We start from the raw sequence: 72,089 nt of genomic DNA on the forward strand, positions 1-72,089 counted from the left end.
CCCTTCTTATGTGGTCTTCATTTACCATGGTCTCCTATTCCTTGTTCTCCCTCTCTTTTCTTGATCCAGCTAGGATCTCCCACTCTCTTTCCCTTGACCGTTGCTCTTCATTGTTCCCACTCATGACCAGGCTGTTCATGTAGATCTCATCCATTTCTCCGTGTCTTTTTTGGGGTCCTGTTTTTCAGGTAGCCTCACTGGTGATGTGAGTAGCAGTCCAGTCATCCTTGTTCCACATCTAGCATCTTCCTATGAGTGAGTACATACCGTATTTGTCTTTCTTAGTCTGGGTTACCTCACTCAGGATGATTTTTTCTAGATCCATCCATTTGCCTGCAAACCATATGATGTCATTGTTTTTCTGTGCTGAGTAGTATTCCATTGTTTATATGTGCCACAATTTATTTTTTCATTCTTCAGTTGAAGGGCATCTAGGTTGATTCCAGGTTTTGGCTATTACAAACAATGCTGATATGAACATAGCTGAGCAAGTGCTCTTGTGGTATGATTGAGCATTTCTTGGGTATATGCCCAGGAGTGGTATAGCTGGATCTTGGGGGAGATTGATTCCCAATTTTCTAAGAAAGCACCATATTGATTTCCAAAGTGGTTGTACAAGCTTGCATTCCCACCAGCAGTAGAGGAGAGTTCCCCTAGTTCCACATCCTCTCCAGCATAAAGTGTCTTCAGTGTTTTTGATCTTAGCCACTCTGACAGGCGTAAGGTGGTATCTCAGAGTTGTTTTGATTTGCATTTCCCTGATGATTAGGGATGTTGAGCAATTCCTTAAATGTCTTTCAGCCATTTGGGTTTCCTCTGTTGAGAATTCTCTGTTTAGTTCTAAAGCCCATTTCTCAATTGGACTGTTGGTCGTTTTGATGTCTAATTTCTTGAGTTCCTTATATATTCTGGATATCAGTCCTCTGTCACATGTGGGGAGTTCCCATTCTGTAGGGTGTCTCTTTGCCTTGTTGACCGTATCCTTTGCTCTACAAAAGCTTCTCAGTTTCAAGAGGTCCCATTGATTGATTGTTTGTCTCAGTGTCTGCGCTACTGGTGTTATATTTAGGAAGTGATCTCCTATGCCAATGTGTTCAAGACTACTTCCTACTTTCTCTTCTAGCAGGTTCAGAGTAACTGGATTTATATTGAGGTCTTTGATCCACTTGGACTTAAGTTTTGTGCACGGTGACAGATATGGATCTATTTGCAGCCTTCTACATGTTGATATCCAGTTATGCCAGCACCATTTGTTGAAGATGCTTTCTTTTTTCCATTGTACACTTTTGGCTTCTTTGTCAAAAATTATATGTCCATAGGTGTGTGGGTTAATGTCAGGGTCTTCAATTCGATTCCATTGGTCCACTTGTCGGTTTTTATGCCAATACCAAGCTGTTTTTATTACTGTAGCTCTATAGTAGAGCTTGAAGTCAGGGATTGTGATGCCTCCAGAAGTTGTTTTATTGTACAGGTTTCTTTTAGCTATCCTGGGTTTTTTGTTTTTCCATATGAAGTTGAGTATTATTCTTTCCAGGTCTGTGAAGAATTGTGTTGGTATTTTGATGGGGATTGCATTGAATCTGTAGATTGCTTTTGGTAAGATTGCCATTTTTCCTATGTTAACCCTGCCTATCCATGAGCATGGGAGATCTTTCCATTTTCTGACATCTTCTTCAATTTCTTTTTTCAGGGACTTAAAGTTCTTGTCATATAGGTCCTTCACTTGCTTGGTTAGTGTTACCCCAAGGTATTTTATGTCATTTTTGGCTATTGTAAAGGGTGATGTATCTCTAATTGCCTTCTCAGCTTCTTTGTCCATTGTATATAGGAGGGCTACTGATTTTTTTGAGTTGATCTTGTATCCTGCTATGTTGCTGAAGGTGTTTATAAGCTTTATCAATTCCTGGGTGGAATCTTTGGGGTCACTCAAGTATACTATCATGTCATCTGCAAATAGGGAAAGCTTGACTTCTTCCTTTCCAATTTGTATCCCCTTAATCTCCTTATGTTGTCTTATTGCTCTGGCTAGAACTTCAAGTACTATATTGAATAAGTATGGGGAGAGTGAACAGCCTTGTCTCGTTCCTGATTTTAGTGGAATTGCTTTGAGTTTCTCTCCATTTAATTTGATGTTGGCTGTTGGTTTGCTATATATTGCCTTTATTATGTTTAGGTATGTCCCCTGTATTCCTGATCTCTCCAAGACTTTTATCATGAAGGGGTGTTGGATTTTGTCAAATGCCTTTTCTGCATCTAGTGAGATGATCATGTGTTTTTTTTTCTTTGAGTTTGTTTATATGGTGTATTACATTGATGGACTTTCGTATATTGAACCACCCTTGTATCCCTGGGATGAAGCCTCCTTGATCATGGTGGATAATTGTTCTGATGTGTTCTTGGAGTCTGTTTGCCAGTATTTTATTGAGTATTTTTGCATCAATGTTCATGAGGGAGATTGGTCTGTAGTTCTCTTTCTTTGTTGCATCCTTGTTTGGTTTAGGAATCAGGGTAATTGTAGCCTCATAGAAGGAGTTTGGTAATGTCCCATCTGTTTCTATTATGTGGAACAATTTAGAGAGTATTGGTATTAACTCTTCTTTGAAGATCTGGTAGAATTCTGCGCTGAAACCATCTGGTCCTGGGCTTTTTTTGGTTGGGAGACTTTTAATGACTGTTTCTATTTCCTTAGGGGTTATTGGGTTATTTAAATAGTTTATCTGGTCTTGATTTAACTTAGGTATGTGGTACCTATCCAGAAAAATGTCCATTTCTTTTAGGTTTTCCAGTTTTGTGGAGTAGAGGTTTTTGAAATATGCCCTGATAATTCTCTGGATTTCCTCAATGTCTGTTGTTATGTTCCCCTTTTCATTTCTGATTTTGTTGATTTGGATTCTCTCTCTCTGTCTTTTGGTTAGTTTGGATAAGGGCTTGTCTATCTTGTTGATTTTCTCAAAGAACCAACTCTTTGTTTCATTAATTTTTTGTATTATTCTCATAGTTTCTAACTTATTAATTTCACCTCTCACTTTGATAATTTCCTGGCGTCTATTCTTCCTGGGAGACTTTGCTTCTTCTTGTTCTAGAGCTTTCAGGTGTGCTGTTAAGTCACCAGTGTGGGATTTCTCCAACTTCTTTATGTGGGCATTTAGTGCTATGAATTTCCCTCTTAGCACTGCTTTCATAGTGTCCCATAAGTTTGGGTATGTAGTGTCTTCATTTTCATTGATCTCTAGGAAGTCTTTAATTTCTTTCTTTGTTTCTTCCTTAACCCATTGGTGATTCAGTTGAGCATTATTCAGTTTCCATGAGATTGTAGGTTTTCTGTAGTTTTTGGTGTTGTTGAAATCTAACTTTAAACCATGGTGGTCTGATAGAACACAGGAGGTTATTCTAATTGTTTTGTGTCTGTTGAGATTTGCTTTGTGGCCAAGTATGTGGTCGATTTTAGAGAAAGTTCCATGCGGTGCTGAGAAGAAGGTATATTCTTTCTTGTTAGGATGGAATGTTCTATAGATATCTATTAGGTCCAATTGGGTCATGACATCAGTTAAGTCCTTTATTTCTCTGTTAAGTTTCGATTTGGGAGATCTGTCCGGTGGTGAAAGTGGGGTGTTGAGATCTCCCACTATTAATGTGTGGGGTTTTATATGTGGTTTAAGCTTTAGTAATGTTTCTTTTACATATGTGGGTGCCCTTGTGTTTGGGGCATAAATGTTCAGAATTGAAACTTCATCTTGGTGGATCTTTCCTGTGATGAGTATGTAATGTCCTTCTTGATCTCTTTTGATTGATTTTAGTTTGAAGTCTATTTTGTTGGATACCAGGATGGCTACCCCTGCTTGTTTCTTAAGACCATTTGATAGGAAAGTCTTTTCCTGTGTTGGTTTTCTTGATGTTAGATGTTCTGTTTAGAGGAGATACAAATCTCCAACAGTTTTGATTTGCATTTCTCTAATAGTCAAGGTTATTGAACCCTTTTCAGAAATTTATTGACTGTTAATGTCTGTTCTTTGGAGAACCATCTCTTCATTTGATTGTGCATTTACTTATTGGAAGTTGTGTAGTTTAGTGCTAAATCTTTTCAATTCTTTACATATTCTAGCTAATACTCTCCCTCTGAGAGCATAGTTATGACTATTTTCTGCCACTCTGTAGCTTGTCTTTTTACTCTACAGAGAGTTTCTTGTTCTGTGCAATAGCTCTTTCATTTCCTTTCATCCTATTTATAAATTCTTGTATTTCCTGTGCTTTAGCCATTTGAGATCTTTCATCTCTCCATATAAATTTTGAGATAATTTTTTCTAGTTCAGGAAAACATAGACCTACCATATAACTTAGCAAGCACAGAACTATCACATAACTCAGATAACCTTTTGTCACAGACGCTATGGTCACAGGATTAGTAATATACACATTCTTAAATAAGGGAAACTTTTTCTTTCTCCTTCAGTTATGACTGATACAGTAATTTGGTCTAGCATTTTTTAAAAAAACTTGTAGAACATAAGTCGAGGCCATCTGGTTTGTTAATTCTCTATTGAAAATTCTAGTGTTATTCTGATAGTCATGTCTTCCCACGTGACTTGTTCTTTTTTTTCTTGCAACATTCAATATTCTTTCTTTGTTTTATCAACTTACTGTATGTATAATTATATGACATGAAGTTGTTTTTGTTGATATGTCTAATTGTTATTTTGTATGCTTCTTTTATCTTGATATTCATCTCTTTCTTTAGATTTAGGAATTTTTCTTCTATTTCTATGTTATAACTATTTTCTGTGCATTTGACATGGATTTCTTGTGCTTATTATATACCTATCATTCATACATTATGAGGGAGTCTTTAACATAAACTCAAAAGAAGTTGATAAGCAAGTTGTTAATTCCTTGAAACTTTTATTTCAAAAATCTGGAAAACCTACAAAAATGGAAAAATTCCTAAGCTAACATTACCAACAGAAGATACAATGAATTAAACAGATTGAAAGCAAGCAAATATGTGATCTGATAATCAATAGTCTCCCCACAAACAGAGAGATTCTGTTAAATTCTACTAAACTATTAACATTAATAACCAATATCTTTCAAAAACTGAAAGGGAAATAACAATGCAATACTTATTCTGTAAACTCAGTGGTAGCCTAACACTAAGGCTTTAAGGAAGGCCCAGCATCACAAACTTCAAAATATTCTCCACAAGAGAAAAGGAAGCTATATTTCCATACTAACTCCATAAGTTCAGTAAGTACCCTGATATAAAACAACAGCAACACACACACACACACATACACACACACACACGTATGTATGTACATACAAGCACACAAATACAAATAAAATTTTCTGTAGAACATAAATTAAAAATTTTGAATAAAATAAATGCACACTAAGCTCAAATCTACATTAAGAAGATCATAGATAATTTTCAATTCGGTTTCATTTTGAGAGTAGATTGCAAGCTTAGTTCAACGTATGCAAATTGGTCAGTGTAGCATTCCATATAAACAGACTTAAGAACAGGAATATCATTATTTAAGTAGATGCAGAAAAGGCATTCCAAAACTTGTTGGAAAATGACATGGAAAAATTAGGAAGAAGTGAACTTGGAATGTATCACAAGGCTACAGAGAACAAATCTGTAGTCACCTAGTTAACAAGCAAATGTGCTTCCTATAAAGTCAGGAACAACACAGAGATGCCACTCTTTCTTTCCAATCTTTCAAAAGAGTCAGAAGACTATTTAGATAAAGTGGTAGGACAAGAGAATGAAATAAAATAAATACAAATAAGAAAGAACTCTGGGGTGCAGATTGCTCTGTGGAGAATGTGCTTACCATACAAGCATTGGACAGGAGTTCAAATGTCCAGTAACAACATAAATGTCTGAAGGGTGTGAGAAACAAGTTGTACCACCAGCACTCAAAGGTAAAAACAAGTCTCCTCAGAGCAAGCTGGCTAGTTAAGACTAGTCAAATCAGGAAACTCTAGATTCAATGAGATATCCTCAAAAAGTAAAGTGAAGAGCACTCTAGAAAGACATTTAATGTCAAATTAAGTTTGTTTAGTTTTGTTGTTATTTTGATCCTGGGCTACCCCACTCGACAGACTATTTGACATTTTCCCAAAAATCACATAACATATTCCTTTGTGGCTGAATAAAATTCAATTGTGCATATATAGGCATTTCCATCCATTTCCTGGTAAGCATCTATGATGAATCTTTTTTTCCCCTGCTGTTATGAATCAAGTAGCAGTAAACATAGATGAGTAGGTGTGTCTTTTAAGGATATGAAATCTTTTTGTCACAGACCCCGTGATCCTGCTCTAAAGATGACAATGAGAGAGGACTATTTTGCTCTAAAGACAAGGTTAAACAAATCCAAGAGATCACAATGAATAAATAAATCCAGAAGAGCTAATAAAAAGACATCTAAGAAAACATCACCACAATAACAAAATGACAGAAATTGATACACTGTAGATTGATAACTCTTAGTATTAATAGTCTCAATTCCCCAACATACTAACAGACTGGTGAAAAGCAGACTAACAGATTGGATTAGAAAACAGATCCAACTCTTGGCTTCTTCCAATAAACACACCTTATCAGCAACAATAGATATTCCTTAGGGTGGAAAGATTGAAAATGGTAGTCTAAGCAAATGCAACCAAGAGATAAGCAGGCATTCTAATCTCTGAAAAACAGACTTCAAAACAAAACTAGTCTTTCATACTCATTAAAGAAAAACACACTTGAGAGGCTATTACATTTATAAACATTTATGTCACAAACAGGGGCACACAGTTTTATAAAAGAATTAATATTAGATCTAAAAATCACAGATTGATCCACCCTAACACATTAACAGCGAGTGACTTCGGCACTTTACTCTCATTAATATATAGGCAATCCAGACAAAACTAAACACAGAAATTCTGATTTTAAAGGACACCATAAACAAAATGGATCTAAAGGACATATACAGAACATTCCACTCAAACCCTCAAGAATACACTTTGTTTTCATTACCCCATGGAACTTTCTCCAAAATCCACTGCATATTTGGATACAAAGCAAATTTCACTCAATAAAGGAAAACTGAAATAACACTATATCCTATGTCATCAAAAAGTAATAAACTAGGATATTAACAATAAAAGAGACTACAGAAAGTGCACCAACTTTTGAAAACTGAACAGCACACTACCAAATGACAACTAGTTAAGGGAGAAAACAAGAAGCTAATTGATATTTTTAAAAATTCTCAACAGTTTCATAAATGTCTATGATGAATTGCCCTCTCTGGTGATTCTCCATCTGCTAGAAGTCTCTAAACAAGTCCTTTCTTACAGTCATACCCTCCTTTTGTGAGAGTCCATGGATTTAATTAGTTTCATGCTTGAGTGTTAGTGGAGACTGCTTACTAAAGAGGGGTAAATTACTAGTGTCTAGATTACTGGAGAAAGTGACATCATCTTTTACAGAAAACATTGACTGGCAGTAGTTTGTAAAGTTATGGTGCTTCATGGACCCCTGCCATGACCATGAGGAAATATTGATGGGACCAATCTTGTGTAGGTCTTACACAGGTAACCGGATTGAGATTACTTTTATTTATTATTATTATTACTATTATTATTATTACTATTATTATTAAGAACATTTTTTTCATTCATTTTACACACTAGTCAAAGAACCCCTCTTCCCTCCTCCTGCTCCCCCGGCCTCCCCCGCAACTGACCCCCCCATTTCCCCTACAAGAAGGCAAGGCCTCCCATGGAGAGGCACATCCAGTAGAGGCAAGTCCAAGCCCTTCCTCCTGCCTCAAGGCTGCACAAGGTGTTCTATCCTAGGTACTAGGCTTCAAAAAATCCAGTCCCATGTAGGCTCCACAGCCATTGATCCAGCTTTCATGAGTTCTCACTAGTTTGGTTTGGCTGTCTAGTTCCATCCAGTTGCCTGCAAATTTCATGATATCATTGTTTATCTGCTGAGAAATCTACATTGTGTATATGTGCCACATTTTCTTTATCCATTCTTTGGTTGAGGGACATCTAGGTTGTTTCCAGGTTCTGGTTATTATAAAGAATGCTGCTATGAACATGGCTGAGTATGTGTCTCTGTGGTATGATTGAGTATTTTTTGGTTATATGCCCAAGAGTGGTATAGCTGAGTCTTGAGGAAGATTGATATCCAATTTTCTGAAAAAAACACCATACTGATTTCCAAAGGGGCTGTACAAGGTTGCACACCCACCAACAGTGGAGGAGTGTTCCCCTTGCTCCACATCCTCTCCAACATAAGCTGTCATCAGTGCTTTTGATCTTAGCCATTCTAACAGGTGTAAGATGGTATCTCAGAGTTTTTGATTTGCGTCTCCTGATGACTAAAGATGCTGAGCAATTCCTTAAGTGTCTTTCGGTCATTTCAAATTCTTCCTTTGAGAATTCTCTATTTAGCTATAGCCCATTTTTTTAATTTGATTGTTCATTATTTTGACATCTAGTTTCTTGAGATCTTTATATATTTTGGAGATCTTTCCTGTGATGAGTATGTAATGCCCTTCTTGATCTCTTTTAATTGATTTTAGATCAGCCCTCTGTCAGATGTGGGGTTTGTGAAAATCTTTTCCCATCTGTAGGCTGTCATTTTGTCTTATTTACCATGTCCTTTGCCTTACAGAAGCTTCTCAGTTTCAGGAGGTCCCATTTATTATTTTTTGCTCTCAGCATCTGTGCTACTGGTATTATATTAAGGAAGTGGTCTCCTGTGCCAATGCATTCAAGACTACTTCCTCCTTTCTCTTCTATCAGATTCAGTGTAACTGGCTTTATATTGAGGTCTTTGATCCACTTGGACTTGGTGTATTACATTGACAGATTTTTATATATTGAACCATCCTTGCATCCGTGGGATGAAGCCTACTTGGTCATGGTAGATAATTTTTTTGATGTGTTCTTGGATTTGGTTTGTCAATATTTTATTAAGTATTTTTACATTAATGTTCATGAGGGAGATTGGTCTGTAATTCTCTTCCTTTGTTGCATCTTGGTTTTATTTGGGTATCAGGGAACCTGTAGCCTCATAAAAAGAGTTTAATAATGTTCCTTCTACATCTATTGTCTGTAACAATTTGAAGAGTATTGGTATTAGCTTTTCTTTGAAAATCTGGTAGCATTCTGTGCTGAAACCATCTGGTCCTGGACTTTTTTTTATTGGGAGACTTTTAATGACTATTTCTATTTCTTTTGGGGTTATTTGTCTATTTAAATTGTTTATCTGATCTTGATTTAACTTTGGTATGTGGTACTTATCCAGAAAATTGTCCATTTCCTTCAGATTTTCCAATTTTGTGTAGTACAGGTTTTTTAAGTATGACCTGGTGATTCTCTGGATTTCCTCATTGTCTGTTATTATGTTTCCCTTTTCATTTCTGGTTTTTAAAATTCTGATGCTCTCTTTCTGTTTTTTGGTTAATTTGGATAAGAGCTTGTCTATCTTGTTGATTTTCTCAAAGAACCCACTCTTTGTATCGTTGATTTTTTGTATTGTTCTCTTTGTTTCTGTTTTATTGATTTCAGCTGTCAATTTGATTATTTCCTGGCATCTATTCATCCTGGGTGAGTTTGCTTCTTTTTGTTCTATAGCTTCATTTTATAGAATTCTGATGTAAATAAATTTCTAAATGAAGGTCCCTATGCATAACTGGATACCATATTCTCTGATTGTACACGTTTAAGAGCAATTCTTAAATAATCATGACCTGCTTTTGCTTCAAGAACTTCACTGAGGGCCTGGTGAATCCCATAGACATTATTAGGATGAAAACTAACCCTCTCTCACTCATCCTTCCATAGAACCAATACCTGAACCCCTTTAAACCAGAATCTACTTCTTGTATTAAATATAAGTTATTAGTAAGCCCAGGTTCAATTGATGGAATTAAAGGTAAGGACAATTTTTTTAAATATATCTGCTGGTGAAATTGAAAAGATCATTGTGTGTGTGTGTGTGTGTGTGTGTGTGTGTGTGTGTGTGTGTGTTTAATCATAGTGATTCTTTGGTGTTTGATTTTTCTTTAAAGATACAGGCTTGCTCCTCAGTATCCATTTCCAAATACCTTTGAGGATTGTGTTCTTGTGCTCAAGTTCTTTCTACAGAACACAATTCTTGAAAAGTATGGAGTATATCCTGCTTGCATTTGTATTTGTAGAGACAGCTCTGGAGGTACACTGGCAGCAACAGCAACTCAAGTGGCATGTGTGTGTTGCTACAATTGTTTGACTGTTCTGACCTGGTGCTGACATGCTAAGTTCTTCATTGCTCCTGGCTGCCAACAGACTTTCTCCTTGCCTGCTTCTATTCTGTACATCTTACATCATCAGCTGCCCACGTACTACAAGCAAACTTTGCTTGACTCTTTCCCTACCTGACTCTACATTTCTTTGGAGTAACTATTGGAATTCTATGAGGTGGTCTACAAGACAAATCTAGAAATAATTTGAGCATTTTAAGACACAGTATTTGATAGCTACTTCTTTGCCAGATCAAAGCTTTTCTGGTTAAGGAGACATGACTTAGCCATCCAACAACAGTTGCCTTTCCTTCAAAGTTCTGGTTGTGACCAGCAAATTAGACAAGGCATCTATGTGTCTGTAGAGTTTAATATTATACATTAAAAACTCCATGGTAATAACTCCAGTCTTCCCACAAAGTTCATGGGTGACCCCACAAAGGGAGGTGAAAACAAACAAAAACTATATGGCTAGATAGACCATATAGGCCCAGAGGAGATTCTCATGTATTATCCTGGTATGTAAATATACTAATAAAATGCCCTAAATTATTATTTTTATAGCCATAGATTAGTGTATCTTTCAACTATCATCAGAGAAACCTCTTCTGCAGCAGATGGTGACTAATAAGATTCAGAACTGATCAATTTAAATAGAGTAAGAGACTGTGGAGGGCTCAGCTTTAAGAAGAAATCTATATCTCATACTCTTCCCTCCAAAACTCATGAATCATGATGGAATAGGGATGGTTTAAGTTCCAGATATCTAGGTCAGCAGCAAAACAAACTTTTTGCTGGATATTGCAGCATCATTGCACACATGTTCTCCTAGTGGCTATGATTGCATGCATTAGACTTGAATAAGAGCAAATAGTCTAAAATCTCATTATGGATAATTTAGGGGATTGTGAAGTATGACCTCTATCTGAGAAGAATTTATAATTGATGCTGCTGATGGAGACAGAGAAAGTTTTCTTCAGAGATGTGGAACCTGAGACAGTATGCACACTCAGGCATATGGTTCTAAGCCATTGGCCATGTAGACAGCACTAAGCAGACTCAGTATATTTAAGAAAAAGAGAACACATGAAAATGGGAGGAATAAATATGTTCTTGGGGCTGTTGGGAAATGGATTTGAGGGGGTGGATTTTATATTTACAAATATATATATTACAAATTATATGCATATATGAAAATATCAATCAATAAATGACACCAAATAATACCACTGTAATCTTGAACAAGGGAGAGAACTGAATACCTAAAGAAACCTTGAACTCGGCATGGTACATATAGCTAAAAGAACTGCCTGAAAATACTACTATTAATATTGCCACTATCAATTTTTCTAATCGTTTTCGCCTTTTTCCTTTGTTGTGTATATTATGGACGTGTTTTGGAACTCAAGTAGATGTAGACTTTTCTATAAATCACAGTGATTCTAATCTTGAGTTAATCCTTCAAATGTTTTCCATTTATTGAATTCCACAGATGTAGAGGTTGTGAGATCAAGGAGCAACAGTAAACTAAATATCCCCTACTGATGCTAAATATATGCCATCCTTTCCATTACATGGGCATTGTTATCAGACACACCTTGCTTATACAATACATAAATTGCCAATAATGAAGAAATGTATGGGTCAAACAAACAAAACAATGGATACTCACAGGTCTATAGCAGTTTAGGACTAGGACAAAATTGATAATTAAGATAAATTAGTGAAATATCTATCAAATAGTATGTAATATCTAGATCTACAGTGGGTCACTAAATATCAGCTTCTTTACAAAGATGTGGATTATGGATTGGGCATACTGGTTAGTTAACTTCCTCCAGAAAATATTCACCTCCCAAAGGTTTCACAATCTCCCCAAATAGCAGCACCAGTTGGGGACAAACTATTCAAATACTTGAGCATATGAAGGATGCTTCTCATTCAAACAATCATAACAAGTCTATGCAATATGGGTGAAAAGTTTAGTAGAGTATATAATAATGGACAAGGTGTATAAACAGACATTCTTAAAATGAAATGAGAAATATACAAATAAAAGGAAATCATTGTGATATTTAAATGTAAGAATGCATCTTTGTGGGTTTAACCCTTACACCAATTAGTTACCTCTCTCTGCTTTGTTGCGTGAATGAAAGTATGATCAGCCAGCTTCAAGCTCCTGATGTCATGCCAAACCATTATGGACTCTATCCATCTGGAACCTAAAGTTAAAATAACTTCCTTTCCTCCACTAAGTTTTTTTTTTTTGTCACAGTGTTAGCACTTCTTCTGTATGATATGTTCTCTGTTGTTTGTGAGAATCAATCAGATGCATATCAGATTTATGAACTTTGAAAACACATCTCTCATGATGTGTTACCTTCAATACTTGCTTTGCTTTTCTCTGAGTCAGTGGAGATAAATGTCACTGGCCTGTCTTTTATGTCTTCATGGTCATATATTTTTTTTCAATGAAGCCTGTCCAGAAAATCCCTAACGTTTGTGATGTCTTAACATTTTCCTGTTAATAAAGTTTTTGAGCTCTTAAAAATCAGACAGTTAAGATGTTTTTCCTCTTTTCCTGCTTCCAGATGATAGTCTTGAAAAGTAGGGAATAACAAGAATTGCCTGACTGGATGTGAGGAAGGGCAGGGGTCATGAAGTCCTGCATAAGTTCTCTGAAGTTCAGAGGACAGAGAGCTGAAAGAATATGCAAGCATCATCTAATAATTCAAAGTTCTCTTTTCCAGTGAGCACATGTGGGATTGTACCCTCTGCTTGTTTTCAACCTCTATCTTCAGTTTTTAAAAATTATTTCTTTTATTTTTTTCTTTATATCCTATGCTCTCTCATATGCTATGCCTTGCTCTTGTTCAAATTCATGGCCTCCTTTTTCATTAATTGTTGTTACGTGCATACATACATACATAAATGTTGTGGAATACTAATTTAAGATGTGTTACATTCATTTATGCTATGGAATATTTGTTTAATGATGCAAAGACATGTTGTATTCTTTTTGTTGTTGTCGAGAAGGGTTTCTCTGTGTAGCTTTGGAGCCTGTCCTGGAGCTCACTCTGTAGCCCAGGCTGGCCTTGAACTCACAGAAAACTGCCTGTCTCTGCTTTCCAAGTGCTGGGATTAAAAGCATGTGCCACCACCGCCCGGCTGACATATTGTATTGTTTTATGTTGCATTTGTTTAACTCTGTGAGACTGTGTTACTTTACCTGACTGAAACACCTGATTGCTCTAATAAAAAGCTGAATGGCCAATAACTAGACAGGAGAGAGTGCCACGGACTGTGCCACCGGGAGTACCATGACCGTAGGAGAATCAGGGCTTGGGTAGTCAGGAAGGCAAGGATTCGGCGACTGACAGACAGACAACACACTCAAAAGTGGTTTGAATCTGCTGCAATTTTACTTCTGCAAATCAGTAGTTTATATACAGAAAAGAAAACTATCAAGTCATACCGGGAACAACAAGAGCTTGGCAATAATTCAATTACATCATCTTTAAAAAACATCAAGCACACAGCTATTAATCGGTGCTAGACATATCCTTTCACTCACAAGAACTTTATGACCCAAAGATCAGTCTGTGTTTTATAAACTTAGTACAGTTCCTAGACTTGTGTAGGCTTCTTTGCGGTTGAGGCTGTGTCCTTCATCTTTATCTCAGCCGCTCGCTAGTTTATTATGCACTTCTACTTTTCTGGTTCTCATGACCCATTTAGCCAATTTGGATGCTGCAGATCCTCCCTAAGTTTTTCTTCAGTTCTTTACCACATATCTCTTCTAATATAAAACCTTTTTACCTGCTGGAATATGGACACTTGTACTTTTACACCTGTAAGGGGAAGGGGTTCTGCTGTAGTCCTTAAGTTTTCTATGCTGAACTTCCTCAACAGAGGGGCCCACCATCTGCCTCCTATGAGATAATGTTTTCTGCCATAAATCACTCTGGTTGGGATTCCTAAAAGATTCCTAGTGGGTGAGTGTTCATTCCCTAGAAGTGCCTGAACTATTATACTTTCTATTATCTAGCGGCTTGAGGCTTGAGGTCTTTAAGGAATAGTTCGTTCTGCTATATCTAAATAAGGTCCATGTCCAGCTTCCCCTTTCCTCCACAGTTCACAACCCAAGCATTCATTAATTTTGGCTGTGTTTTATAGATTAATTAGAACATTATCAGAAAAGCAGTTATACAGAACCCATAGCCCAGAGAGCTCATGATCTGTGAAGCACGTCTCCTTCAAGAAGGAGGCATAACACGGGCACTCTGCCAGGGACCTCCAGGGAGCTTAGTCCCGTGGGACACGTATCTCCCGTCCGCTATTATTGACATAATTGTTCATATCACACGGACGACACTGGAGTTGGTGTGGCAAGAGAGATAGATGGGGTTGGCAGACAAAGAGAATAAATAGAATAAGAAAGAATGAGAAAGAGAAGAAGGAGAGGATGATGCCAGGGGCCAGCCACCCAGCCACACATCCAGACATGGAATAAGAAAGAAAGAAAAGATACACAGAAATAAAAAAGGTAAAAGTCCAAAGTCAAAAGGTAGATGGTATAATTTAAGTTAAGAAAAGCTGGCTAAAAACAAGCCAAGTTAAGGCTGAGGGTGGGAATTCATAAGTAAAAGTCTCCAGGTGAGTATTTGGGAGGGGTGGTAGGCCCCCAAGGAGCAAAGGATAAAGAATAAGAAAAACAAACTATATTTTGGTGCCCAGCATGGGTGTGTATTTCCATGAAGTGCTTGAGAAAGCTAAAAAAAAAAAAAAAAAAAAAAAAAAAAAAAAAAAAAAAAAAAGGATATGGCTCCTTTAAGAGTTTCTGTCAGAATGAAGCCTTGAACATCTTGTAGGAACAAAAACCAAAGTAGAAACACCTGCCCAGAGTTGAGTTGGAGGGTTGAATGCAGTTCTCAGTCATGCACCTCCAACCAGGTTTCAAGCTTTAGGCTTGGATCTCATGACCCAAGAAGCAGGCAGAGCCAGCCGCCAAAGCCATGTAGAGGTCCTAGCCATGCTGCTTAGCAGTTCAAAACAGACTAAAAGATAGTCATTAAAAGAGGTCCAGATGGAAAAAACTCTAAACAGGTTATAGTGTGTTTAATAATGTGTGTAGACTTAAGAGAAAGGGTATAAAATGTTATAGAAAAAATGGTTTAAAAAATAAAGTCTTTAAAGAGGGAGTAAAAGTAATATAAAAGAAAAAGCCATGTAAGATGGGAAATATACAGGAAGTCTGAATCCTGTATGTTGTGTTGATTTTCAATTTTTGATTGTTGATAAGTAAATGACAGATGCTAAGGGACATGGGATTGAAAGACAGCTGAAATAAATCAGCCTAGATATTTTAAGAATGTCTTAACTTTAAAATGGAAGTAAAAAACTGCATTGCTTTGGGGAAGAGGTTTTGCTATTGTTCCCACAGGAGATAAAAGGCTGTGATTCCTTCAGGATTGATAAGGATTAGTTTTGATTGGGGAAGACCTCCTGAATCTTGACAGGTATGTATCAACAAAGGTTCTAGATGGTCTTTCCAGAACTTGGCCATTATCTCAATTTTCTCAGATACCCCTAAAGATGCCTTTGCCCACAAACAACAGAAAGTAGTTTGAAGAACATGATGCCCACATTCCCAAGAGATGGAGTGAGTGGTCTTTGGTTATTTGGTGGGTTATGTTCATTATCATTTAGGAAAATGTAGGAATATAGGATAAAAAGACAACTATTAATCTCAGATATTTTGCATTGGCATGGATTTTGGTATACTGATAGAAATTTAAGGTTACTTTTATTACAACATACTGTATATATGTTTCTACTCTTGTTTAAGATATAGTACTTATCCAGTTCATTTAAAACTGTAAGGTAAATTTCTAGTTTTTGAAGGCTATTATTATAAACTATTTAGGATAAGCAAGAAACACAGGGCAGTAGTTAGTCATCTATAAAAATCAAATTTGTAGGTATGTTAGGTATGTTTTCAATATCATACAGAGATATATTTTATATAAATAAATGGCCTCCAAGCACTTCAAAGACATATAGGATATGACATTTAAAATGTTTTGTTAACATAGTGCTTTTTATGATGAGACACATCTGCTCCTGGCAGTAACAATTTACTTCATAAAAGGATAATGGTCATCAAAGAAATTCCACATGGAGTTTGCTTTCAATGTGGCAAGGCTAGCCATTTGAGCAAGAAACTACTTTTGCCTTGATTGCTTAAAAGTATGCTTAATAGTACGCAGGACGCAGACAAAAGACTGTTGATCTTCGCAAAACAAGGAAGGACAGTCCTTTGAGAGTTCTGCTTCACTGAAAAGTCTGCCAGATATTCTAGGTCTGTAGGCCAAAGATGGATGCCTCAATGTTGAAGAACAACTTTAGGTAACTGTCCAGGCAGCCAGATATCTCTCTTGTTAGGTAATATTACATCCTTCTGGGGTCTTTGATGGATTTAAAGTCTAAATAGTGAGTTATAGTTTTCCTTAGTTATAATATAAAGTAAATGAGGTATAAAACTTTGGAATCACTAAGTTAAAATAGATAATGGAGTATTTTCTCCAAATTTGCTATATACAAATGGACTGAATATTATAAATGTAATTTTTACTTGATAACTGCTCTTTGTATATAGTTTCAGTATGCTAAAGTTAAAACCTTTCACTTTTATTTAGAAAAAAAGAAAAAAATGTTGTAGAATATTAATTTAAGATGTGTTACATTCTCTTATACTATGGAATATTTGTTTAATGATGCAAAAATATGTTGTATTCTTTGCATTTGTTTAACTCTGTCAAGCTGTGTTATTTTGTCTATGTTAAACACCTGATTGGTCTAATGAATAGATGAATGACCAATAACTATATCTATTCCTAAATGTATGAGTATAATCTGCTGTGCTCAGCATATTCTATCCATGATCCATGTAGTTATATTTTCCCAAATGCTTTGGAAGAATAATTTTTGCTGGTATTTTTTGTGGTGATTCCCTAGGAGGTTTTACACCAGGGAGGGGAAAAAATGATCCACAAAGAGACAGGAATGAAACTTGGTTCAGCCAGATCTTATTGTAACTGGCACTGGGCCAGGACTTCTAGGGTCTGGACCAGATCATTTTATTTTAGCCATATTTAAGCACAGCATAACTTTTGAGAAAAAATGTATTTAGATAGCAATTAACTTAGTCCAAAGTACACAAGAATTTGGGACATGTTTACATTGAGATTCCTTACAAAGTACATCTGGCTTCTTTCACAAGAATGGGTACTATTGACTCAGAGATAGGACATAGGGAGCTTGACTGAGATAAACATACTATCTGTGGGTATCAGAATTGGCATGGCCTTAAGATAACATAAAAGTCGCTTAGGATGTTGTAAAGCACAAGTGACATAACTCAGAAAGGTGGGGTTTATGATCTATAAACAATGCTCAAAATTTAGAGAATTCTGGGAGATACAGACAACAAAGGGTCACCAGGCTGTAAAACTACATCATTTCTGGCATTTCAGGAAGAGCAGCTATGCACCTCATTCCATTTAAGAGGTAAGTTGTGTGCTTAATTTTTCTGGCTTCTCCAGTGCTGTGAGCACAAGGCCTTTTTGCCTCTACATTTTTTTTGTTCTGTAGATATCAAAGCAGAGTTGGGAAACATTATAGCAAAGAACAATATGGATTAATTAATCATGCCAGTAATAGATTTTGCCTCAAATTTCTTGTAGAAACTTAGAAGTGGCCTCAACTAAGGAATTTATTCTGTGATAACATGGTAGACAGAGCTTAGAACAATGCAAAAAAATCAAGGACATTTCATAAAAGACTGGATATATGTCAGGTTTATTCAAGTGTTTAATTCTTGCTTCACACAGAACATAACAGACACAATGTTGCAACAAATGTTTGTTTAATGAATATATAATATTCTCATGATTATGCAAGTAGCTATATGAATTTCCTAAATTTAACTTTAGTGTGTGATCAATGCTGCCTGAAAATTTCTACATTAAGTGAATTAATTATGTAATTTGAACTAGCATTTAGTTTCCTGTCTTCTAGTCTACTGTTTGCTTGAGACAGAATATTTTATTTTCTAAAATAATCTGTGCTATAGGTGTTAGCCTTTGTGTTGATTAAATGTTACTCAAAAATTATTTATAAATCCTTGTCACTACTTTTGATAAAATGACACCAGAAAATGGATTTTTATCTTTCTTGTGCTGTGCTGAAAGTCCCACTAAGATGTGTTTCACTGATGTGAAAGAACATGATACTCTCATATTGATTTCGCCCTTGGCACAGATTTTCACTAAGGTGTTCATAATATGTTGTGTTCCACAAAGAAGCACAGTTGCATTACCTGTTACAACAGTGGCCTGATCTTAACTCTGAATATTCAGTGAGCTGCTATATTGTCATTTTACCCGGAAGACTTGGCCTGCTACCTCTGTCTTACTATTCAGCAATCTATATATGAGGTGACATTTGACTATCAGCACAGAGAAGATTGGAGATTTATCATGGGGTACAAAACTCTGTTCTTTGGATTATCTTGTATCCTTTTTGCTCATTATATTTATATGCCCATACCAGAAAACATTGAAGAACCCTGGAAAGTGAGAATGATAGATGCTGTTATAAAAATAACATCACTTCTGGTAATATTTTTTCATAGTAAATTGAGAAGCCTTGCTTCAAATATATATATATATATATATATATATATATATATATATATATATATATATTATGTGTTATTTGTATATGAAGTTTCCTTTAGTTGGTGTTTTGAAAGAGACTTTGCTTTTCTTTAATGCTATATCTACCAAATGATATTATAGTTTATGTAGTTAACATGCTTTATTTATCTATTGAGAGACGCACAATGTTTGTAAGATGCTATTTCAAAAGTTAATTATATATTAACAAAAATAATTAACATTTCTAAAAGAATACTTGAGCAATTGTTCAAATGCTTGCATATATTTGATGTTTTTCAGAAAACCAAGGTTCATACATTTTCTTAAACTCACATGTATAAATAATTCATATTATAAAATTTTGGTGTATTTTTAAACTTGTACTATTTTAATATCTTTTTTTTCCTTTTAGGTAGTTCTTAAGCTTCCTATACTTAAAACTGTGTACTCTCATGCCAAAAAAGTTTATATTTGTTTTACAATCATTGATTTTCAGAGTGTTAATAATTAACTTAATGGTGATGATGATTTCATTATAGGTTTATATAAGTGCTAAGTTAATAATAAAATAAAATATATTTTGATATTCAGAAAAATCATGATAGTGGCATTTATTTCTACTTTTTTGCATCATTTTGCAATTGTTTGTGGAAGATAGCTGGTGTCCTATCTGCTTCTGTATTAGTCTATGGTGAGATCCCATCTGTGAAATTCACTGGAAAGTTGCACTGTGTATTCATAAGCATAGCACACTTCTTTTTTGAGCAGATAGTGTGCTATATAACACATGCTCCCTGACGTGTCTCAGAGACACACAGATGCTCAAAAGTCACATCTTGACATATGCTACTGTAGTTATCTATCTTTAGTTCTGTGTTACTAGAATTCAGACTTTATAATGACACTTCCAAAATCTGAACTCAAGAAGATATGATATCTTTTATCAAAATGTGCTTCTGCCTGGACGCCCATGGTTCTCAGGGCAATAGGAAGGTATAGGGAGAAGACAGAAGCAAACAATCAATGATCAGAGAAGATACTGCAAGGCGTAGTAGATGAGGAAGACACAGCCTGCTGTGCTGGGGAAGGATAATGACCTTCCCATGCTAGACAACTGTCCTTTTTCATGTCCTGTCCAATGGATTGCTGGGATAATATATGCTGGTAAAAAGCTAGGTAAGAATGTGCTTATTTTAGTTCACAACATAGAATACAGTCCATTATTCCAGGGAAATGAAGGAGTTGTGATCTTGATGTGCCATCACACTCACAATCAAGAGCAGAGAGAAATGAATGAATGCATGATTATATTTAGCCATCTATCAGGGCTCCAATCTGGGGAACGGGTCACCTACCTTAAGGCTGTGTATTACCACATCAATTAATGAAATCAGGACATTTCCCTGTGAACCCATTCACCAGCCAACATGATCTAGAGAGTACCTTAAGGAGACTCTCCTAAGGTGACTCTAGGTTGTATGAAGTTGACAGTTAAACTAACCATTAAAATAGCTGACACATTTTCTTCTGAGTCCAAAGTTAGCTGAGTTATCCTGGTTTGGACAAGCTTCCACTGGGAGATCAATTGAGAAGCATTTTGCTTCATATTTTTACAGCCAGTGTGGCTTTCTTTTAATTGTAATTTATGTGTCATTATTTCTCATGTTTGTACTTACAGTTTTTATACATTTCAAAGTTATGTCTTATAGATTGCAGATATGCTATGTACTTCAGTATTTAAAAGACCTATGTAGAAATATCTTTCATATTTAGTCTATTCATATTTTATATCAACTTTGCTATGATTACAGTTGATTCTACAATGCTATTGGTATTTAGTATTTAACTATGCTATTTCTTATTCCTTTTTCCTGCCATTCTTTGCATCATTTAGAATACATTTTTGTCAGTAAACTTCTATAGCAATTTGGGCTATTTTCAATTTTTTCCTTCTATTTCTTTATTTTCATAATTTTTTTGAGATGGGAACTGCCATGTGCTTGATTTCCTTAGATTAACTAATTCTATCTTACTTGACTTCCCAATACACCATATTGGCTGCATTACTCTTAACCATGACATATTATACTAGGGAGTACATGTCTGTTCCTTACTTTTCATACATGGTATAGATTTAATAGTGACTCTCTTTGCAGAAGATATTATTTTATCTTTGTAGACTCTTCTACATTTTTTCTTTTCTATTAAAGGTGTTTCATACAATATAACTTGATCTCTCCTCAATGTTAATACATTTTATTCTAACTATTATGAGTAGTTCAACTGGTTTCTGAAGAACACACTGGTCTCCTATGTTATTTTTCTTTGATTTCTTCAGTAGCAATGTCTATGGTGTTTACCCCTTTTCCCCCAGGAACTCCGTTCACTATTTCCACCAAGAATACCAAGAATGAATCTGCTGAAGATAAATTCCTATAGACTTTTCAGTTGTGTTCTTTATTTTTCTCGTGTATCCCATTTTAAAACACATTTTCTTTGTACATCCACATCTATGTTGTTAGGGCTTTTCTTTCAGCACACAGTCAACTGTTCTCTGGTGTGCATATTTTCTAATGAAATAAGCCATTTGTATTCCTTCTCAAACATTTTGTGTTTTCTGCTCTGACTACTCTAGATTAAACTAAAAATCCTTGTTGCTCAGCACTCTTATTGATTTTTCTGAATATATTTTTCTGTAAGGTTTAAGAAGTATTTGTTAAACTTATATATTCAGTGTGTATATTTACATATGGAAATTCGGTTTCCTGCTGTAGCATACATACACTTAAACATCAAAGGACAACTTTGGGGCCAGTTCTTTCTTTTCACTATGTGGATCTCAGGGATAGAACTCAGGTCATCAGCCTTGGTGGCAAGCACTTGTGTCTGCTGAGGCATGCTTTGGTCTGTGACTGTCTTCTCTGAATATTGATAAAGTTCCTGGATATACAAACATGTATCAATTAAAATCTTAGAATTTAGTTCATCAAATACATCTTTTTCTGCTCTAGTATCTCTAATATTCCTTCTCTTTTCTCCAACTATATAAATATCAGATCACTAAGAATTGTCTCATGGATCTTAGCTTTGCTTCCTTAATTTCAATTACTGTTTTTAATTTTAAATTACATATTTTTGATATATTTTCAAATTCAATGAATCTTTGTCATCTCCCTTTTATTATTGAGGTTTAATTATAAATATTGTATTTGGGATAAATAATTTCCTAGTTCTATTATAAATTTTTCATTGAGTCATTCTTGGTAAACTTTATATCTTTTTTTGGGATGGAGGGGGGGAGGGGTTGAGACAGGGTTCTCTAGGTAATTTTGGTGCCTGTCCTGGATCTCACTCTGTAGACCAGGCTGGCCTCAAACTCACAGAGATCTGCCTGGCTCTGCCTCCTGAGTGCTGGGATTAAAGGTGTGTGCCATTGCCACCCGGCATAAACTTCATTTCTTGACGATGACTGTTATTTAATTTATTGCCAGAAGATTCATCTTTACCTTATGGAACATAATTATAATAGTTATTTAGAAAACATTGATTTAGATGCAGATAATCTCAAGTTCACATCTCTGATTTTGTTACATCTCTGATTTTGTTTCCTTCAGGGAAATAGTCTCATTTGCTTTATTCTTTGTGTGTGTATGTGTGTAACTGTGGTTTGTATCATGGGTATTCTGAGTACTGGAGTATGGTAATTTGAATGAGAGTGGCTCATCTCATATATAAAATACTTAGACCCCAGGTGGTGGAATTGTTTGGGAAGGATTTGGAGAAGGTGTGTCACTGGGCACCAGTTTCCAGTTTCAAAAGACTTTGGGGATTCCCAATGCTTTCTCTCTGTCTCGTGGTTTTGGATCAGGATCTAAGTTCTCAGATGTTTATTTGCTCTGCTATCATGGACTCTAACCCTCTCAAACCATAAGTCAAATTAAGTGCTTTCTTCTATAAGTTGCGTTGATGATAGTGTTTTATTGCAGCAATAAAAAATAACTAATACACATGGGCTCTTTTAAATTTCTAATAAGAATATAGACTATTTTGTCAAAGTTTTGTTTTGGGAGTCTATCAATCAGGTTATCAAGAGGTTAAAAGAGATAATGTATTTATATTTGTTAAAGATATTTAAGATTGGTGGATAAAGATTTTAAAGTTTCAAGATTCTTAAAATTTAAAGATCTAAAGCTGGGCAGTGGTGGCACATGCCTTTAATCCCAGCGCTTGGGAAGCAGTGCCAAGCAGATCTCTATGAGTTCAAGGCCAGCCTGGTCTACAGAGTAAGATCCAGGACAGACACCAAAACAACACAGAGAAACTCTGTCTCAAAAAAAAAAAATTAAAGATCTCTACTTTCTGATGTGATTCAGAGATTAATTATCTTTAACTCTTCTCATTATTTTTTTGACTCTGTGCTTAATATAAAATCTTCAAGCAGAATAAAGCTAACTGGGGATTGCATCTGATTTAACTAATAAGTTGCTAATATGTCATCAGTTGGTGGCCAGTAAAATACTTTAATGAATAGAGCTTGTGACACTTTAAAATGAATTAAAACACTATTGCAAGTAAACAGATATTTATATGTCTAAGCTTATCAAGGCAAGAATTGTCTATACTTTTATTTCTAAGACCCAAACATGCAGGTGGTCTTGGAATTAAATATGATTGACTGCTTTATAAATTATTAAAAGACGTGTTTTTCTCTCCCTGTGTTTATTTCTATATATATAAAATATGTGTATTTTAAAGTATAAGCTTTACAGTTGTTTTTTAATGTGAAGTGCTAACATGATAACATAACAGTTCTTATCCCTTCTGATATCCATGGAAGCACCAGTTTCTTCTAATACAGTTACTCATACAACTTTCATTTTGATATATACTTCAAAATTATACATTTTGATACATATCTTCTAAATTATAAAAATATAATTTATCACCTCATCTTATATAGGCAAGCATTTGTAACATTGACCTAAAACAATCAGTTTACACCCCACTTAACCTATCTAGTATTGGTTGGCAAACTGGTTAGTGCTTCTGGAATCAGTTCTCTCATCATTAAAGTAGATGGGTACAGCATCTGGAATATTAGCTAGAACTTGATATCCTGAGAAAATTTCATAAATACATGCTCCTGAAATATTCTAGTAACATGAAAATTATAGGTTTTTTTTTTAGTTGAACTAGAAGTTACATGTTAGGGAAAATGTTAGAAATATTAAAGAGAAATTTATTTCAGCTATAAAAATCAAAAGAATTTCATGGGGTTGGGGATTTAGCTCAGTGGTAGAGGCCCTGGGTTTAGTTCTCAGCTCTGAAAAAAAAAGAATTTCATTTAAGGAAAAGGGAAGAAATCTGTTTGTAATTTAACAATGGAAACAGACTATCAGTAATGTAGTAACTAAGTCATTTCAATTTTGAAATAAATTGAAGGCAAAGAAGATGGGTTGGTGGGTAAAGCACTTGGTGCACATGCATGGAAGCATGAGATTGGATGGCCAGTAGTACCCCATAAAACTACATATAGTGGTGTCCATCTGTGACCCCACAGCTCCTATGGTAGCATGGCAAGATGGGATATGAGAATCCCTTGAGGTTCATGGGCTATCTGGACTGGCATATGCAGTGACAAAGGACAGCAGACCCTAACTGAAGGAAGATGGAAACAGAACCAACATCTGAACATTTTCTCTAGCTCCCATTTATGGTACACAATGCTTGCACACGTGCACACACACACACACACACACACACACACACACACACACGCATGCACGCATGCACAGGCACACACAGAGAGTTAAACTTTAAATATTGAAACTAAATTTAATGATCAACAAATAAAATAAAATACTAGGAATATACATACAAAGAAAGGAAGCATAAAATGTTATTTCCAGATGGCATTTTTAGATAAAACTAACAGTTAGGAAGAACCTAACCCCGTGAAAACCACCTTCACAAAAATTTGTGGTATCAAATGATATTACCTTGTTCTCAAATACTGTGTGCTTGAGATTTCTTTTTATGTTTATAATGAGCTTTTATTGTTTGACAGTTTCATAAATTCACATGATGAATTCCGCTTTCCTGCTGAAACTGTTCTCAAAAATTTCTCTTTCTACTTTTATGCCCTATTTCTTTGTGAAACCCAACTAATTGAATTAGTTTCCTGCCTTAACAGGGGGGAGCATGAGGTACCAAAGCATTGGTAACTATCTACACCACTGAAGAAAGTGGCGTGTCCCCTCTTAACTACAGTTAACAATTAGTATTTCCCGAGGTTTGGCTGGGACCTCATGAACAAGTTCCTTACCCATCATGAAATGTTGATTGGCCCAATCATATGCAGGTCTTATACAGATGAATTTATTGACATTTCTATAGTACAAATGATAGTACATGTGTTGGGACATGTAATAAGTCTCATTTTTTTTCCAGTCTAATAGTACTTTCATGTTTTTCTAAAGTAAAGATTATAATCCTTTGACTTACTTGGTGCAAATATTTTCTGATTTTATTTGCCTTTGTGCTTGACTAATAATATTTTATTGTTTAGAATATATAAATAAAATATATATTTAGTAATCTTTATATCTATCATCTATCTATCTATCTATCTATCATCTATGTATCTATCTTTATCATCATCATCATCATCATCTGTCTACCTGTATATCTATCATCTATCTATCTTTTGATCATATTCATCCCTACTCTCCCCTACAATTTCTTCCAGACCATTGTATAACCTTCTCAACATTATGTCCTTTTTAAAAATATTTTTTTTATAACTCACTGAGTCCACTTAGTGCTGCCTATATGTATATGGATGTAGAGCCATGTACTGGAGCCAGGGCAACCTACCAAGGGCCATATCCTTGAAGGTATCTGATTCTCTCATTCCTAGTAGCCATTAATGGTCAGTAGCTTGAGTTGAAGTTAGGGCCCTTGTGTTACTATTCCCCAAAATACGCTTACATATTGTTTGATTTGGTCATGTGCACATCTCATGCAGATAACCAGAGCATCTATTAGTTTATAATTGCAATCGCCTTGTCATGTCTGGAAGACACTGTATTTCAGCCATCTTCCCCTACTTCTGTGTTTCTCTGTCTTTCTTCCCCATCTTCTGAGATGTCCATTTCACACATAGCAAGGTATGTGCTATACATACCTCAGCATTATCACACCACCTACTCTTTTTTTCTACTGCATCTTTAGGTGCACTTAGTGTTACTAAAATAAAAAATAATTAATGTACATTTGGATGTTGTTTTGATAGGCCACATTATTTGAAAACATGGGTCTTATGAAATTTGAAGATCTTTTCATCATACTAATGCGTATTCAAAATACAGAGCCAGTTTCAGATGAAAACATTACAGTGATTGACACAGATTTCAGTGACATTCCTGTTCGTCTGTATTTGCCAAAAAGGAAGTCTGAAAGACAGAGACCAGCTGTAATTTACATTCATGGTGGTGCCTTTGTCACAGGCAGCTTCAGTAAGTATGTTTTTTAATATGTGCTTTAATTTGATTGCATTTACTATATGAAACAGAACTATATGCATTCTCATTACCTTGTTACACCTTTTCCTGCAATGACTTCATTTTTTTCACTTGAGCATTTGATAGTAGTCATTATGTTTGTGTTTTATGTAATGAATGCCCTTTTTTGTTGATAAATTTTGATATTATTTTCTGTTAAGATTTTAAGCATGATAAATTTACAATTTTTGTCCCCACCTCTTAGTGTAATAAGTAGATTCAATCCATAGTTATATTTTGTAAGAAATATTGCAAACAAGAATATGTTGATTGATTTTAACTCCAATTAAAATTTTCACTTATATTCAGAAAGACAACTTTGAGTTTATTTTAAAGCCTAAGCCTCTAACAACGGAAAACACATTAAAAAAAATTACCCCAAGTAGTATATTTAGATTTAAATAAACTAAACTTCCTGTATTAAAAAAGTATGAGAACTCTAAAATATCTTTAAAGATAGATTAATTAAGATGACTCTTTGAATTTATTAATATTATAGTGATGGTTGTAATATGATCTTCAACTTACTTCTAGAGTTCTGATTTATAGCCAGTTTTACAGATATGGAAGAGGTTACTTTGAGGGAGTCAACATGTATACTTTTTCTTCTCCTGAAGAAACATATATAAAAATTCAATGAAAGGTAGTTTGTTACTATTAAAGCTTTGGGACTGTGATCTTTACCATTGATCCTGGGACACTGTCTGTGCAATAGTTCCTGGTGTAGTTTCCTTCAGTACTGTACAGCCACAGCCTTCTCCTGATATAACTGACCCCAGAAAGGAGCAGCCCATATGCAGTCACAGGGCACTATGCCCTATGACTGGAGTCATGTGAAGCTAACAACACAATGAAGCCAGAGGAGGTTTTCTGAGAACCCAAACTGGTCATCACGGCACAACAATCTTCTTTCATTGTGACCTAACAAGATTTTGTCTTCTGGTCTGGCTTAGGATTCATTTAGTGGAGAGGAGATAAGGAAGGTCTTCTTACTCCCCTGTTTTCTTACATGTGGCAACAAAAGTGTTGGTTGCAAGGTTTCCATCAAGTAATCACAATTCAAATTTCTGTTAGAATGTGGGGACCATCTCTCACCCTTACATTTCCCCCAGAGTACTCTTGAGTAGAAGCACCAAGAAATATTAGATAGAAGGATAGAGGGGAGAGGAAAAGATAGAAAATACAGGATAGCCTCAGGAGGGCCTGGATCTTAATGCATCGATTGGGCTCTGACTGTCTCTGCCCTAGGGTATTTAAAGGAATGCCAAGGAGTGGAGCAAAAGACTTCTCCCCAGTACAGCCAAGTGCAGACCATCTGAGACACCTAGTACTCAGGCCCCTGGTCCAATCATCCTCTTTATGCAGACCTGCTGGGTAAAGCCTAAATGTGCTCCAACAAGTCCCCCTTTCTTAATATATACAAAAACAACTCCCCATTAAGAGTTCATAGCAATCTCCACAGCTGTCATACCTCCCAGTATAGGAGTAAGGGATGTTGAAGATGGCATTTTTTTTTTGAATGGGTCTAAGGTGAATATATCAGTCTTAGCTTCATTAAGCCCTTTCTAAATCAAAAAATCTTGATGTAACTGCATCAAACTTAAAGATTCCCTTAGCTACATAGTTAACATTAACAGTTTAACACAATTATAACATAAATATTGCTATACATAGTTACAATTCTCTCAATCTTACATCTTAAAGCAAACTCTTAATAGTACCATTTGAATTTCTTGCTAACAAAACATAGGATAAACTTCTGATGTATCCACATCAAACTTAAATACTTCCTTAACGTCCCCAAGCCAATCAATATCAATAGGTTAACATAATAATTCTAACATGAACATTACTATACACCATTATAATTCTTACAAATATACATTCAAAGGCAATAGTCTCAATATAACCATTAATACTTTCTTATAAACCTACATACAAAAACAATTTCTTAATAGAACTATACAAAACATAACATTAATTCATTCAACTAACACCAAAATATTTTTAAATTAAATAGACTGAGGGATATTTACATTCCCCCTTTATAATGTTTTAGGACCCCCCCAACTTCTCTATTTAAACAGTTCCACTTTTAAGCAGTTCCATTTTAACATAAACAGTTCCATATATCATCAGAGTTGATAGAGTCTATATATGTAAGTCCCATTGCAATGAAATCAGTACTGCTGATTTCATTTCTTAAGTACAAAAAGAGTTCTGGTACCAGACTTCCATTTTCAAATATGAAGAAACATTTCTCACAACCAAAAACTTTTTGCAGTTAACAATTGTAGTTTAAACAAGCATCTCTACAAGTTTTGTTCTCAGGGACCTCTGTCTCTTTCAGTTACAGCAGCATTTTATGACAGTTTTTTTTTTTTCCAGGAAACCTTAGCCTCAGGGTGAAGTAACTGCCATAGTAACCAAGGTCTTCCAAAAAGCTCTCTCCACAGCCAGCAAACAGAAACTGTAAAGTTTTTGCTGCTAACTCTGTTTCAGGCTTTTATGGATTTCATAGTCCCAGTGTGTCTGTGCCTCCTGTAAGTAGGCCTTTCCTGGCCCAGGCTAGAGATCTTCCTCATCACTGCTCTGTATTCACCTTTCCTTAAGTGACACAAGCCACTGGGCTTTCCAAGCCTCTGCTGTTGACCTTTCTCACAGTGTAGTGTATCAGCTGGGCTTTCCAAGCTGCTGACTGCCATTAGCCCTTCTTGTAGCTTAGTGTGTTCACTTCTCACCATGGCTTCCTTTTGGGTGAAAGCTTACAGACCCTTTCCATTAGTGCTAGCTCTGCTTTCAGTGGCTCTTGGCATCTGCTGCTTGGGAAACTATGACACTCCATGGGTCTCAGCCACAAATACTTGGCTGCTGCTTTCTGAAACTGTTTTTTGTTGTTATTGGTGGCTTTTGGAATGTTCAAATTTGCACTCTGCTATGGACACTATTTGGCAAAACCTACTCTAAATTACTTTTGTTCACCATATAATCCCTCTACTTAACTTTAACATCTCCCTAAGACCTAAAGCCCATATTCTAATATATAAACCTACATTTCTATGGTTTACTTTATTTAAACTTATACTTATTACAAGCTCATATTCTTAAAGAAATTCTATCGGACAACCTTAGCAAATATACTTCTTATATTCACACAAGCTTATATTCTTAAAGAAATTCTATTTACAAACTTATATTCATAAGGAAACTCTATAGGACTACCTTAGCAAAGATATTTCTTACTCTTAACTAGGAAGAATCTCTTAGCAAACTCTCTGTAGGGCTACCCTTAGCAAATATCTAATTTAGCAAACACCAAAAACATATTTATTAACACCTAGAAGAGATTTACCATCTTCCAACAAGACAGAGAATAACTTTCTACTTCTTACTCTTAACAGAACTAACTTACACTAGGAAGAATCTCTTAACTATTATCACTTTACACATAGGAAGGATTTTAGAAGCACTATTTTTTGTAGTTGAAAGTCTTTGTGTGTCCTGCCTGGTCCACAGCTTCTTAGACCCAAGTAAACACACACAGGCTTATATTAATTATGAACTGCTCAGCCATTAGCTCAGGCCTACCACTGACTTTCTCTTACATTTAAACTCATTCCATTTCTGTTAATCTATATGTTGCCACATGTTCCATGGCTTTACCTGTGTGTCATTACATGCTGCTCCCTAGATGGCAGACTGGTGTCTGCTGACTCAGCCTTCATCTTCCCAGAATTCTCCTCTCTGCTTATCCCACCTATACTTCCTGCCTGGCTACTGATCAATCAGCGTTTTATTTATCAACCAAATCAGAGCAACATACATTCACAGCATCCAGAATGATATTCCCATCATTTCCCCCTTTTTTCCTACTTAAAAGGAAGGCTTTAACTTCAACATAGTAAAATTATATGTAACAAAACAATTATCAAGCAAGAATTACAGTTACAATATCTACTTTATTTATATTTGGCAAAATTAAAGAAAATATCCTATGTATGCTATATTTGTGTGTCTAAAGTTTCATATCTACCTTATCTCTTATCATAACCAAGGAAAACCATAATTATAAATATCTAATCTTCAACTATATCAAAGACCTCAGAAGGATATAATATTACCTAAGTAAATAGGAAGAGCATTGTAAGCAACTTCCAAAAATCTAGAATGACAGAGACGGCTGCCTGCATGGATAGTCATCCAAAGTTCCTCTGCAATGCTGGGGCATCCATCTTCAGCCCACAGGTTTAGAGTCTCTTAGTCATTTCTTCCTGTGTCCTGTAGAATGTCTGTCAGTTTCTTCTGCAAACAGGAACCTGAAGGACCATCTCACCTTTCAGTGGTCACCTTCCTATGGGTCCTGCATGTCCAGTCAATACAACATTTTGTGAAGCAGTTCAGGCAGGAAAAGTTTCTTGCCCAAATGAGTTAGCATTGTTTTCTTATAGAGAACTTTCAAATGAAGTGACTATTTTATGATATAGTTAGATTTTTTTGGAGCTTGATCCCCATCTATAAAGCAGTCATTTTTTTTTTTTTTTTTTTTTTGGTTTTTCGAGACAGGGTTTCTCTGCGTAGCTTTGCGCCTTTCCTGGAGCTCACTTGGTAGCCCAGGCTGGCCTCGAACTCACAGAGATCCACCTGGCTCTGCCTCCCGAGTGCTGGGATTAAAGGCGTGCGCCACCACCGCCCGGCGTCATTTTTTTTTTTTTTTTTAATGTTTCTTTTTCTCCCCATTAGATTTGCAAAGGAATCATTCATTGCAGGCTGTTTGTTCAAGAGGCAAAGAACTTTTATATTTGCCCATATCTAAAAACAATGTTCAACGTATGAACTGCTTTCCTTTGTTTTTTAAAGGATTTTAAAATGTTTTGTTGACAAACAGTATTGACATTGTAATCATCTCCTGAGAAGCAAGCTGTTTGTGTGATTTTAGTTCTCAAGAGGTAAGGCTAAGTTTTCTAGGATTGCTCTGAAAAGAAACTTCATTCTGAGCTGAAAAAACAGCTGCACCGCTTGGCTCCCTGTGGCTCTTTGCCTTCACTTGCCCATGTCTATGGCTAGGTTCTAGCTGCAGGGGGAATTCTGGCTAGCGTCTGATGTAACTGCTGTTTTTTTACTGGCTTGAAGAGACAGAGCTTAGAACAGAGAGTTTTGGGAGTTCAGGCCCTGCCTCCCTCATTGCAGGGAGGATTTTTAAAGCTCCCATCTCATCAGCAGCCCTTCCCCTCATCTCTTCACCTTCCGAGGAATCTGTCCCTGCTTCAGCTTTCTGCCTGCACTTATTTTTTTTCTAGGCTATAACCACAGGGAACTTCCAGCTGCTGTTTTTTTTCTAGCTTAGAGAGACAGACCTTTAGCAGAGAGGTTTTGCCCTATTCTAAGAGGTTTGTTGTTGTTTTTTTTTTTTTTTTTTTTTTTTTTTTAGAGTGAACCACAGGTGAATCCCATACTAATATCTCCAGGTGATTCTTAGTCTCAGAGAAACTGAGAAAGAAAGTTCTGAAAGCCTTTTTGGTTTTTTAGTGAGAGAGATTAAGTTTTTTTCTAAGAAAGATTTTAGTTTAAGAGAGAGAGCCCAAAACTCTTGTTCTCTAAACTTTTTGGCTTCATGGCCAGGAGGAAACTAATTCTGTTGGTAAGGTGTTGTACAAGTTTTCGCAGGCACTGCCGATGGAGCAGAGGATTTTTGTTTCATCCATCCACATCCACTGCAGGGGAAATCTCTTCTGCTGCTTGGACTTAACATTTTGGCTGTCCCCAGGCCAAAAGCTTTCATAGCAATCTTTTTCTGCCCAATGAGCTCAAAGAAGAGCTTTTTTTCTGCCCATTAAGTTCAAAGAAAATAGATTTTTCCCAGTTTGTGTTCATAGCTCCATATTTAGAAAATTAAAGACATAGTTTCTCTGTGTTGTAGCTTAACATAATCTAAATTTTCTTTATACTATTTTCCTTCATTCCTACTTTATTTACTCTTCTAAGTTTTTCCTATACTATATTTCTATTTCCTACTTTCCTTATATTTCATAGATAGAAATTAAGATAGAGACAGAAAGAGAGAAATCTTGATAGAGAAGATTCTATGCTCCATCTTGTACTTGGACATCCTTCCAATCCATTTTTTTATTTTTCTCCCAAGGACAAATCCCTCTGCCCCATTTAACTTTTTTCACTACAAAACCAGACAGGTCCCACTGCTTTAACTGACAGAGCCTAAACTTCTACTTTGCAAAATACTCATCTATCTATCATCTATCATCTATCTATCTATCTATCTATCTATCTATCTATCTATCTATCTATCTATCTATCTATCTATCTATAATATTGTCTTAGTTCCTGTTCAGTGGCACCATCTGTTGGGGGGGGTCATCCCTCACCCCCCCCCACATTGTAGTCAGAAGTTTTCCTGTGCTCACCTGGCACCAAGGTCCCACAGCCACTTATAAAATTCCTGTGTCCCACCTGGTCCTGCAACCGCTCAGACCCAAGTAAATACACAGAGGCTTATATTATTTTTAAACTATGGCCATGGCAGGCTTCTTGCTAGCTAGCTCTTATATCTTAAATTAACCCATTTCTATTAATCTACGTTTTGCCATGTGTTCTGTGGTATTACCTGCATCCCATTACATGTTGATGGCATCTCCTGACTCATCCTTCCTCTTCTCAGAATTCTCCTCATCTTCTTGCCCTGCCTATACTTCCTGCCTGGCTACTGGCCAATCAACATTTTATTTATCAACCAATCAGAGCAACACATATTCACAGAATACAGAACATCCCACAACACCACATTTCCCCAGAGTACTCTTGAGTAGAAGCACCAGAAAATATTAGTTAGAAGGATAGAGGGGAGAGAAACAGATAGAAAGTACAGGATAGCCTCAGGAGGGCCTGGTCCTAATCCACTGGGCCCTGACTGTCTCTGCCCTAGAGTATTTAACGGAATGCCAAGGGGTGGAGCAAAAGACCTCCCCCCAGCACAGTCAAGTGCAGACCATCTGAGACACCTAGTACTCAGGCCCCTGGTCCAATCATCCTCTTTATGCAGACCTGCTGGGTAAAGCCTAATGTGCTCCAACATTAGGATTCATGGATGTGTCTGGCTATCTATTGCTTTGCATTTACACAGCTCTGTGCTATATTTTTTTTCTTTCATTTCAGAGATGCTGCCCTATGATTCCATAAACCGATACACAGCCAACAAACTTGATGCTGTCGTTGTGGCACCAGAGTAAGAGACTGGCAATCTTTATGATGTGACTCTTGCCCACCCTGCATAAGCCTGGTTTACAGCACAAGTTAAACAGTCTTCAGTGGTGGCTGGACTGCTGCTAGGAAATTTGGTTTATAAAATTTTTCTTAGCATTATATTATCAGTGTTTCCTCAACAATCCCCAATTTTGCTTTAATCTCTGAGTGATAGACACCTGGGAGAGGCAAGGAAATGAGCATCTTTGCCAGAAAAGCAGTAGTAGCATCAAAACACATAAAACCTATCCAGATAATATGCCTGCAGTTCATACTCATCATACCTGAGGGGTGGTGGCTTTATTTGTCAAGGTAATAGAGACAATATATGTATATATGTCAGAGTTATTCTGGAATCCAGTAATATTAATTAGAACCAATGTTGGCCACTCAAATATTTTAAGAATGTTTCCAGTGACAGCTCTTAGTATTTCATGACTTTTGCTCAAATGTCCAACAATATACCAGAAAGTAGAATACATGCTTATTGTTTTATGACCTGTTGGGTGTATTCTGTATTTCTTATACTCCATCATGAGGATGAAGAAAACCAGCTTTTCCCTGCCAGTTTTATAGTATAGGAATGGATTTACAAAATTGTAGATTTATGCTAAAACAGTCTAAGGAATTTTGTCTGACGGTATAATAGAGTCAAGTAGCACAGACTAGCAGGTTCGGCACTGTTCTGCTCATAGCTACCTCTTTAAAGCAAACAGAATCACTTATGTTTGAGAAATTTCTAACTTATAGTAGTGACAGCTTGCCTTTATCATTATAATTTAACAAGCTTTATTATGTTATAATTTAAATAAGTTTTTAAGAGAACAAAGTAAGTTATATCTACTTTAAGGGTTCTAAAGTTATTTTAGGAAATTTCTGTTCTTTACCTTGAAATATAATCATATTTTGATGTTGCACTGTTGATATTATGCTATTTTAAACACTTAGACACAGTTTAAAATTTAAAAATTCAAAAGGACTATCCAACTAATATTATTTATTATAGAACTGCCTCAGTCAGTGGGGTCTTCAACAGGGACCTGAAGGGAGGGCCGGCGAATGAAAGGGACAAGAGACACAAAGAATGAGAGCAAGACAGGATGTCTGATCAAGCTCCAAAATTTTATTTTCCTCTTAAGGCATATATAGGTGGGACCAAAGGGGGTGCAAGCAGGGAGGGGACTTTAATCATGAGTTGTTCAGCCAGCAGGGAATGTTGCTATAGGGATTATCTAGTCTTGCCTAACTGTCTAACTGCAGCATGGTCACCTGATTTCCAAGAAGAGGTTCTGGTATTTATGAGAAGAGGTTCTGGTGCTATGCAGACTTAAGCAAGACCTAGATCTAGAAAAAGAAGAGAGAAGCCCAAATATGGTGGCATGTGTGTCAAGGGTCACTTAGGCTTATGGCTCCTGTCATAGAACTATGAATAATTGAAAAATTCTAATGGACATCTTAGTGCCTAATAGTGAGTGATAAAAATTGAGACAGTTCAATTGAGGTGTGATTCTATAACAGATGCACAGTGAGAGGGGAGTGAGGATTTGAGAGTAAAAATTGGTATAGTATTTTCTCTTAAGAATCACAGTATTTTAGTATTACATATTGATATACCTTACATAGTCATATATCAAACTGTTTATTTTTAAATCATCATGCTTATGAAATGAAATTCTACAATTCTGTGGAATTTTGACCTAAATAAATTTCTAATTGAAGTCAACTACCAATATTTTGCACTCAGATTTTCTGATTTTAAATTTCTTGAATAATCCAATCAATGATCATGAATTGCTTTTGACTCTCCAACTCTGTTGAGGGCATCGTGATATTTACAGACTTTGTGAGGGTGAAGACATATGCTATCTTGCTCTCTGTCTCATTGAACCAGTACCAAAATCCTGTTAGACCAGAATCTACTTGTTGTTTTAAAAAGAAATTATTAGGAAGCCCAAGTTAAGTTGATGGATTTCAAGGTTCAAAGTAGGGCCAAATTTTATTTATATACCTGCTAGTAAAATTGAGAGATAATTGGATACGTAAGCTTAATCATAAGTTCTTTGTTGCTTTTTTGCCTGATTTTTCTCTAAAGCTACAGGCTTGCTCCTAAGTATCCATTCCCAGCTGCCCTTGAAGACTGTGTTCTTGTGATCAAGTTCTTTCTCCAGGACAAAGTTCTTGAAAAATATGGAGTGGATCCTTCTCGCATCTGTATTTCAGGAGACAGTTCTGGGGGTACCTTGGTAGCAGCAGTGACTCAAGAGGTATGTTGTATATGTGAAAAATGATTGAAACCAGCACAGTTTTGTTCTAACATGGAAGAAGTGCTGTAGTTGTGTTTGAATGATGTTTGTACTGTAATCTATAAAATGTAAAATAACCAAATAACTTAATCTTTTTCCATAATTTTAGCTTTATATGTGACTTTAATTAAGTAGTTAAGTAATGTTAAATAAGGATTTTGTAATCCTACTGTGTGTAAGGGTGGCATTGACTCTAAGGCTGTGTGCTTGCTAGACAAATAATCTACCATAGAACTATGTAACCACTTCCTTTTAATCTCTTCTCTTAAAGTCTTCTCTTCCTTTTAAATTGGTCTCTTGTTAAGCATCTCAGGCTGAACTTGAACTTGCTCTGTAATATGGCTATGCCTGAAATTTGCAATCTCTCCACATCAACCCCTAAGTACTTGGGACTAAAGCCACACCGTCCAGCCTACCTTATTATACTAATTAAAAATATAGCAATGACTAGGAACTATTATTTAGTATAAGTTTTACTGTTAGGTTTTCAAAGACAAATTATAAAATCTGTGTGATTTTTGTATGACTGTACTTGGTCTGTATTGATTACTTTCTTGTCTCCTTGACTAGAAGACCTGACAAGAAGTAGCTAAAGAAAAATGAGCTATTAGGGCTTATGGTTTGACAAGGTATAGTACATCATGGAAGAAAAGCCATGGCAATGGAAGATGTTTATTGATGTGGAACAGGAGAGTGAGACTGTTAGCTTACATTTCCTAAGAATATACAGCAAGATTCATGAAGCAGAGGCAATGGAGAAATGGTTCCCAATGACTTACTCCTCCTGTCTCACTCAGCCTACTTCCTTATATCTTCCAGGATTACCTACTCAGGGGTGGAACCTCCTACAATGGACTGGGCACATCAATTATATGTTTAGAAAATACTGTACAGTCTCACGCACAGACCAATCTTACAGAGACACTTTCTTTATTGCCCCTTCGTCTCAAATAAATCTAGGCTGTGTCAAGTTGACAAAAGAAAATAAAACAAAAGTCAACCAGGACAACTGAGTTCTAGTCACCTTGACACACAAACAAATCATTATTCAACTATAACCATTTCTTTCTTGTTTATACCCAATATTTCATGTTAATATAATCATATTGATAGTAAACACATTCCAACTTAAAAGTCACACAATCTTTACAAATTCAAAGACTTTGACAATTAGTCACTCTAAAATTCCAAAGTCTATTACTGTGGGCTCCTATAAAATAATAAATTGATTAAATTTCATATTCTAAGAAGGAAGAATTAGGGCATAGTCTCAGTCAGAACATAGAACACAAAACAAAAGTCCAGCACAGTGAAACTCAGTGTCAGACACTGCAGAGTCACTATATAGCCTCCAAAGGGCTTACCATAGCACATGTAGCGTGTTTCATATAGGCTCAAGCTGGAGTAACTCCACAGCTGCTGCTAGTCTTGTTGGTAACACCATAATACTAGCATCTCCAAAATTTTGTAGTCTCTACTACAACTGGACTGAACACTCACTAAGAGCCTCCCATCTGCTCTCTTCAGGGTCTCTGTCCCACCACATGGTGTCAAGACTCAATCTCCTTCCATGATCCCTTCAATCCCAGGACTTCTATTTCAACTATGGCTTCACAGTCCCCATTAGCCTTTCTAAGCCCTCATGGTGCCTGCCAAACCTTGGTTGCTCCTCATGACCCTTCATACTTTCAAATATCAGTACTACATGGGAAACTATATATTACCAAGTTCAGCTGCCAATAAAAGGTACAACCTTGGCCCTCTTTGGACTAAAACTTCTATGTGCTAACCCCGAGGAAACACTGCCCAGAAGATTTGGAATCAGTGATGCTAGTCTCTTCTTAATCACGGTTGATTCTTCAGCTCAAGAAATCAGTATTGATTGTCCCAGGAAACCAAAAGTTTCACTTTAGTGGTTCTTAATTCAAAATATCACATGAATGGCTCTAATAGAGTCTGAGAGATTTCAAATTTCTGGAGAAATGCTGCTTACTGGCTTGATCCTCATCGCTTTCTCAGACTGCTTTATTATATATCTAGGACCACCAGCCCAGGATTTTTTTTAATCACCCATGTACGATGGGCCCTTCCTCATCAATCACCAGTTAAAGAAATACCCTACAGGCTTGCCACAGGCCAGTCTTACAGAGACATTTTTCAAATAGCTCTCTCTTCTCAGATAACTCTAGCTTATACTGAGTTGACAGAAACTAATCAGGACATCCATTAAGTACAGTTTACACTGCCTATACATTCTTGGATGTTTGCCCTTATGCTAGAGCATGGACAAGCTACCAGAAGCCATCCTTAAAGAAAACAGACTCCCCCTTTCCAAGTAGCCATCAACTGCCAAAAGCTCCTTAGAGAGGGTAAGACTTTGTGAAGTCAAAAACTTAATGATGTTTTAGTTCTGAGACACATTATTTGCTAAGTGAGTTTAACAATATTTATTGACACTAGAAACCTAAGTATGAGTGTACTTCAATTAATTTCAACAGGAAGTGCATAACCACCTTTTATAAATGAGCTTATTTCTTTTACACAGATAAAAGCAACATTACTTCCTCTTTTTTTCTTTTAAAGTTTTACTTAGCTTTATATCTTTTATGTGTATAAGTGTTTTTGCCTGCATGTATGTCTGTGCACCATGTACATGCAATGGCCACAAAGATGGCACTGTACTCTGCAGAAATTGGAACTCCCGACTATTCTGAGCCACAATGTAGGTGCTGGGACTCAAACTTGGGTTTGCTACAAAAGCAGCAAGTACCCTTAACTGCTCAGCCATTTCTCCAGCCCTGCAACATGTCTGTCATTAACAGCAAAATTTAATAATTTTTACTACAAAAAATAAAAATAAAATATGATATTAGTTCTTCTAAAAGTGATCTATTAATAGCATTTGCTAATTAATTTTGCAGAATCCTTTCCTTTTTCATTGATAATTGTATGGTTGATCAAATAACCTGAGCTTCATCTGTGCTAAGTCTTTAGAACACCATTGACTTCACATAATTTTTCCCATTGTCTGATCTGTTCTATTTCCAAAATTACTAAGATATTCCAGTGTTAGGGTCCTTGATGGTCTTTAGTAGTTTTTAGAACTAAGGATTATAATTCATATTCTTATTTTAATTCAATATTATCATACTTCTTCCTCTCCTAACCCATATTAAACCTTGCTTGTGCCCTTCCCAACAAGAAAGAACTTAAGCTGATTGTTTCCCTGCTCAAACTAAAATATCTTTCAGAAAGGTAATACAATTAAAGAAGAGGTCATGGATTTGAGGCAGTGATAGGGTGTTGGAAGTGGGAAGGTATGCAAATGAAATACTCCAAAAAGAAAAATTAAATTAAATAAAAGTATACATTGTATTTACTGATCTAATCCCCATTTTAGAGATCAAGAACCCAAGGCTTCACAGGATTGGGTATGTAGCCTGGTACATAATATTTGTATGCTGTGAAGCCAGAATTTAAGCTAACACATGACAGCTCTAAATTTATTCTTTGAAACACCGGCTGATCTGCTCTTCAGTCTCTTCCCTCTTGATAGACTAGATATTGGATGTGGATATAACTTTTTTTTTAAATATAAGGCAGCTTTGTGTACTGCTTCAGGAACTCAAGGTATATTATGAGATTCCTGTGAGAAGCAGAGGTAGGCAAGGTGAGTCCACAAAAGTGAAGGTGAGTCATCAAAACAACACATGAAAATTTTCAGTATCCCAAAGGCCCTGAACAGACACTATGAAAATGTCAATTTATTCTTATGTTAAATGTGTGTGTGTGTGTGTGTGTGTGTGTGTGTGTGTGTGTGTGTGTGTTTTGTCTGTCTGTCTAGCTGTGTGTGGTATAGTATATATGTATTTATGCATGATTTTGGTGCTGTGGTCACATGTACATTTGGGGGCTTGAGATTGATGCTAGAAATCAACTTCCATTGCACATCCATTTTATTTGTTGAGGAAGGGTCTCTCAGTCAAACCCAGATCTCAAGTATTATGGCTGTTCTTGCTAGCTATCTTGCTTTGTTGATACCGTTTCTACCATTTCTGCTTTCCTAGGCTGGAACTGCAGACTGCAGGCATGCCTAGTTGTCATGTAACTGGAGAACCAAACTTGGGTTCTAATGCTTGGTAAGGCAAGCACTTTAACCACTAACACAAACCCCCAACCACACCGTGGTCATTCACACACCAATGAAAGTACTTTATCTTACACGCAGGATCTCTCTCTCTCCCTCCTCCCTGGAATGTTTCCTTCCATTCCTCTATGTTACCTCAGAAACTATTTTGTGCTGGTGCTGCATGCTAAGACCTGCACTGATAAAGTCTACCCACAGGCCCTCTCCTTGGATGCTGCCATTATATTTATCCTGCTTTGTCAGCCACACTGGGAGGCACAAGGAATCTCTGCTCAACCATTGGCCTACATGATTCTCCATTTCTTTGGTGTGTCTACTGAAATTTATAAAGGTGACTCCATAAAAAGTCTAGAAATAGTCGAAACAATTTACGATACAGTGGTTATTATGCACCTCTTTGCATGAGTTGGCTGTTCTAGTTGAGGAGGCAGGATAGCCATCCAACTGCAGTGGTTTCCCTTCCAAGGTTCTGGTGCAAGGACAATGGGAGAGAGGGTCTCCAATGTTCATATGAAATTTAACACCATACATTGACTCTGGGGAAGAGTGATTATCTTCCCCCAAAGCATGAGTGTGACCTTACAAAAGGCTGTGAGAGTAGAAAAGGCAATGGTTTGGCTAAGATGTCTCACATCTGGACCCCTTTGACCAAGTCAAAGCCCATGATCTCTCTGGCTTGTCAATGGATGAAACTGTTGTTGTCACTGCTCCAGTTTTACATAAGTCCAGGCAGTGAGAAGCCTTCCATTTCTGTCCTCTTGTGTAGAAAGGACCCTTAGGTCCATCTCACCAGAGCTTCTGGAGAATTTGGCATATGATAATCTGGGAGTGTTTAAGTACAGGAGCTATTGTTTTGGGTTTATAATAATAAAGGAAAGTGGTTTTAGGAAGCAATTAGAGATGAGGACAAATTTTCTGTCTTTGCAGCTTTAGCATAAAGGGCATTTGAAGAAGTAACTGTGTGGCTCAGGATAGCATTAGAGATACCCAAATTCCTATCTCTCTCTACCTTGGCTCTTTTCTTTATGCTAACTCCTTAACACACTGGTGTTTATTTGTTTCTTTTCATTTAAAGTTTGTGGAGTTTGAAATACTACTGAGAAAGCTACTATTCTCTCTTTTTCTTAATGTGTGATAGATTTAATTTAATTCCTTTTTTCTTTTCTTTTTTTTGTGTCTATGTGGATCCATGTTCACATGAGTGTGCATGTATGTTTGCCCTTGCATGTACATATGTATGCTTAAGCATATGGAAGTCAGAAGTTCCCCCATTTCCTTTCCACCTTTGCTTTTTTTTGTTTTGTTTGTGTTTGTTTGTTTGTTTGTTTGTTTGCGAGATAGGGTCTCACTATGTATTGTTTGTGACCTGGGACTTGTTAGGTAAATGAACCAGTTTGGCTTTGAAAATCATATTTGTTTTCCTATAAATACTTCTGCTGATCTTGGAGCTCCCCAGAGTCTTCTCTTAGATTAAATGGCCAGTGATCTCAGGAGATGTATTTTTCTTCACTATAGTACTAGGGGCTGAGCTGCCACTATGCTAAGGTCTGATTTTGGATTGGGGTCCCTACGCTTGTTCTGGCAAAGATTTTTACCAACTGAGCCATCTCCCCAGGCTCAAATTTCACTTAATTCATAAGTTTCCCCTATACATCAATGAACTATGAAAAAGTTAAACTGCAGTATAATCTACCTGTGCCTCAAGCAAAGCCAGCAGGTGTTAACTCAAGTGGTACCATGGCTGTTTATATTTGGAAGAGCTATTATTAGGCTTGGCCTCAGTTTTCCTGTTGTGTTCACTGCTGTTTATTCTCTGAACTTTCTGAGACACTGCCTTTTATTTGTAAAATTACCAGCCTAAGAGTATTTTTAAACATAGCCATTCTGTCATCTTTAGTAGGACTCATGTTCCTGTTTGGTTACCAAGTGTGAAGAAGGTAGAATGACATTCTCATTTTTCAAACAATGATTCAATGTTATGAGAATAATCACCAGATGCTGTTTCAGTTTTATAAATTTATTTACCTCAGGATATTAAAACAAAGTTACCAATCCTCTTTTGGAAACCTATTGACTCATTAGCACCCATTATGTATTTTATTTACAGCTACAGGATGACCCAGAATACAAAAACAAAATAAAGGCACAAATCTTGTTATACCCTGGACTACAGGCAATTGATACCTCGATGCCATCTTATCGAGAGAATGAACATGGTCCCTTTCTGTCAAGGAAGGTAGCAATTAAGGTGACATACCTATATTTAGCAGAAGATGAAGAACTGGTAAACGCAATACTGAGAAATGAACACATGCCTGAAGAATCAAGACATCTGTTCAAGTTTGTTAATTGGAGTGACTTACTTCCTGAAAAGTATAAAAAGAACCATGTTTACACTGAGCCTGTCCTTGGAAAATTGAATGCTTCTTATCCAGCATTTATGAATAGTAAAGCAACACCTTTGCTAGTCAGTGACTCCCAGTTACAGATATTGCCATTAACTTACATCCTCACATGTGAACATGACATCCTAAGAGATGATGGACTTATTTATGTCACCCGACTCAGAAATGCTGGAGTTCCAGTGACACATGACCACATAGAGGATGGAATACATGGAGCCTTGTCATTAGCCACAGCACCTATTTATTTACGTTTAGGTTTGAGAATAAGAGATAAGTATCTAAGTTGGTTAGAAGAAAATCTATAAAGCAATGGTACATGTTGCTAAATAGTCAGACCTTTTAGTTAGCAATGTTATCTAAAGGGTATAGTTTAAAGTATTTTTAAATTGATGAATTTAAACATCACTTGAGTATGGATAAACCTAATTTTAAGTTAGAATAAATACCATTGAGTATTTTTGGGAAGTTACTTAATTTTGTGAAATCTCAATTCAATAAAACAGAGACGTTCATTTTGTCTTTAATACCATGAGTAGATACTCTCTGAGAATTCAAATCTAGTAGTTCAGTACTGAAATATGAGTGTAGTTATATTCAAAAGAGCATGACAGTTTCCAAGCAGTGATAACATTCGGATGATGAATGAGGAGAAAGTTTAAGGTAGAAACTTTGTATTGGCATTTATATGGAGTGATCATTACACTGTATTTCAGCCATGAGTTTTAATTGTGTGTTGTTCATACAAAAAAAATCAATTTTCTCAAGATAAATAAGATCAATTTTTTTTTCAGTGACTGTATATGAAGTCTATTTACTGATTATTACTAACTAATACCCTTTTCTGTGTATTGGGGGAGCAAAGTTAACACCTTCACCACAAATTGTCACAAAGCTTAAATATTTGAACCTTATTTAGGTATGTGTAGCGGACTTTCTTGGACTGCCAGCCCCAAAATCATGACATGCAGACTAATTATTATTTGTGAATGCTCAGCTTTATCTCATGTTTTTACCCACTAGATCTTATAACTTAATTTAACCTGTTTTTTATTCTATGTTTTGTTTCAGGGTTTTTTTTTTTTTTTTATCCTTCTTACCTTCTGTATGTCCTACTTTCCTGATTCTTCTGTGTTTGGCTGGCTGGCAGCTACCTGGCTGGTTGGGCCTGGTCATCTCCCTCTCTTTCTCCCTTATTCTCTCTGGAGCCTAGATTCCTCCTTCTACTTATTCTCTCTGCCCACCAGCCCTGCCTATCCCTCTACTACCTAGCTAATGGCCGTTCAGCTTTTTATTAGACCCATCAGGTGCCTTAGGCAGGCAAGGTAAAACAAAAGTAACACATTTTACATAGTTAAACAAATGGCTCCACACATGTGCATTGATGGGTAGCACAAAAGGGACCCAGTGAGTTCTTCAAAACAAAACAAAACAAAACAAAACAGAAGACCTGAAATTGGGTCAGGGCTTGGGGAGTATGCATCTAGGAGGAATAGGAGGTGAACTATATGGGCTAGTGTGATCAAAATTGATTATGAGATTCTCATGAAGTTAATAAAAGTATTGTATTTTTAAAAAGTCCAAAAACATAAATATTTTCACCTCATTAAAAAAGTTTATGTATCAAGGTCTCTCACTCTATGCATACTATCTGGCTGTGGGTCTCTATATTTGTTCCTATCTGCTCAGGAGGAAGCTTCTATGATGTTGGTTAAATAAGACACTAATCATATTTGTCTTTTTGGGTCTGGGATACTTCACTCAGAATGAATTTTTTCTGGTTCCATCTATTTGCCTGCAAATTTCATAATATATATATATATATATATATATATATATATATATATATATATATATATATGTATATATATATTCCAAGACAGGGTTTCTCTGTATAGCTTTGCACCTTTCCTGGATCTCACTCTGTAGACCAGGCTGGCCTTGAATTCACAGAGATCTGCCTGGCTCTGCCTCCCAAGTGCTGGGATTAAAGGCGTGTGCCACCACTGCCCAGCTGATATCATTCTTTTTATCGATGAATAACACTCAATTGTATAAGTGTACCACATTTTCTTTATGTATTCTTCTGTTGCTGGACATGGGGGGTTATTTCCAATGTCTATCAACTATAAAGAGATCAGCAATGAACATAGCTGAGCAAGTGTCCCTGTGGTAGGATGAAGCATAAGAGACCTTAGAACACTCAACCTAAATGGAATGTCATCATCAAATCCTTTCCCTCAGAGCTCAAGGATCCCTTCATAATAGATGGCAGAAAGAGTGTAAGAGCCAACAGGGATCCAGGACACTAAGGAAACAAGGCCTTCTATACCAACATAAACAAAGGTCGTATGAACTCACCCAGACAGCATGTACAGAGCTTTCATAGTTCTACACCAGGTCATCTGCATTTATTTTATGGCTTCCAAGTTTAGTGTTTTATGGGATTTGAGAGCATGCACACCAGTGAGTTTCTGATTCTTGTGCTTTCTCTTGGGCTCTTTTCTTCCTGTTGGTTTGTCTTGTTAAACTTTGATGTGATGGTTTATCTTATTTTTCTATATTTTAAAAAGTAAAGGACTAATGAATGAAAACCTAGTCACTGGAGCAAAGATTAACAACTGAACTGTCATTTATACCTGCTGGGAGAGGGGATATCAGTTTCTCCAACAGAGTGACACTAGGTATATCAATCACACCAGGATAGGGCCTCATGTTCAGGAATAGTTGACAACCATATAGTCAACTCCACAGGTTTTTGTTGTTGTTGCTTTGTTTTTATGCTTTTATTTGGTTACAGTGTGGGCTTTTATTTTTCTTTTTTGGTGTTGCTGTAATTTATTTTCTAGGTTCTGGGTGGTTGCTGTTGTACTGGATTTTAGAGGAAGAACTTAAAATTAGGTAGGTAAGGGAAGAGCTTGTGGGAGGGGAAGCATATGGTAAAAATATACTTGAATTTAAAAATTGTTTTAAATAATAAAGATATAATAAAAAAGATAAAGTTAATATAAATTGTTCATGAGGAAATTTTTTTTTGAGTTGAATATCAAAAGATCACATTTTTAATTAAGCAGAATTTCTAAAATAAACTATCAAAATATAGTGAAAAAGGAATCCTATAAATAAGAATGAAGAATTCTATATAAGATGTATTTACTGAAAAAAAACCTACAAACTTGAAAATTATGCATGGTGCCCAAGCAGGGTGTCTCAATAAGGAATGTCAGGGTATCTAGAAGTGCCAGGGTGTCTCAGTAAGGAACCATTCAAAATAATTTTAAAAATTAACATATTTGAAGCTATTGTAAAGGATGTTGATTCCCTGATTTCTTTCTCAGGCCATTTATGATTTGTATATAGAAGGGCCACTGATTTTTTTTTTAAATTAATCTTGTATCCAGCCACTTGACAAAAGGTATTTATCAGCTGTAAAAGTTCCTTTGTAGAATTTTTGGGGTCGCCTGTGTATACTACCATATCATCTGTGAAAAATGATACTTTGACTTCTTCCTTTCTGATTTGTATCCCCTTGATTTCCTTTAGTTGTCTTATTGTTCTAGCTAGAAATTCAAGTACTGTATTGAATGAGTATGGAGATAATGGGCAACCTTGTATAGTTCCTGATTTTAGTGGAATTGCTTTGAGTTTCTCTCCATTTATCTTGATATTGGCAATCAGCTTGCTTTATATTGCAGAAGGTCTAACACACACACACACACACACACACACACACACACACACACACAGAAAAAGACCAACAGACTACAGAAGATATATATTTGGTAATCTGGTTCATTCATTGGCTTATTATGAATAGTTGACTGTCTTTATCCAGATTGCTGGCCCACTACACTCAGATTGCTTTAAAAAGTTTCTAATGAACTTTGTGTTGCTAGTAGGCTCTCCTTGGTTCTCACCAAGCCTGATGTTTCTCTGTTCCTATCAGAATGGCTAAATTCAAAAACACACTGACAGCTAATGCTAGAGAGGATGTGAAGGAAGGGGATCATTCTTCCATTGCTGGTGGGAATGCAAACTTGGACAGCCACTTTGGAAATCAATATGGTGGTTTCTCAGAAAACTGGGAATCAATCTACCACAAGACCCAGCTATACCAGTCTTTGGCATATATGCAAAGGATACTCAATCATACCATGAAGACACTTGCTCATCTATGTTCATATGTACATGTAATAGACAGAACTTAGAAACAACCTAGATGTCCCTTAACCAAGGAATGGATAAAGAAACTGTGATACATATACACAAGGGAGTATTCCTCAACTGTTAGTAACAATGATGTCATGAAATCTGCAGGCAAATGGATGGAACTAGAAAAAAAATCATCCTGAGTGAGGTAATTCAGACCCAGAAAACAAACATGGTATGTACTCATTCATAAGTGGATATTAGCTCTAAACTAAAGGATAAAATTGTTATGATCCACAGACCCAGAGAGACTAGGTAACAAGGAGAGTTCAAGGGTGGGGGAGACACATAGATCTTCCTGAGAAGGGGAAATAGGAAAGATTTCATGAGTGGACTATGGGCTGATAGGGATGGCAACATGAGCCATCAGTTTGGAGGGATATGGAGGAGAGTACTAAAAGAGACTACTGGAAAGAGAAGGCATTTTGTGGTCAGGTAAAAACCTGGTGCAAGGAAATCTCCCAGGAATCTACAAGAATGATCCCAGATAAGACTCCTAGCAATATGGATATATAGTCTGAACTGGCCATCTCTTGTGACCAGTGGAGAGAGCAGAAAACCAACCCAGCCACATATCCTTTCACCTACAGTCTGCCTTGTCTGTGGGATGCTGCAGTAAGGGTGGACTAGAGGTTGAGGGAGTGGTCAACCAATGACTAATCTAGCCTAAAACCCATGCCAGGAGTGTAAGCCCATCCCTGACGCTGCTTTGAATACCAGGACCCATGAGCTGGATGACCCAGAGATCTAAGATAGAACCAAATATGACAGGAGGGAAAAAACGTCAATGTAATGATGCCTAATGTTATTCTGCTATACATATAGATTGGTGCCTAGTCCAAGTGTTACCAGAGAAACTTCATTCAGCAACTGATGGAAACAGATACTGAGACCCACAGCTAAACATTAGGTGGGTCTCAAGCAATCTTGCAGAAGAGGGGGAGAAAGAATTGTAGGAGCCAGAGAGGTCAAGAAATCTATAAGAAAACACACAGAATCAATGAAACTGGTGTCAAAGGGCCTCATAGAGACTAAATTGACAACTAGGGAGCCTGCGTGGGACTGACCTAGGCACTCTGCATATATATTACAATTGTGTAGCTTGGTGGTCTTGTGGGACCTAACAGTGATAGTAGGGGCTGTCTTTGACTCATTTGCTGGCTTTTGGGACCCTACTCCTCATACTGGGTCACTTTGCCTAGCCTTAATACAAGGGCAGGTGCTTAGCTTAATTGCAACTTGATATGCCATGTTTTGTTGATATCCATGGGAGACCTGCCCTTTGCTGAACAGAAATGGAAGAGGAGTGGATTGAGGGGTGGGAACACAGTGAGAAAGAAGGGGAAGGACTTGTAGGAGAGAAGAGAGGGGAAACTGTGGCTGAGGTATAAAATCAATCAATCAATTAATCAATTAATTAATTTAAAACACCACAATTGGATAAGAATTTAATCTTTAAAATCAATTTCTGAAAAATAATATATAAAAGGAGTATAATTTAATCAGCATATAATGATAGGTACTCATTAAAATTTAAATTACCCACTGTTTAAAGAAAAAATAATATAGATTGGGAAAAAATGTGAAAACAATTTCATTGTAGATATCTGACACTACTTCTAAAATATTGAAATAAATATTAAATACTGAAAACTTTTTTTTTTTGTTTTGTTTTTTTTGTTTTTTTTGTTTTTTCGGGACAGGGTTTCTCTGTGTAGCTTTGCGCCTTTCCTGGAGCTCACTTGGTAGCCCAGGCTGGCCTCGAACTCACAGAGATCCGCCTGCCTCTGCCTCCCAAGTGCTGGGATTAAAGGCGTGCGCCACCACGCCCGGCTAAATACTGAAAACTTTTTAACTGATACCTAAATATAGCAAAGTTGCCTGGTACATTGAGATGATCATGTGGCTTTTTTCTTTTAATTTGTATATATGGTAGATAATATTGAGAGGTTTTTGTGTGTTGAACCATTCCTCCATCTCTGAGATAAAGCCTCCTTGATCATGGTGAATATTTTTGATATGTTCATGGATTCAGTTTAGGAGTATTTTATTGAGTATTTTTCATCAATGTTCATGAGAGGAATTGGTCTGTAATTCTCTTTCTATATTGAGTCTTTGTGTGGTTTGGGTATCATGGTGACTGTGGCCTCATAAAAAGAATCTGACAATGTTCCTTTTCCTTCTATTTTGTGGAATAATTTGAGGAATATTAGTATTATCTCTTCTTTGAAAGTCTGGTAGAATTCCATGCTGAAACCATCTGTCCCTTGGCTGTTTTTGGTTGGGAGACTTTTAATGACTGCTTTTGTTTTCTTAGGAGTTATAGGTCTATTTAAATTGTTTATCTGGTCTTGATTTAATTTTGGTATGTGGTGTCTATCAAGAAATTTGCCCATTTCTTTTAGATTTTCCAATTTTGTGGCTTACAGGTTCTTGAAGTATGACCTAATGATTGTCTGGATTTCCTTGGTGTCTGCCTTTTTCATTTTTGGTTTTATTAATTTGGATATTCTCTACTTTTTATTTAGTTTGGATAAGGGTTTGTCTATTTTGTGGATTTTCTCAAAGAACCAACTCTTTGTTTCACTGATTATATGTATTGTTCTCTTTGTTTCTGTTTTATTGATTTTAGCCCTCAGTTTGATTATTTCCTGCCTTCTACTCCTCTTAGGTGTGTTTGCTTCATTTTGTTCTAGAGCTTTAAGGTGTGCTGTTAAGTCATGAGTATTGGATTTCTCCAAATTCTTTATGTAGGCACTTAGTGGTATGCACTTTCCTCTTAGCACTGCTTTCATTGTGTCCTATAAGTTTGGGTATGTTGTGTTTTCATTTTCAGTGAATTCTAGGAAGTCTTTAATTTCTTTCTTTTTTTCTTCCTTGACCCACTGGTAATTCAATTGTAGTTGTTCAGTTTCCATGAGTTTGTAGGCTTTCCTTAAGTTCTTTAAGGGAGTTTCTCATTTCCTCTTTAAGGACCTCTACCATCTTTATAAAGTTTTTTTTTTTTTTTTTTTATGCTTTAGCTGCATTGAAATGATCAGGTTTTGCTGTCATAGGATCTCTGAGTTCTGGTGATTGCCCTTTCTGTTACTGATTATGTTCTTACACTGACATTTAGACATCTGGATTTGGGATGATTTTTATGATTTTTGGTCTAAGTGTTCGTTCCTGTGTTTGTCTTTGTTGAATGGGTATTTTATTCTTTTTTTTTTTTTTTTTTTTTTTTGTGTGTGTGTGTGTGTGTGGTTTTTCGAGATAGGGTTTCTCTGTATAGCTTTGCGCCTTTCCTGGAACTCACTTGGTAGCCCAGGCTGGCCTCGAACTCACAGAGATCTGCCTGGCTCTGCCGCCCGAGTGCTGGGATTAAAGGCGTGTACCACCACCGCCCGGCCGGGTATTTTATTCTTTTGTTTTCTATTTCCTCTCTGGTCTTCTGGCCTACGTGGCCAAGGTTCTGGTGACTGGTGAGTCTTCAGATACAGTAGAATGTCTCTGCTGGGATTTTTGGGCTTTGGTCCCTAGATCTAGTTTGGCCTAAGTCTTCTTCTGAAGTTGTAGACCAGAACAGTGAGCCAAGGGGAGGGAATGCTGTTCTGATGGTGTGGGCCTTACTAGGCCTATGGAGTCTGCTGGCTTTATGAGGATGGGCTGGCCACAGAGAGGGTGATGAGGTGGGAGGAGTTGGAAGGCAGAGAAGTTGTTTGGGGAACAGAATTTAGGGGGTGGCAGCAGTCCAGCTGGCAGGTGGGTCTCTTACCAGCGAGTTTGCTGGTGAGGACTGAACCAGAGGAGTTGAATTCCACCAGAGTTGGAGGCAGGGCCCAGCACTGGTACTGGTGCTTGGATAGAAGGGAAGGGCCCAGGGAGAAAGGAGGGCAGATCCAAGGGGTGTGCCCTGGGGCTTAGGGTCTGGAGACTGGGACAGCTGAGTTGGGAGGTCAATCACTCACCTGTTCTTCTAACTGGTGTGGGCTGTGCGTGGGCCTATGGAGTCTGCACCAATGTGGAGAAGGGCTGGCTGCTGGCAAGTGGGGGCTGGAGGTGGGGGCAAGGGTAAGAGGCAGTGGATGATAATGTGGGAGGGGTTGGGATGCAGAGTGAATCTTGGGTGAACAGAATCCAGGGAGTAGTTGCTGTCTACAGGGCAGGCCAGTCCCTCACTTACTTGTTGACTGGCCTAATATTTATTTATTTACTTTACATCCTGACTGTTGTTTCTCCTTCCTCCTCTCCTTCCAGTCTCTTCCCTCTCTCACCCCACACCTCCCACCTCCCTTACACCCTGCCAGGAAGCCTGTTGTTTTTTAAAGAGAGAGTACAGTTGTATGGGTGAGGAGGTGGGGAGAATCTGGGAGGAATTTGAGGAGGAGAAACCATGATCACAATATATTATATAATTTTTTTTTTCCCTTCGGTAAAAAAAGAAAAAAAAGTGTTCATTGTCTTTAGTAATCAGGGAGATGAAAATAAAAATTGTGAGGCAAGGCTAAAATATTTATTAGCTAATGAAAATATTTTTACAAGGTTTTAAAATTGAATTTTAAGAGAGAACAAAAACTGTTAATAAACTAGTTTGTTACTAGTAAAATATTAAGAGCATTTTTTTTTTTTTTGTCTAGGCTGTAACACCTAAATTGACATTATGAAACATTCTATCATTAAGGCAAAAGTGAAGCTGAGCAGCTATCCAGGTAGCTTAGCGGCTGTCAGGAGCCGAGTGGGGCTGTGGCATGCATCTGCTATGTTTTAATACTTCTATTTTCCAGGACCGAGTATCTACTGATTTCTCAGGTTCTTTGGGACACAGGCTGTATTGACTCTTCCAGTGTAAACCAATGCAACAAATCCTCCGTTTCCATTTGTTTTATTGCCCTAGAAACCTTGATCCTACACACGTACTATTTCAAAATGAAAGTGATAATTTCATAACAAGCTATGTTTGGCTAGGTGCATTGGTTACTTCTCTCTTTGCTCTGATACAATACATGGCAAGACAGAGGACAGTAGAACAACAGGGCCATTGTACCTCAGAGTTTCCTGAGACAGTGCATGACAGTTGGTCACATTGTGTGTACTGCTGTGAGGCAGACAGAATGGGACCGTGGGGATCATCACTCTCCTTTGTCCATTTTTATTCTGTCTCGGTCCCAGCACAATTTATTCTGTTTCGGTCCTCACCCACGTTTAGGGTATGTCTTTTTTTTTTTCTCAATTAATGACATCACAGATACTCTTAAAGGTGCATCTCTAGGTATTTTCAATTCCAGTCAACTTGGCCATGACCAAGGACCATCAGTTTTCATGCTAATATGGTAGTTGAATAATGAATTTTTAAAACTATGTTTGAATTATTTTGTGACACAGTAACTCTCAAGTCTATACTGTTTTACCTTTGATAAAATTTCTTTATCAAAGAAGTGAGATGGAATGGTAAATCAAAATCTCAGTGTACATGATGATTGTGGTAACCTCTTCAAAATCCTGTACTGGATCTATTAAATTTCTATGAGGTAAATACAAGAGTTATATACAATCGTATATAAATAATGAAATATTCATTAATACTAAAGATAGAAATAATAAACCAAACAAATAAACTGATTGCAGATAATTTTAAGAGTGAATCTTCTTTTTGACTTGCCCTAGGTGAGAAGGGTGCCTAATTTTAGGCAATGTAAAAGTTCAATTGTTGATGTTACGGTTGACAACTAAACTTCGTGAGACTTCATCATCTTCAAAGCATCTCATTGGAGTTTCCTTTAGTGTAGAAGGCAACTGTTATGCCCAGATCACAGGGACCCCCAGAAGACCACCACAGAGACCCAATCCCATACTTAAAAGCAGAGATCCTTTATTTTCAAGTTTGGAGCTTGGGCTCTCTGTCCCAAGAGGCAGTGAGAGCAGAGAGCCCCAAACCTAGGCAGGTTGGAGTTTTTAATCATAGCAGAGGTTGGGGTGAGGGGATTTCAGGATTCAGGACCCTGATTGGCTGACATTTGTCTAGGGTATAGGGAATGTTTGGAATGTCAGTTATTTCCTGGTTCAGGTGTTGTCTGCCAGAAGCTGTATCTGGGCCTCAGGTACTTCTCCTAAGATGCAGGCCCTCCCTGGGTGGGGTCAGCTTTTGGGCTTTTCCCGGGTCTAGGAGTTGCCTGCCAGAAACTGTGTGGTCAAGCTGCCTTGGGCTCCCCCGCAGGGCTGCAGCTTAATTGTACAGAACAGTGGGCATTGTCAGAGAAGGGACACCAATGACACCAGCAGCGTGAGACTTGTGGTACTTTTAAGCATCTTTTATTTTGCAAACACGCTCCTTCCACTTCCTTTTTATGTTAAGAGCTGGTTCTCTTAGCATTGCTTATAGTTTCTTTTGGCTTAAAGTATGGAGAACGTTGTGGCTGTAACTAGAAACAAAAGTACCTTTGCCTTAAGAAAAGCACTGCAGTGAGTTTAACTCCTTTCCTTAGTGTCTTCTGTATTTCAATGAGCCATAATGTTGAGCCATCTTTGTCAGGCCACTGGGTTTTCCCTGGTTTTGAAGAGGTAAGAAGTTTACTGTCTTTTTGTCATCTGGAGCTTGTCCCTATGAAACCCAATCCTTGACCTCATATTAGGGACCATCACTGATAAGCATTAGAAATTTGAGTATTAGAAATTATTCTATAACAAGATAAAAATCTCTGCACAAAACTCTAGGGGATGGTGATTAGTAGGGTTTGCTAACTAATTTTAGAAGGTGTCATATTATAATAAGCCCAACATCTGTGGCATGGTGACTTTCTAAGGGAATTTGGTTGAGAGCTTGGGCTGTTTGGGACACATCCTGGGTAATATCTTTGCAAACCAACAAATCCTCACTCTCCTAGCACAGACTGAGGGAGTAAGGAAGACACAGTGAGCTGAGTTAGAAATAAGATAACTATAAGGAGTAACAAAACAGAAAAAGCAGGGAAGAAAACAAAATCAGGTTCTTCACAAACATTTTGAGAATATTATTGAATAAATGCTCAGAGCCTATCACAATATTAATTTCATGCTATTTTTATTCCTGAGGAATTGCTAAGTTTTCAAAATCAATACTTGGTGAGCTAGGTGACTTAGTGATAAAGATGCTCCTGAGTTCAATCCCAGAAACTCATATAAAGGTAGAAAAAGAAGGAAAACTCCCCAAAGCTGTCCTCAGTCCATATGAGTTTTGTTGTTGGGACCCATATGCACATATATGACATACAAAAAGTAATAATAAGCAAAATTAAGTAAAAATTTTTAAAACTTAAAAATCAAACAAAGAAACAAAATGTCACTCTTTCTGATCATGTAAGATGCTGTGGGCGCCATGGGCCCTGGCCCCCGACTGGGAGTGGCTGAGGCCTTGCTTGCTTGACCTTGATCAGATGTCCTCCCTATTCAGATTCCCTGCCGGTATCCACCCTTCTGAATGCTTAAGGGAAGTTCCTTGTGTCCTCCCTATTCAGATTCCCTGCCGGTATCCACCCTTCTGAATGCTTAAAGGAAGTTCCTTGTTGTGTATCCTGCATTTTGGGCGTTAACTACTTAGATGCTAGATTGTAGAACATTGAGTCTGGAATGTAGACCATTGATAGCGAACTTCTGCCCTCCGGGGGTTCCTCCATTTGTGCTGTAAGCCTGTACGTATTTAAGGTTTCTTCCCTCTTTCAATAAACGGCATTCGACATCCAATCGTACAAATGACTCGCTGTCTCTTGTCTCTATTTTTTAATCCGCAGCCCTTCGCTCGGACATGGTGAACGGTTATCGGTAACGCGGGTGTTACCGGGGTAAACTTTAAAACCATTTTAGAACTTTTACACTTTCTGCCCTTTAAGTCTTGAGTTGGTTTTTGTATATGAAATATGGGGTCAATTCCATCCTTTCATGTGGACATAGAGTTTCCTCAGCACTATTAATCAAGGAATAGCTCTTCCTCCTCCACGTTTTTACCATTTTTGTTGAAGATTACTTGATCATAATACGTAGGTATGGTCTCTATTATGTTGTTATATTTCATTCTTTCTGTTTTATCATATTTTCTTTTTACTTAAATTAGATTCTTTTTTCTTTTCTTTTCTTTTCTTTTCTTTTCTTTTCTTTTTTTTTGGTTTTTCAAGACAGGGTTTCTCTGTGTAGCTGTGCACCTTTCCTGGAACTCACTTGGTAGCCCAGGCTGGCCTCGAACTCACAGAGATCCGCCTGCCTCTGCCTCTCAAGTGCTGGGATTAAAGGCGTGCGCCGCCGCCGCCGCCGCCGCCGCCGCCGCCGCCGCCGCCGCCGCCGCCACCACCACCACCACCACCACCACCTGGCTAGATTCTTTTTTCATACAATATATCTTGATTAAAATTTCCCCTCCCTTCACCCAGTTCATCACCACATACCTTCCCTTCTGGGCCCTTCTCCTATTAGAAAAGAACAATCTTCAAAGAGATAAAAAAAAAACAAAAACAAAAATATATATAATAAGATAAAGCAAAATCCATCACATTGAGGCTGGACAGAAGGCAACCCAACAGAAAGCAAAGGGCCCTAAGAGCAGGCACAAGAATCAGACCAACTCATTTATACACTCAGGAGTCCTATAAAAATACTATGCTAAAACCTAGAATATCTATACAGAAGACCTGGTTCAGACCCCTGTAGGCCCAATGATTATAACTTCAGTATCTGTGAGTTCATAGTGGCCTTGCTTAGTTGATTCTGAGAACCTTATTCTCCTGATATCCTCCATTCCCTCTGGCTACTAAACTCTTTTTGCCTCCTCTTCCACAGATCTCTGAGGGAAGGGATTAGATGGAGGCATTTTATTTAGACTCTGTGAATAATTCCTATTGTTTAGTCTCTGTATCTGTTCCCATTTGCTGATGGAGGGACCTTCACAAATGACAATTGAATAAGTCACTGATCTATGAGTATAGCAGAATATCATTAGGAGACATTCTATTGATATCTTTTTTTAGACCAGTAGCATTTGGTGTGGTCCTAGGTCTATGGGCTGTCTATTCTCTGGTTCTTAGTGACCTAAGCAGTGTCAGGTATGGGTTATGTCTTGTGGAATGAGCCTTCAATCAAACCATACTTTGGTTGGCCATTCCCGCAAGTTCTGTACCACCATTGCTCTAGCATATCTAGCAGGCAGGACAGATTGTAGGTTAAAACTTTTATGGCTGGGTTGGTGTTTACGTTTCTCTTTTGGCAGCCTGAAGAGTACTGTCCCTCACCAGAGACACTAGAACATAGGGGTGAAGGCTCAAAATAGGCATTGGCTCAACTTCTCCATGTTCAATGAATGAGTTGTGTAGGTGTTGTTCTTAATGGGGCACTTTTGTCAGTTTGTGAAGAGCAACCCATTGTCTTAGTTTGGGGGTATCCATGGTGAAGAGATGGCCAGTTAAAATTCACTATTTCCCATTATTAGGATGCCTCATTAGGATCACCTTCGTATATTTTAGGAAGTTTCTACTGTTCTAGGTTTCTATATCATTACAACTGTCTCTCCCTGAATTCTCTTTGTCAACCCTATCTCCCCTCCACCTCCCTACCTGATCTACCCACTTAGGTGTCTAACTGCTCCTAGTCTATCCACATCCACAAAACCTTTCTATTTCCCCTTCCCAGGGAGCTCCATGTGCCCCCCACCCAGTCCCTTCTTCTATGCCTAACTTCTCTGTGTCTATGAATTGTAGCTTGGTTATCATTTACTTAATGGCTAATATCCACATATAAGCAAATATATATATATATATATATATATATATATATATATATATATATATATATTACTTCACTCCAGATGAATTTTGTTTCTAATTCTGCTTTTTGCCTGAAATTTTCATGATGTCACTTCTGACAGCTGACTAATAATCCAACATTTTCTTTTCTATTCTTCTGTTGAGGGACATCTAGTTTGTTTCCATTTCCTGGCTATATGACTAGGGCACAAATGAAAATGGTTGAGTATGTGTTCTTGTGGTAAGATGGAGTTTCTTTTGGGTATTTGCTTAAGAGGAGTATAGCTAGGTCTTGAGGAAAATTGGTTTCCATCTTTATGAGTAACTGCTATATTGATTTCCATAGGGACTGCACATGATTTCATTCCCACCCCCAATAGAGGAATGTTCTCCTTCTTCCTCATCCATGCCAAGATGAGCTGTCACTTGTGTCATTGTTCTTAACTATTCTAATATGTGTAAGACGAAATCTCAGAATTCCTTTGATTTGCATCACCCTGATGGCTAAGAGTATTGAACATTTCTTTAAGTTTTTCTAAGCCATTTGACTTTCCTTTATTGAAAATTCTCTATAGATCTGTACCCCATTTTAAATTGGATTATTTGGGGGGTTTTTTGGTCTCTAATTTTTTGAGTTCTTTGTATATTTTGGATATTAGTTCTCTATCAGATGTGAATGGAGTAAAAAATCTTATCCCGTTCTGTAGGTTGCCACTTGTCCTAATGACAGTGCTATTTCCTTACAGAAGCTTTTCAGTTTCATGAGGTCTTATTTATTAATTATCAATCTTAGTGCATGAACTATTTGTGTTCTGTTCAGAAAGTCTTCTCTTGTGCCAATGAGTTCAAGGCTATTCTTCAATTTCTCTTCTATCATGTTCAGTATATCTGGGTTTATGTTGAGGTCTTTCATAAATTTGCACTTTTTGTGCAGAGAGGTAAGTATAGATCTATTTACATTTCACATGCTGACATCCAGTTTGACCAACATCATTTGTTGAAGATGCTATCTTTTTCCACTGTGTATTTCTTCTTTATCAAAAATTAGTTGTCCATGGGTATGTGGCTTTATTTATGGGTATTTAGTTCAGTTCCATTGCTCAATCTGGCTGTTTTTATGCCAATGGTATGTGGGTTTCATTGCTATAGCTCTGTAATACAACTTGAAATCAGGGATGATTATACCTCTAGCAGTTCTTTCATTTTTATTCAGGAACGTTTTAGTTATTCTGGGTTTGTTTGCTTATTTGTTTTCCCATATGAAGTTGAGAATTGTCTTTTCAAATTCTGTGAGGAATTGTGTTTGAATTTTGATGGGGTCTGCATTGAATTTACAGATTGCTTTTGGTCGAATGGCCAATTTTACTAAGTTAATCCTACTTATCCATGAGCATGGGAGATCTTTATGACCTTTGATATCTTCTTCAGTGACTTGAAGTTATTATCATATAGTCTTCCACTTGCTTGGTTAGAGTGGTCCCATGATATATTATTTCAGGTTATTGTGAAAGGAGTTGTTTCCAATTTCTTTCTCAGGCCAGCTACTTTGTTGAAAGTGTCATCTGTAGGAGTTATCAAGAAGAATTTTTATGGTCACTTATGTAAACTATAATGTCATCTTCAAGTAATGATACTTTGACTTCTTCCTTTCCAATTTGTATTCCCTGGATTACCTTTAGTTGTTTTATTTCTTTAGCTAGGACTTCAAGTACTATATTGAATAGATATGGAGAGAATGGAAAACCTTGTCTGTTCCTTATTTTAGTGGCCAATACTCCTCAAACTATTTCATTAAAAAAAAAAAGAAACAGAAGCAACATTGTACAATTCATTTTATGTAACCACAGTTACTCTGATACCCAAACCAAATAAAGAAACATCAAAGAAAGAGGATTATAGGCCAATTCCCCTATGAACATACATGCAAAAATTATCAATAAAATGCTTGCAAAGTATATCTAAGAACATATCAAAAATATACTCTACCACAATCAAGCAAGCTTCATCCCATAGATCTAAGTTCATTTTAGCATATATACATTGATAAACATAATCTACACTATAAACAGAGTGAAAGACAAAAACCATGTGATTATCTCACTAGGTGCAGAAAAGGCCTTTGGTGATATATACTGTTGGACCCTAAAAAATTTGCCTGTGGATCAGAGGAAAGAGCCAGTCATTAGATTAGACTTAGAGGCCAGGCTTTGGTAACATACACCCTTAATCCTATCACTCAGGGGAGGCAAAGATCCATCTGGATCTTTGTGAGTTCAAGGCCAAGCTGGAAACAGAGCCAGGCAGTAGTGGCACACACCTTTAATCCCAGTACTGGGAAGCTCACATGCCTTTAATCCCAGGAAGTGATGTCTGGGCAGAGAAAGGTATAAAAAGGCGTGAGGAAACAGGAACTCACTTTCTTTAGGCTGAGGATTTTGTAGAGGTAAGAACTAGTGGCTGGTTCTTCTGATTCTCTGATCTTTCAGCTTTCACCCTGATATCTGGCTGTGTGTGGTTTTTTTTTTTTAATTTTTTTTTTTATTAAAAGACCATCTAAAATTTGAACAACATGGGCCTTTGAGAAAATCCACACATTTTTTATGATAAAAAGGTTGGCAAGATTAGGGATAAAACAAGACATACCTGAACATAAAGCATTTTACAGCAAACCCATAGCCAAGATCAGTTTAAATGGATACAAACTCAAAGCAATTTCACTAAAATCAGTATCAAGACAAGATTGTCCACTTCTTCTATACTTACTCACAATAATATTTGAAGTCTTAGCTAGAGCAGTAAGACAACTAAAGGAGATCAAGGGCTACAGATTGGAAAAGAAGAAGTCAAAGTATCACTATTTGCAGAGGTTATTATATGATATAACGTGATATGATAGTATACATAACTGCCCCTCAAATTTCCACCAGGGAACTATTATAGTATATATACTATATCATAGATCATTGCCTTGCTCAGCCATCATCAGGGAAGCTTCTCTCTTCAGCAGACAGGAAGAAATACAGAGATTCACATGCAGACAATAGACAGAATGAGAGACTTTGAAACACTCAGTCCTAACAGTGATGTCTCCATCAAATGCATCCCCCCAGGGATCAGAGAACTCTGCAGAAGAGGCAGAAAGAGTGTTTTGAGTATGTATTATGGCTTTTTATTTTGTGGGGTTTTTTTTGGGGGGGGTGGGTGTAAGGGATTCCTGAGTGTGAAAATGAGTGTGTCTCTGTGTGCATATCTGTTTCTTGTGCCTTTTCTTCAGCCTTTTTCCTTCTTGTTGTTTGTTTTTCCTATTCAGGTTTCTTTGTTTTTCATTTTGTATAATTATATTTTATTATTATTCCTTAGAAGCCTTTTGGTTTTATTTTAAGGAGAATCATAAAGGGTTGGATCCAGAGGGCAAGAGAGGTGGGGAGGAACTGGGAGAGTAGAGGGAGGAAAAAATCATAATCAGAATATATTGTATAAGGAATCTATTTTCAATGAAAAAAAAACCTACTTCTTTTAAATTTCAACATTTTTATCTATGAAGAAAATTCAAAATAAAGCTACCTGGAGATTTCACCTTACCCCACTCATAATGGCTAAGATTAGAAAAACAAATTAAAACATGTGGGAATGGAGAAAGAAGACCTCATTTATTCACTGTTGGTATAGGTGCAAATTGGCATAGCCACTAGAGAAATAAATGTGAAGTTTCTGCAAAAAGGTAAAAATGAATTTGCCATGTGATCCAGTATGCCACTCCAGGACATATTCCCAAAGGACTCTATATCCTACTGCTGTGTAACAAGACACTTCCTAGGGAGACCCTACACATGTCTACTCACCTCAAACTATAATTTCACAACAGATCAAAGTATAGATACCATCAAAGTCCAACTCGGTGAACCATGAGTTTTATCGGCATTACTTATGAGAATATGGGAGAAGGGTCATTTACAGGAGCAGAAATGACTCAAAGACAGCTGTGTCACCAAAGCCCACACTGGTATGGGTGACAGTTCATAAAACCTGGGAACATGTTGCATACTTCACAGCCTGCAGGCAGCTCAACAGGCTGGAGAGTGTCCCTTCCAAGTGACTCAGCTGGTCTAAACATCTTTCAGGCATCCTGGCTAGTTTTTCTTTCTGGCAGCTGGTAAGGTCTCAGATTCTTCCTTGCAGCTTGTCTCATCTGAGAATCTTCGTTGAAGCTTGGCTTGTCTGAGAGGGAATCTCAACCTGCTAGTGTATTTACATGTTGGGAAAGAGAGATCTAGATAATGTGGCCAGTCTCAGGGAAGTCCTGAAGCTATTTTGAGTTGTTTAAGTTCAAGTGGCTTTCCTGCAAGATGGAATATTCCAATCTCAGTGGAAATGGATACACAATACCTACTCAATAGATACTTACCCATCCATTTTCATTGCTGCTTTATTCATAATAAGCAGGAAACAGAAACAGCTAAGATTTTGCATTAACTAATAAATAGATAATGGAATATGGCACATGTACGTACACAATGGAATATTAGTTGCAAAATATATGAAGACTTAAATCCACAAGTAAATATATACATATATGAAAAGAATTTAAATGGGCTTGTTACGCACCAGGGGAACAATGCTTCTTCCAGACACCACCATCTATTAAAGAAAAGGCTTAGTGCCATGTAAGGGAGGACTCCTTCCAATTTGTCAGTCAGTGGATCCAATAGTTCACCCCCAAATCTTGGAAGATATTGCAATTGCTCTTGTATATACTCCAGAACTTGATGGTAAGACTATTGCTGAAGACATTTGAGTCATAGGACATGAAGAAATCAAGCTAATTTAGCCCTGCTGGCTAAATTTCCATGGACACTACTGGGAAGAAAGGTAGTCATCAATCCTAAAAAAAAAAAAAAAAAAATGTGAACCCTGTGAGCTACAAAAACAAAACAAAAACACTGGTCTGGCAAGATATGTACCCTAGTACAATACTGGAATGCTTGTTATGTAGATAACAAACCACTTTTTGATCCTGGAATTTTCAATATCCTGTGGTCTCTACTACAACTGAAGCTTTATAGTAACCAACAGTGTGTTCTGGTCTCTGCAAGGAGACTCTGAACCTGCCATACAGTGCTGAGTTTCAGCAGCTTTCCGTGATGCCTTGTGCATTCAAAATGTACTATGGGAGAGACTTCTATACTATACACTATTTGACGAATTGGCAGTTTGAAGTATATTCTTTGCTCCTCACTGGACCACGGCTTCTGTTTTCTGACTCTCAGATATCACCAAGATGATGCTGGTCTCTTAATAAGGACATTTGATTCCTTTTACTCCAGACATCCAGCACCAATTATCTATCCAACAAATGAAAGCTATCACTTCCATAGACTGTGATCAATGTCACAGAACTGACTCTGATACACTATAATCAAAATATCACACAACTAATTCTGATATACTATTTGCTTCTCTCTGAAACTTCACAAGGCAGGCCTCCTTCATCTGGACCTCCCTCAGCACTTCTATCTCCCTAGTTGTCATGAAAAATGATTAATCCTTGAGCAATCAATGGCATAGTTTAGCCCAGAACTGAAAAACTCCCTACCCCACTCCTGAAATAACACTACAGAAATATTCCACTCACAGGCAGAAATTTCTGTGCTAGTTTGCTTTTAGTTGCTCTGGAAAACAACAACAAAAAACAGACCAAAATAATGTGTGTGTGGTTATTTGAATGTGCAAGTTACAGTCATCACTGAAGGCAGCCAAACAAGAGCTCAGTCAGAAATTTGGACATAGGTACTGAATGAGAGACCGTGAAGGAACACTGCTCACTGTCTTGCTTTCCATAGTTTACTCATCTTGCTTTTTCATATAAGCCAATACTACCTGCCTGGGGATAGCTGGATCCACAGTAGACTTCTTGCCTTCCCTCATCATTACTCAAGATAATGTCTCATAGACATGCCTACAGGCCAATGTGATAGAGACATTTCCTCAATTTATATTTCCTCTTCCCAGATGACTCTAGTTTGTGTCAAATTGGTAGCATGCTGGTATTGTCCTGATCCCAAAACCAGTTAAAGATTCCATGAAAAAAGAAAATGACAAACTAATGTGAACAATAAAATATTAACAAAATATTTGTAAACAAAATTCAAGAACACATCAAGTTCACTCATGATAAATGAGCTCCTTTACAGATGTGTAGGGATGGTTCAATATATATACACCAATAAATGTTGCAAGTAACATAAATGAATTCAAGAAATCATGTGATTGCCTTGATAGGCATGGAAAAAGCTTTGGACAAAACAACACTCTTCAAATAATGTTATTCAGATTGGAAGGAATGAATCACAACATAATAAATGATGTATGTGCTAAAACTTTAGTTAGCATCTTTTGAGTTCAAAGGTCAAGTGTGTAGAATTCCTCCTTTTTATTTAGTACAGTGCTGAAGGTCTTCTCTAGAGCAAAAAGACAAGATAAACAAATAAAAGTGTTATGAATCACAATGAGAAGTCAAAGTTCCTTTTTGCAGGTGACATGATTCTACCAGTAAGTCAGCCTAATGCTCGATAAGAAAACACTGAGAATTGATAAGTACATACAATAGAATGACAAGAGACAAAATTAAATTACAATAATCAGTAGCTTCCCTGTATAAAAATGACAAACATTTTGAGAAATAAATTAAGAAAATAGTCTCATCATTAATAACTTGTAAGTTACTAATTCATAGTTCATATAAAAGTGGAAATGAGAGACTTTTACAATGAAAAGGTAAAGAAATTGAGGAAGACATTACAAAATGAAAGAAAAAAACCAACCATGGCTATGGATATCAATAATTTATACTAAGAAAGTGATTATTATACAAAATTCTAATATAGATCCAATACAACCCAAAAAACTTTCAGTGTAATTTCTCAATGAAATAGAGGAAAAACAATCTTAAATTCTTTGGGAAACACAGCTTTCCTGTATAGCCAAAACAACCCTAGAGAAAAGAGTACTGCTTGACAAATCTTCATACTAGATTTCTTATGGTGCAGAACCATAGGAATGAAATAATCTTGATACTGATTCAAAAACAGACACATGGATCAAGTATTATAAGACACAAGAATTAGTTCATACCACTACAACCACCTGGTTTTAGACAAACATCCCAGAAATATACATTAGAGGAAAGACAGAGAGGTGGGACATCTGACTTTCTACTCCATCCCTCACCCCATATTACATGATATTAAAAGGAACTGTCGGTCTCCTGACAGCCTGGTGCCCACTTCACTTTGTTCATTAATTGGGTCCCAAGGTATGAAAATCCCTGCCAGTGATCAGAGATTTACATCAGCAGTTGGGATGCCCTCCCAACCCCTATTGAAAAGTCAGAGCCCTGCAGCTTAAAATGCTCGAATACCCAAGAACATCATTCCAGTATTTCTAGTAGCAATGGAAGCCAGAAACTGATGGGGAGTAAAACCCAACCAGCAGAAGGGCTGCTAGGTACAGACCTTTGGAGGTTATACTGGGCCTCTGTAGTTTCCTATGGCTGTAGAACTAAGGCATCCTGATGCCTAAAGATACTTACTATTTCCCTTTCATTCTCCCATCTTCCCACCCCCTCTCTTCTCTCACTCCTCCCTCTTCCCCTCCTGCTCTCCCTTCCCCATTTCCCTCTGTCTGTTCCTTCTTCCTTGCTTCATTTATATTTTCGGGAAAGGTCTTGTCCCATAGTTCGACTGCCCTGGAGCTTTGTGGTCAGTTTCACTGTGAACTCAGGATTCTTCCCTTCAGCTTCCTGTTGCTGAGTTTCAGCTGTGCCCTACCATGCCTAATTTAGCTTTGTTTTGTATTGTTTCTTTCAGTTATTTGAGTGGGAACATCTCCTTTAAAGGCTGCCTTATGACCCTCTCTACTTCAAGGGGCAATTGAGAGCTTCTCACGTGGCCTCCCTTTTTCTGAAGATCTCAGGCTTGCCTCATGTGTCTAAGTGGAGAAAACTTCTTGGTTTAAGGGATCACGGGGTCAGTGAGGCTAACCCATTTAATCATTTTGTCTGAAGGCCTTTGTTGGAAAACTTCATTCCACCTACAAAATTTCTTCATAGAGTACTAGGATTATTGTCTGACTAGACTAGATCGGTCTCCAGTGACTGGGAATCTTGAGGAGCCATCTTGGAATTCTGTTTGCTACAAGGGTTTTGTCCTTGTTCTGTCTGCAGTTGTGAGGTGTTGTGGATTCTTCTGCATTTATACTGCTGAGATATTGGAGTGTGGGGTTGTGTCTTCTGTCAATTTAGACCCAAGTCATCCTCAGTCTCTTCCAGTTCCTCCCTTGCTTCTTCTCGGGCTTGTAAGAGTCAACCAGGCATGGAGATGCATAATGAACAATGGACAATGGTTTGTTGCCTTTTAACTTTTATTGTTGCCTTTTATTTTTTTCTCTGATTCTCTTGAGATAAGCTTTATTCACATGCCTTTCATGGCTACATGTTTATATTTTTACTAAAACCGTTGAACAAATCCTTAACTTTATGGTTTCTTTATATTATTTCCTATTAAGAAAAAGTGGGATTCCAGAAGCCAGACAGTTAAAACCTTTTTCTTTATTGATTATAAATTCTGTCTTTGAAAATTTGTGGGTAAAGGCATATACCTGACTGGATGGGAGGGAGGATAAGGTCCATCAAATTCCCTGTGAGTTCTATGCAGTTCAGAGGAGAAAGGCAGTGAGAACATGCAAAAGGAAGCTAATATTGTAGATCATGGGCTGATGCTTCCAGGATGCAATGTGGGGTCGTTCCCTTCAGCTTGTTCGCAGCTTCCTTAGCCCTCTTCCACCCACGATCTATGCAGTTCTAGTTCCCAAAATTAGAGTGTGACTTTTTACCGATACTTTGGTATAAAGACAGTTATCAAAGCAGGGTTGGGTAAAGATTGCAACATGAAACAATTCAGAGTTCCAGGAAAGGCTTCTGCCCAGAAGTTATGGAGGAAGGTGGGAGGGCCCTCATTTGAGGAAAGTGATCTATTCCAGAACTGGTAGAATATGGGTAAGGGAAGAAGAATTTTCACAAAGGAACTAACAAATGCCAGGTTACACTCAGTTGGTAAAATCTTTGTCTAATCTGAATTATAGGGAATATCAGGAAGCAACAAATATTTGCTTTATCGACTTATAGAAATTTCTATGATTATATAAGTAATAATATGCATCTACAAATTTTAAGTTTAATAAATGGTGAGCTGTATACAAATTTAAGCATTAGATGAATTGGTTCATAACTTGGGAATCACAATTTCATTTCTAATTGCCTCTAAAGATCACTGTCAGCGTGGATTTGAATTTTCTAATAAGCTGTGGTGTAGGTGTTAGCCTTAAGGTTGATTAAATATTACCTAACATTTTACTTTGTTTTTAAACTAATCACTACTCTTTGCAAAATATCAAAAGAACAAAGGGGTCTCTTGGTCCACCCCCCACCCCCCCGCCTCGTGTGCTCTAATCAGGGTCCTAAATGCTTCTGCTCTTCTAATGTTATGTAATGAAAGAGGAGCTCACTGAACTCACAAGTTTATGCCATTGCTGTATACTTTATTAGACATTTTGAGGTAAATTCTATTCCACAAAGCCATGCAATTGCATAACCAGTTTCAACTATGGCTTGATCTCAGATGTGAATGTCAAGTCACAGTTGCTAAAACCAATGTTTTACCTTAAACAGTTCACCTTCCACCTTTGTCTTACTGCTCCCTAGTCTATATATGAGATGCTGTTGACTGTCACCACACACAAGTTTGGTAAAGATTTATCATGGGGTACAAAACTCTGTGCTTTGGATTCTCTTGTATTCTATTTGCTTACTGCATTTATTTACCTGTTCCAGAAAATATTGAAGAACCTTGGAAAGTGAGATTCATGGATGCTCTCATAAAAATGACTTCATTTGTGGTAATATGTTTTTTTTTTTTTTTACTGGTGATTTGGGATACCATGTCATAAGTATATTTGAAACTTATTTTTGAAAGGTATTTCAGTGTTCTTTATGATATGTAAACCAGATAATCTTGAACTTTATTTAATCACTAATATACTTAACTGATTTTCTACAGTTACATACAGTGGTTGCTTGCACACTGAATGTTGTGATAGATCAACGTCAGAATAAAAGAAGTAGTATTGTCTGAAAGCAATATTTGGGTATTGTTAGGAAACTTGTATATTTTTGGTGCTTTTGACATTCTCTGTTAGTCCATTTTTCACTCAAATGCTCTCTGGAACCTCACATATTACCTCCATCAAGTTTAAAATTCTGGTGAATTTTAATTGCTATTGTTCTAGTTATTTTCTCTTTTCTGTTCACAGAAACTTTGTATATTCTTTGTGTTACTGAGCCCTCCAGCAGATTTTACAGATGGGATATCAAAACAGACTACTGCAAACCCAGATATGAACGTCAGTTATCTACCACACAGAGATGTGGTTAAAGTGATCTGAGAAAACAGAACAAATGTCACTATCACTTCTGTATATTATTAAAGCACATTTCATCTAATTGTAGATATACTAGTTGTATTAACTTACAATGACAACATCAGTGTCATCATAGGGAAAACTGCTCATGGAGCTAATATTGACAAATATACTGTAATCAAAATTTATTTGGTCTTTTCATAGTGTCTCGGTTTTCCTGGATGTTTTGTGCCAGGAATTTTTCAAATTTAGCATTTGCTTTGGCTGATATATCCAGTTCTTCTATGTGTTTTCAATGCCTATGATTCTTTCTTCCATCTCTTGTATTCAGTTCTTCTATCTTGTTTTCAATTCTTGAGATTCTGACTTCCATCTCTTGTATTCTGCTGATGAATCTTTGTTCTGTGGTTCCTGTTAGAGTTTCTAAATTTTTCATTTCCAGATTTCCCTCAGTTTAGGTTTTCTTTATTGATTCTGTTGCCACTTTTCCTTCCGCTATTTTTTTGTGTTTTCACAGATTTCTTTAGGGAATTTATTCATGTTCCCTTTAAGGACCTCTATCATATGCATAGGGGCTATTTTAAGGTATTTTTCAGACATGTCAGAATATTTAGAACCTGCTGTGTTAAGACTGTAGGACTCTAATGGAGACATATTGTCCTGGATGTTATTGTTTATGTTTTTATGTTGGTATCTAGGTATGTGGGATTGGGAAGATTATAAATCTAGGTCCTTATATCTGGTCTTGTCTTTATCTGTGGGTGTTTTGGGTTTTGGTTTGTTGTTTTTCTATTGTTCTTAGAAGAGTGTGGTAGCTGTGTGTTGCCTAGTAGGAAAATGTTGGTGTCCTGATAGGTTGGACACTGGAAGTTCCAGGTGAAATGAGTTTCTGGGTATTGCATCCTTAGGCTGGGCAATGGGAATGGGCTATGGACAGTGGAGGAGCTTCACGAGAAGAAGGAAAGCAGGGTGTTCCCCCACAATCTGCTTACTTAGCACCTGGCAATGGGGACAGATAGTGAGGAGAGGGCACAGCAGAAATTCTGCTAAAGATCTGGATTGAGACTGGGGAATTAGACTATGATGAATGGAGGGAGGGGTGGGGTGAGCATCGGTAGTTGGTCTGTTTGCTTTCCTCCTCAGGTTGTCCTGTGGTGTCCCAGGGAGTTCCTGCTAAAAAGTTGGGCACTGAAGCCAAGGAATGGGTTGCAGGAAGAAAATTTGGAGGGGAAGGTCTGTGTGATCCACTGGAGAGAGGTGCAGTGGGGGAAGGGAGGTTACGGCAGGTGCTCTGCTGCAGAGCTAGGGATGAGACTGGGGGACTGGACAAATGGAAGGAGAGGTGAAGTCTACAGTTAATGTACCTGCTTCTTCAGCAGTAGTGGCCAATGGGTTCCCATAGAGGGCTTGCTGAAGTTGGTGGCTAAGATAAAGTAATGAATGGGGGAAGGTAGTTAGGAAGGAAAGGTCAGTGGGATCCACCAGAGATGGGGGAATTAGGGAAATGGAGGCTGTAGCAGGTGTTCTGTTTCCTAACTAGGGATAAGACAGAGGGATCCGATTTGAGGGATCAGAAAGAGAGCTGAAGTCGGCAGTTAGCCTACCTGCTTCTCTGGCTCAAATGCCTGTGTCAAAAATATTTTTATATGTAAGAATTAAGCTAAAATTTATTGAGCCACTAGTGTGCCTTACTGTATCTTAAAGTTTATAATATATTTAGTGCTAATCCCTATGAACCTGTGGGGACATTTTCTTTCAAACCACTGCATTGGACACCCTGGTCTTCACAGGCTTGTAGCTGTTTCAGAATGCAGAACTGCATTAAGTCCAGTTTTAAAAGTCTGTAACAGTCTGAATCTTTTATAAGTCCAAAGTCTCTTCTGTTTCTCGTGGCCATCTCTTAACTATAATCTCCTATAAAATCAAAATTAAAAAACAGATCACATACTTCCAACATATAATAGCATAGGATATATATTGCCATTCCAAAAGGGAGGAAAGGGAGCATGCTGAGTAAATACTGGAGCAAAGCAAGCCCGAAAACCAGCTTGTCAAGTTCCAAATTCTGCATCTCCTTATCCAATGTGAAAATGCTCTTCAGATCCCAAACTCCTTTCATCTCTGTTGTATGCAACTCACTTTTTCTCCTGGGCTGGTCCCACTGCCTATTAACAGCTTTCCTTGGCAGGCATCCCTCAACTCTAGCATCTCCAGTATACTGTGATCTCCAAGACTACACAGGCTTCACCTTCATAGCTTCACACAGTGGCCTCTCTAGGCCTCCATTTAGGGACACCCCTGACACATGCCTGGTCTCAGTGGCTTTCCTTAATCTTGGAGGGAGATTCCATAACCCCTTTCTTCTATCCTCAACTCTAAAGCCCGAACCACGTGGCCAAAGTTGCCAAGTTGCTGGAGCTGGAACATGCCCCACTTGTTCAGGTACATTTTCACCAGCTTTCTGCTTTCAGTGATTTCCTTCTATGCCTAAGCTGGGCTGTTCTGGAACTTGCTCTGTAGACCAGACTGGCCTTGAACTCAGAGCTCTGCCAGCCTCTGCCTTCTGAGTGCTGGGATTAAAGGTGTGCAGCACAATGTCTATCTCTAAGCTGTTCGTTCCCTCCTTTTCATAATTGGAAACTTAGTTGGGTGCAGTCTTTTCTGGGGTCACCACCCCTTTATTGCACTAGTCATCAGGCTTCTCTTTAAGCTGTCTACACTTCCTGGTGCTCCCTTTCTCCTCCAGCTGTACATTTTGTGGTTTTCCTTGCCCACTTTGCTCCTTTTCATTATAGATCTGCATAAGCATGGCTGCTGAAACCCACATGACACAGTTCACACTAGGATGTTTGAAAATATCCTTTGCCAAAGCTGTTGATCCATAACTCTTCAGTTTAGCCTCAGACAGATTTTTTTATGCAAGGGCAGAAAGCAGCCACATTCTTCACCAAATATCACAAGAACAGTCTCTAGACTACACACTAAAATTCTTCTCTGAAACCTCTTGAACCAGGCCTCCATAGTTCAAATCATCCTCACAACTATTGTCTTCCATGCTCCTAATAGTACAGCCCATTAAGCCTGGCTTAAAATGTTCAATCACTTTTCTAGTTCAGGGTCCCAAAGTGTTCCATATTCCTCCTAACAAAGACATGGTCCATTTTATCAAAGAAATACCCTAATCCTTGAAATTTAATCCTCTAAGTGTTTTCCATCAGTGGTGTCTCCTACAGCAAAGCCAGTGAGAACAAGCATATTTTTCAGCTGTACAGCCACTAAAATCAACTGTAAGCAAGTGGTAAGCCCATCCTGAATGTCCTGTTGTTTTGAAGTGTCCTAAGCCAAATAAGTAAGTTCACTATCTTTAAATTCAACCTTATTCAAGTTCTCATAACATGGACAAAATATGAATGACTCTTATCCCAGTTCCTGATTCAGTCCTCATCCTTCTCAGAAACCTCATGAGCTGAATATCTTTTCTCTCAGCATTCTTGTCTGCCACATCTCACAAGAGTAGCCATGAAACTCTACTTGTATCATTCTAAGGCTTTTCTAGCCCAAAGTAAAAGTTTTTTTCCCCCCACATTCTAGCTACAAATTAGTTTCAAGAGTCTCGTGGACAGATTTGTACAGTGATGGCCCACTCCTATTACCTCTTTTCTGTTAGTTACCTTTCCTATTTCTGTGATAAAATATCTTTTTTAACTGTGCTTAAGAGAGAACATGTTCGTTTTGTCTCACAGGTTGAGGCTATCACCCTTCACATCAGGTACATCACGCATGGCAGGGGCTTCAATAAGCAGGTCACATTGCACTGTGTCTTCCTTTAGGAAGAAGGCAACAAAGGGGACTGTACAGTTCTCACTCTGTCATATTTTCCTGGCAGTTTAGGATCCAGCACATGTAATGTGCCCATCCACATTTAACGTTCATCAAGAGAATCCCTCAGAAGCATGCCAATAGGCTCATCTGATCTAGAAAATGCCCAGAGTCTCCTTTCCTAGGTGGCACTAAGTCCTGTCAAATGGACAATATAAGAAATCACAAGTGATTACCCATATCTTCCCTCTGTAACTGAATCTTTTAAGATTTGGATCCTAGTTGAAAGAAGGTAGGTCATTGTGGGCACACTTTCTCACCATAGTGGTCATTGGGATCTCTTCAATCTGTCCCTTTGCTTGGCCATCATGTGGTAAACAACTTTTCTTATATATCCTTGTAATAAACATCTCAGTGTTAACTCCTGATAACTATGAACCTTTAAGTGCTTTTGTAGTTGACTCTCTCTACAACATCATGTAATAGAGTCATTGGAAACATGCTGCATGAAGACTTTTAATTCAGCAACTTAGTCTTTTTAATTAGCATAGAATGTAATATGTTTCCTTATAATGTTTTCATGCATACTTTTCAAAATTCTTTTTCACTATTTTCCTCTCTGTTCCTTTTATCCCCTACTCCTTCTCTTTCTCTCCCAAATAGTCACCATTAAACTTTCAGCTCATATATATTCAATTATTCTCTTTTTCCTACTCCATTCCCTAAGTCTCTTTTCCATTTTATAATCCTCTTGCTAGCATCATGAGTTTTATCTATACCCTACCCCTTTGCATATATAAAAGCATAAAGAACTAGACTATGCATGAAGAGCATGCTTACTGTATTAGATTTCCTGTTACTGGAATAATGAAAACTTTAAGAGTAGAAAAAATATATTCTAGAAGACTGGTGGATACAAATAAGTAATAAAATAAATCACTTCCTGATGTGATTGGGGTGATAGTGTATCTCCAAATCTTATTATTTTTATCTTAAGGCTTAAGATACAATTTCTAAGCAGCTTAAAATAAAGATAACTCAGGATTACCATGTCATATTATCTAGTAAGTGGCTATTACTTTGAGAAATCTCTCTTTTGAAACTTTAATGGTGAGATGGTCACTTTCTGAAAAGACCTATGACATTGTTACCCAAACCAATG

General features: G+C 37.2%; 2 protein-coding genes across 2 annotated transcripts in view; both read left to right on the plus strand.

The window, feature by feature from the left end:
* Nucleotides 1–18,759: 18,759 nt before the first annotated feature.
* LOC102914701 (arylacetamide deacetylase-like 2) lies at nt 18,760–44,130 on the plus strand. The gene is made up of 5 exons (XM_006994657.3): nt 18,760–18,973; nt 26,310–26,532; nt 33,745–33,814; nt 35,924–36,095; nt 42,389–44,130. The coding sequence occupies exons 1-5, from the start codon at nt 18,836–18,838 to the stop codon at nt 42,989–42,991; spliced, it is 1,206 nt and encodes a 401-aa protein (XP_006994719.1). The 5' UTR covers nt 18,760–18,835; the 3' UTR covers nt 42,992–44,130.
* A 22,318-nt stretch (nt 44,131–66,448) lies between these two features.
* Nucleotides 66,449–72,089, plus strand: part of LOC102915014 (arylacetamide deacetylase-like 2) — a 21,155-nt gene continuing 15,514 nt past the window's right edge. The window contains exon 1 of the mRNA XM_006994658.2: nt 66,449–66,586. Coding sequence (XP_006994720.1) covers nt 66,449–66,586 — 138 coding nt within the window. The remainder of the gene's footprint in view (nt 66,587–72,089) is intronic.

Source organism: Peromyscus maniculatus, chromosome 6 (genome assembly GCF_049852395.1).
Source record: "Peromyscus maniculatus bairdii isolate BWxNUB_F1_BW_parent chromosome 6, HU_Pman_BW_mat_3.1, whole genome shotgun sequence".
NCBI lineage: Eukaryota > Metazoa > Chordata > Mammalia > Rodentia > Cricetidae > Peromyscus > Peromyscus maniculatus.

Excerpts from the sequence above, each read along its gene's own strand:
- LOC102914701 (XM_006994657.3), top strand. The coding sequence starts at position 18,836 with ATGGGGTACAAAACTCTGTTCTTTGGATTATCTTGTATCCTTTTTGCT. Across the intron at positions 18,974-26,309 it reads TAAAAATAACATCACTTCTG|GCCACATTATTTGAAAACAT; the intron begins GTAATATTTTTT and ends TTGTTTTGATAG. Across the intron at positions 33,815-35,923 it reads GCTGTCGTTGTGGCACCAGA|CTACAGGCTTGCTCCTAAGT; the intron begins GTAAGAGACTGG and ends TTTTCTCTAAAG.